Source organism: Amblyomma mixtum, chromosome 2 (assembly GCF_055824585.1).
Source record: "Amblyomma mixtum isolate Tamu chromosome 2, ASM5582458v1, whole genome shotgun sequence".
Classification (NCBI taxonomy): Eukaryota; Metazoa; Arthropoda; class Arachnida; order Ixodida; family Ixodidae; genus Amblyomma; species Amblyomma mixtum.
In genome coordinates, this window is record NC_143013.1 from 150962386 (window position 1) to 151033919 (window position 71534).

The 71534-nt window shown below is 49.1% G+C and overlaps 2 protein-coding genes across 4 annotated transcripts; one reads left to right on the top strand and one right to left on the bottom strand.

The window, feature by feature from the left end:
- Positions 1-27510: 27510 nt before the first annotated feature.
- On the bottom strand, positions 27511-27945 carry LOC149361273 (venom allergen 5-like). Its single transcript, XM_089568040.1, has one exon. The coding sequence runs from the start codon at positions 27943-27945 to the stop codon at positions 27511-27513; it is 435 nt and encodes a 144-aa protein (XP_089424166.1).
- A 9103-nt stretch (positions 27946-37048) lies between these two features.
- LOC149361274 (uncharacterized) lies at positions 37049-50781 on the top strand. Of its 3 annotated transcripts, none has more exons than XM_089572642.1 (5): positions 37049-37364; positions 38277-38358; positions 38931-39005; positions 43254-43384; positions 50626-50773. In XM_089572642.1, the coding sequence occupies exons 1-5, from the start codon at positions 37349-37351 to the stop codon at positions 50736-50738; spliced, it is 417 nt and encodes a 138-aa protein (XP_089428768.1). In that variant the 5' UTR covers positions 37049-37348; the 3' UTR covers positions 50739-50773. The 3 variants fall into 3 exon arrangements, with proteins under 3 accessions (XP_089428768.1, XP_089428769.1, XP_089428770.1); XM_089572643.1 differs by having other exon boundaries at positions 38280-38358; XM_089572644.1 differs by lacking the exon at positions 38277-38358 and having other exon boundaries at positions 50626-50781.
- The last annotated feature ends 20753 nt before the right edge of the window (positions 50782-71534 follow it).

The window sequence follows — 71534 nt, forward strand, 5'->3', positions numbered from 1 at the left end:
TATAAGTTTGCAGTCGTCTCCACGTGACTGCTTGTCTGTTGTCTAATTTCGGGTGTGGAGGGGGTAGTAGTTTACGCTCCAACCTATAATGCTGCGTGATCTCTCTATATTTAACATGTGCTCTCCGCTCCCTCAGTCATCGAGGGACCTTGTAGCGGCACGGCGGTAGATCTCGAGCCAGCTCGAGAGCCGTCTTGTTGCCGGGGACGGCATCGTGCGCCGGAGTACAAATTATTGCAATTTTCCTATCCAACTTTGTCTGGCCTAGCATTCTGGCCGCTAAGGGTGAGATCTTGCCCTGTGGCAGCTGTCAAGGAATTGCCCCGGCCGCTGACGACCATTGCCACCGTAAAACCACCACCACCTCCCGCCGCGTCAATATATGCCACCTCATGTTATATTCCGGGTGCACGTTTTTTGGCAGGGGGGAAGGGGGGGGGGTCTCAGATTTTGTCTGACTTCCCTCTCGACCTCCACTTTTTGCGTGGGACCGCTATCCGGTTTCGATCCAACTTTAGTCAGAATGGCTGTTCTTGTCCTCGTGATGCTAAGACTCTTCATTTGAAAGGTTCTCACCAACTCTGCCAATTCTGGCCATGTGTTCCCAGTCAAAAAACACAACAGGATTACCCCGCCGCGGTGGCTCAGTGGTTACGGCGCTCGGCTGCTAGCCCAAAAGAAGCGGGTTCGATCCCGGCCGCGGCGGCTGAATTCGATGGAGGCGAAATTCTAGAGGCCTGTGTACTGTGCGATGTCAGTGCACGTTAAAGAACCCCAGGTGGTGGAAATTTCCGGAGCCCTTCACTACGGCGTCTCTCATAGCCTCAGTCGCTTTGGGACGTTAAACCCGAATAAACCAAACCTAAACCAAACAACAGGATTACAACAGAAGATTTGTTGTGTCGTCTGTCATGTTTTTGGCATGTCTTATCTGTTGTCTGTCTTGTTGTGCTGTAGTCTGCTGTCCTGTTGTGCTGTAGTCTGTCCTGTTGTGCTGTAGTATGTCCTGCTGTGCTGTAGTCTGTCCTGTAGTACTGTAGTCTGTTGTGATGTCTGTCATGTTTTTGGCATGTCGTATCTGTTGTCTGTCTTGTTGTCCTGTAGTCTGTCCTTTTGTCCATCTTGTGTCTTGTTTGCTGTACCACATTATTTTTCTTGAAGCAATTTTGCTGCATACACATGGGTAGCTGCAGAGCTAGCAGTGAGCTCAATGCATGCATCCCAAAGCAATGCAGTGCCAAAAACACTGTACTTACAGTAAAAGCTTGCTTTATTGAGTCAACGTAACCACTGGTGATTTGAAATATTCGCAGCCTGCCCAAATCGCACGCAACTTGCTGGCTTGTTCGACATGCATGCAACTGTCGGTCTCTTGCAACTGAAAAAAAAAAATTGAGTAATGAGTGAGACGTAACAAATTTGATAAGCATTGCATTGTTTCAATGACTAAAAAACAGCATTTTCAGCAAGCACAATTAGTCTCATTTCACACTAGCTTTGTACAGCGAACATCATTTACCAATACGTCATTAACAATTATTTCCTCACGGCCCCTGAACGACTGTGTATAGTTCTATGGTGTCAAATGCTTGTTAGCTCCGAGCCGCTAGCCTTGCACAGGTCAACACAAGCAGCCTTGGAGGGCAATGGCAGCTCCGATAATTGAGCCATAGATACTCAGAAGCCTGCTTTTCCTGTGGGAGAAGTATTGGCTGAGTGACACATGAACAGTCACTCCAGTTGCCTTCGTTCCATTGAAGAATACTCACAGAAGATCCATCCACCATTCTGACTGGAAAGCACCCATACAAAATGCGTACCCATACCTTCAAACAAGGCTGACTAATTATGGGCATAATTATTGCAATGAAATGCCAGTCAGCACATGTAGTTCCAAATCTAAAATTATACGCAACTCGATGAACAACACAAAGCATTACACACGAATTAAAATAATGAGCATTTGTTTAAAATATACCTCAGAGGAAATACGAGACATCCACTACTCTCCAACGGTTCATGACCGTTTGTGCACCAGCAAACTACACTTCCTTCCAGGCACATTTGCACGCAGAAGTTGAGCTGATTTTTAAGAATATTTTCGGGGTGCAACAATTCGGAAAAACCAGGATTTACCGAAAAACAAAGAGCCGTATACATTGCATCCCAAGCCCTTTGCAGTGCACTTAAAGAAGACTGCGGCCTCTTCCAGAAACAAGGCTGAATGCTGGGCCTGATGGTATAGCATGCTAATGAATTTTTTACCAGCCAAAGACAAATACACAAGACCGAACCAACCACACAGGACAAGGGCAGGTAAAAGCCCTAGTCCTGTGTGATTCTCTGTTGTGTATACGCCTTCCTTGGCTGGAAAAAAAATTCGATAAGTCTCGAGTTTGCTTGTGTAATCCACAAATTCTAGGATCCCTGAACGGTACTTGTGAAATTTCAGTGAAGTGAAAGTAATACAACCGACAGCTGATGATCTGCTAGGGCAACAGGATTCCAAGAATTTGAGAAGGGCTGTGGAGTAGTGAAATTTGACTACTAGCAAAGAGGGGTCCTGCAGTCTGTGGAGGACACCGGCAAATTGTAGACTTACGGAGGAATTTTTTTACCAGCCAAAGAACACGCATACACAAGAGAGAACCACAGAGGACTACGGTTTTTACCAGTCCTTGTCCTGTGTGGTTCTCTCTTGTGTATGCATCTTATTTTGGCTGGTAAAAAAATTCTTCCATAAGTCTCCAATTTGCCTGTGTCCTCCACAAACCGCAGGTTCCCTGTCCACTACTAGTCAAATTTTTCAACTCCACCTGGCTCGGACTTCCACTGCCCTTCTCAAACTCTTGGAATCGTCTTGCCCTAGCAGATCATCAGCTGTTGCTTGTATTACTTTAACTTTAGTACTACACCTCCAAGAAAAACTGATTGATTCTGTACTTTCAAGAGGATTGTATGACATACAAGTGGCTTGAAGCATCATGAATAGGTGTAAATATTAGCTAGGGAATTTGCTATGCCACGACAGCTGCAGCCAGCTATCATTTAGTGCAGCAGCAAAATGGACTTCATTTTTAAAGAGGTGAAGTTCTCAGCATTTTGTCTGAAACATGAGTGCTAAGGAAAGACTTTTTATGTTGCATGAAAAGAAATTACATGCACACTGAAATTTGCAAGAATGCCCCATGGACATTACAAAACCCTGCCATCCTTTCTTTATATTTGCCAGCTAGCAAAATACAGAAACCTAAGAATACTTTGCTTGATAAAGACAACTAGAAGTGCGTGATGAGAGGGTAGTTGGTAAGGCATTCTGAAGACAAACTACGCAAGAGACAGGACACAGAAAAGATGCAGACAAGACCTCGCACGGTTTGAAGAAGGTGGGAGTGAAATTTGGTGTCAACGTGTTCTTTTCCGTCCAATGTAAACTGTCTCGTTTATTCCGATTAACAAACAATAACCTGCCGAAGAAAGTAGGGTGCACAGTCAACCACACACCTACGTTTGTAGCCTGTAAGATGGCAGTTATCTACGAGATCCCATTCAGCTGTGGTTGTGTATATGTAGGGCAGACGGGGCGCTGCATAAATAAACGCCTTCAGGAGCACAACAACTCTTTGAGCCAGCACGGTCAGCAGCATTTAGCAAGGCACTGCCAGTCTTGTAAGATGAATGACAAGAAAAAAGTATTTTGTACGCCGCTTTCAAGCAAACGAAGATTTTAGGCTGCACAAAGGAAAGGAAGGCACGCAAGATTTTTGAAGTGTGGCAAACTGCTAAATACGATGCGGAAAAAAGTGTTAGCGAAGCATCAATTCATCTGTATCAGAAAGAGCTTGACTTTTTTAGTTGATAATATAGGGTACTTTTGCTTTTGGCGTTAAGTTTGGTTGCGCATGCGTTCCTCTTGAAGGAAGGTCATTTTCTTCAATAAATCAGTTGTCTACGCTCATCCTGCCTGCATCTTTTCTGTGTCCTGTCTCCTACGTAGTTTTATGTCTTCAGAATGATAGACAAGCTGCCAGGAACTCATTTGAGCTCAGTAATTTTCGCTCAAGCCAAACTTAACTACATCAGTATCTTAATATATTAGTCAAAAGTAATTGCAGTGAAGATTTGCAGAGTATTCCAGTAAATTAGTGCCTAATACAGAAGGGTATCGAAACAAATGCAAACTTATGAGCGTTGCATGTACTTGAGCTTGCCCAATCTAAGCACATAACTGAGAAGTTTGCCTTCAAAGATCTTTACCACTGCCGGTTACAAGAAGTCTGCATAGATAGGGCAGCAAATAATGTGAGAGTAGTTGAATACAGAACTTACTAACCAGGCCATAGCTCTCAGAGCTTCAAATATTTGTGCATAATACTATACGGCAGACACAACTAGCAAAGCAATAAACAGAAAGTTCTGTAATGAAATCAAGAACATTATCCTGGAATTTAAAAACATTGACCTGCTACTCAGCATGGGCAAGAACAAAAGAGGAAAAGTCGATAGGAAAGGGGCACGAAAAATTGTTGAGGTTTAGAAAATCATTATAAATTTACACATATTTTCAGAAATAATGTAGCCATTAATTTTGCTTGGTTTTATGGGGTTTAACATCAGAAAGCAGCGCAGGCTATGCGGGTCACCTCACTAAAGGACTCTTGATAACTTGACCCCGAGGTTCTTTAAGTGTGCTGCCATCGCACATTACCTGGGCCTCTAGCATTTCATCTCTATCGTAATGCGACCGTCACGGCTGGAATCGTACCTGTGTCTTTGGGGTCAGCAGCCGAGCACTACAACCACTCAGCCACCATGACGGCGCCCATTAGTTTTGACATGCATCAGCGGCGACTAACGGGGTCGACAAAGTTCACTTCAGAGAGAGTGTGCTTTGATGAGAAGGATTTGGAGTTTTGTCAAGTCGATCAATGCCATCTAATGAGATTTCAAAATTCATTAATAGTATATGCTGCTTATGGCAGGCGAAGGGACCTAAAACAAAGCAATATGTTCACAAATTAGGCAAGAGCCTGCTGTCAGTGACCACTCCGCTACCCAAAAGGGACAGTTAGCTTTTAAAAAAGCATGCCCTGCCCATGTATATCATGATTTCAGGAGAGATTTTAATTCGCATTTTTTACCAACCCCTGGAGTACTCTCCCCATCTCATACCATTAACCCTGATTTTTCATTCAGTAGTTTACTGGAGTGTTCTGAATTTTAAGCTTTTTTATAGTTTAAAACACTTTGTCTGACAGCTTTGCAGAGGCAAAGAAATTTAAAATTTTTATTTTTGAGCATACTGCAAGGTGCTGTTCATAACTTCTGCATGCTGTCCTATAGTATAACACCCCATTCTTATTCTCTCAACCATTTCTCTCAGATGCTCTATACTTGTGCATAACCTGGCTTAGACGTACTCCGTTATCACTTCCAGTACCTCACTGCCTATCATAAAATGTTCTTCCCTTTTCAGATTCGTGAACATTCCTTTAGCTTTCTTCATTTCTACACTAAGTATTTATGTCCTCAATCATGAACTACAATTCCTCACTGCTTGTGCTATGGCTATCAATAACATGAAATCAAAGGTACTAAGCATCACAAGTCTGCGTTTCCCAAATCAAACCACTGACAGAGAAAGAGGGTCACCTTATCTAGCATTATCACATCCCATTCACCGTAGGGTGCGTTGTGCAAAGTAAACAGCCCTTGATTTCAGGCCACTGCTGCCAAAAGTGCCCTTGTGGCTAGATTCATATGCTAGGATATCAGAATTCGCTCTCTGCAATCATCATCACGAACATACTCACTAAGCCTTCTCGTCACGGAAGGAGCTGGCAATGGCTGCACTTTAAGGATGTGGTAATTATCCCTCATCAGTGACGGCTCGTGAACACATGCAGTGCGGTACATTACTTGCTATGCTCGACATACAGATAAAGCACAGTGAGGCTACTCAGGTTGTTGTCTCATCGAAGACAAGTTTTTGCTTGCCAGCTATCTGCCAAACCTTGCTGGGCAACTGCCCAGAGTCTCGTCGGTGTCACTCGTTGAAAGCCTTTCACACCACTGAACACTTGGCCATCGTTAGTGATGCTTTAGTAAGTCCAGACTGACCACAGAGGGTTTTCAAGCGTGACGGACTGGTGCAATGCCAACAGGTTCAGCCAACTATCCCACCAGTCCCTATTTACATTGTCAGCAAGCAGTGAGCGTTGACAGCTGATTTCGACGATGTTCCAACCCAGAAGGGTTGAATCGGCTCCTGGGCCAGTATTTAAAATCATATGTTCCGCTCAGCACCGATGACTGAAACTTGCTAGAATGTATCTGCTTATGGGCGGTAAAGAAATTAAAATTCCTAGTGTTTAAATTTTGTGCCTCTAACCCTTTAAACAACAGCAAGACCATATCTGGTTAGGCTCAGAAGATATGAACAGAGAAGAGATAAACAATACCACACTAAAAACTGGGTGGATTCCAAAAGAAGATGAATGCATCAATAGGTGGCAGTCCGAGGGCTAAATGAGATTATGACATCTGTGGAGAAAGGGTGACAGCAGTTGGCAAAGGACAAGGTTACCTACAGGTCAACTGGGGAAGCATTTTCCTGCACTGATTTTGACGGCACGTTCACAACACAAACAAAATCAACTCGAGGAGCGGGGTGTACATCGTGCGACTGAATGTCAGTGGCCAGTGAAAATGGCACCAGCACTGTGGAACGCCCATGAGGAAAATGAGACGCATTTTTCGTCAACTTTTGAGTGGCAGTCTAGGGCACTTTTAAAGAGCAAAGCTCTCAAGTATGGCAACACTGGCACTTTTTGTTTTACTGGCATGAGGGTCATCGTGAGGGTTGAAGTCCATATTTCTTTTGCGAGCTATATGCGAGCTATGTTTACCTAATAGGGGCTGGGCATCTAACATCACCGTCATTTCTTTGCAGCCGTTAAAACAATACAGCGTACATTTTATAACATGCTTAACGACTTTTTGGGAGCCGCATACTTTTACCCTTCTACTATTTGTTGCTACTGAATCAGTCTGACGTTCACAAAAGATCTGTAATAAGGAGTAATTACTCATTTACTTCCACTAGAGAACAGCCAAATGGCTACAAAGGAAAGCTATACAGCTTTCACAGAAACTTCGTAGTTAAAGAAAGATTTCTCCTGGTCTGGAGTTCGAACCCAGAACCACCGCTTCACCGGAGCAGTCGCTCTACCAATTTGTCCAACCTGGACGGCAAGCTTATGGTAGGGCGAGAGCGAAGTCATCAATAACTCGAGTGGGAAGTGTAATGGTCCAATGTTTTTGGGACCCCTAAAACATCGGACAAACTCAGTTCCCGCTTCATGTTACAATACTGAGTGACATTTTGGTCCATACACCAGAAATACCGGTAAAGCATCATGATAGAACACAATGTTTTTTAAAGGGATAAAGGAATATGTTGGCCCTTTTAGAGGGCACGTATGCATAAGAGGCAACATGTGTGAAATAGTCCCTGCACCTGAAGCAGTGTAAACTCAATTATGTTAACAGCAGCAGAGTCAAAAGCTACGTGAGCGACTATTTCATACAGATCATGCAATTACATTGATGTAATTGAGGATCACATTCATGTTATTATACAGGGAGGTACTGCTGCTAAGTGCATGTAGAGCTCTGCATGCATTTCTAAACTTGGGTGTGAGCCTATGTTTAAAATATTTTCCTAAATAGGCAGGTAAGGTATGCATGACTGGAAAACAATACCTACCACAAACAGCTGAGGAGAGATGGCATAGCCAAAAGCCGGAAGCACGAATGGCCCAGCAGATACTGGCAGCTGGCAACTGCAAATAAATACGTCAGAGCAACTGTTGTCAGTGGCCGTAACAATGTCATGAATGACAGGAGAATAAATTGTCTACTGCTTCATAAATTAGAATAAGGTATTAACATAAGAACACAAAAAGCAGTGAGATGGCCCATGACAAAAGAAATGAACAGATTGTATGCGATGTACCCATATACATTTTTTTGAGTAGATTTACATGACTGTCACAACCACATTGAAAGATGAGCAGGCTGGAATACCGCTATTTTTATGCATGATGAAAAGAGCGTAACCAAGAATAAATAAGAGAAAGTGAAAATCAATAACAAACTATCACTGATCGCGAACGACTTGAAAGCGGGCCGCACAAACAAGGCATATAGCAAAAAGCTTTGAAATCCTAAATAAGTGCGCAGTTGCATCCGAAACAGTTCTCAAAGCTCTGAAGGCGAGGAAGCATCGACACCTACACCTCAGGGCAGACGCAAGAACGATCTAACTTTGACATAATACTGTCTCAAATTCTGTTCCATGGGGAAGCACATATAAAAATTTACAAATGATTAGGCAAGGAATATGCCCCAGCCTTTCACACGCGTTTATTGTCCCCGAAAAAAAATTGTACGACAAATATTAAGCCGTAAGCACTAATCCGTTGAGCACCAACACCGAGCACTCTGTTCGTAGCTGGCCTAGCGCGAGTGCTCCGTCACACGGCACTGCCGCTCATCGTCCTCTTCTATGTAGCACAAATCAATCCGATGGGTACCAGCTGCGAGTAAACTCGACCGTTGTCGGTTCCCTTTTCACTCCGCAGCTGGCTGGCCTAGCGAGGGCACCCTAACGTGGCACTGCTCGCTCATCGTCGTCTCCTACGTAGCACAAATATATGCTATTGAAATGTAGCAAACATATTCTGTAGTTTTTCGCAGCGCTATTTAGCGACCGCATGACTCCGTTGTGATATCTGGTGGAATTCTCATTTACCACGGCACCCGGGTACTAAACGCTGAGAGAGACTATGGAGCAACAGTTGCCATGCAGGCTACACGCCCGTTCTTTTCTGGTAACGCATTATAGCTGAGGCAACCGCACGCAGACTGCCTCCACTGCCATACCAGTATAGGCGCACACTAATAACGCGTGTGAATAGAGATCAGTAGTAAAGAAACGTAGACGGGACTCACCAATCATGCGGCTCATCCAGGCTTAGCAAAACCGCGCATTCTTCTTTCTTGCCTCTCCAGATGGCTAGAAGTCGTAGCGCTGCCCTTCTTCGTGGCTTTACCCGTTCAAACTCACCAAAGTCGACAGGGCGTAATTCTCGTCGTTCGTTTCCAAAACACACTTGTGTTCTTCATACATGTCCGCCGCACGAGCACTCAACCAATGCTACGAAAACCCAAATAATACAAACGTGACGCGTCGCTCGCACTGCCGTGGCGCTAAACATGGCGCCGACGGCTGCAGTTTTCCCCGTTTTGCCCTTGGTTTCTCTAGTTTTGCGTCGTTGAAAAAACGCACAAATACACTTTTTTATTATTAATATTTCAGTTGTGTTCGCAACAAAATGATACTAAATTTTTTCATGTTATTTTTGTTAATTGCGAATACCAAATCGCTTTTAGTTACTTTTGCTGGCATGCCTTTTGTAGAAGCTGCGATCCTGTGATTCCATCATCCAGACCCCGGATGTCCTAGCAGACGACGGAGCGGACGACGTTGTTGACGGAATGCAATTTCGATTGACAGCACGTAAAATCCCTTAATTGCCACAGAAAAGGCAAAGAAATGCACCCTATCGAAAACTGGTCCATATCAAGGATATGTTCGATGCGAGCGCCGGTTGGCAACCTGGGGCCGAGGAGTGCGGACGCGCTTCACGTCGGCTCCACAAATTCTGTCTCGTTGCACCGGAAGTTTTCGTTGGATTTGGGATCCAATGGTACCATTGTGCGTCGCAACACGTCAGGATCCTGTGGATACCAAATTTGTCCCTGTGAGTGCAACGATGTGGTTCTTACTATCGATATTGTGTGGACCACCTGGAAACCGCTAGGCGTCCGTTAGGCCTAGCACGACTTCGGCCGGGGAGGCCGGCCCGGAGGCCCCTTCGCCGCCAGTCTACCGCCGCTTTTGTGGGCCAACCATGTCGATGGAGGTGACCGTCGAAGGTACGGATCTAGACCCGAAAGATTATGACAGCAGTTGGGTCCAAACGCTCACAAAAAGAAGGTTGATGCGAAGAGCCGACGCAAGCTTCTCGAAGGTTCCAAGGACGCGGCCAAGATGGCGCCGCGCCGCATTGGACGCGGGGAAGCAGGAGACAAAATGGCAGCGGGGCCGCTCCCGGCCCTACAAAAGCGGCTCGGAGGAAACTGGCCGAAAGGTCGATCGCTATGAATCTTCCGAAGTTCCCGGAGGAAGGCATCAAGGTGATTATTAGGCCTCGTGAAGGTCTAGCCGTGATCAAACGCACGTCGGGCCCGCTGATCAGTCAGGCCCTCGCCAAGGCTGCCGGAAATAAGCTGGTCGGAGCAGGACTCGTGGTGTGTGAACGGAAAGCAAGGTACGGTGCTCTTTCATTCCTTGGACTTTAGTCGAGGCGTGAAGGTAGCCGCAATCCGTAGCTTTAAACTCGATGACGAGGCGCATGAAGTGGTGGCCCACCTGGTCGCACGAGAAGATTGTGGGCGAGGAGTAGTCCATGGGATCTGTGAGAGATTTCACGGAAGAGCAGTTGTTCAAAGCATTGAAGAGAGATCCGCATAATCCAACAATCGCTGGAGTGCGTCCGATGCGGAAGACATCCACCATTATTATCACCTTTTTGGAAGCTGAAGTTCCAAGACCAAGATTTGTCAGGATTAAAGGCATGCTCACCCCGTGCCGGCTGTTCAAGAAGAGATACGAAGTTTGCTGCAGATGTGGGGAACTTGGTCACCGCTCCGATGTGTGCGATAGTGAACACCCGAAGTGTCGTGGCTGTGGGATGGTATCGCCACCCGAAGATCACCGGTGTACTCCCAAGAGTCGCCTTTGTGGAAAGCACCATTTAACGGGAGACAAACACTGTAAGGAACTCTTCCGTACGCCATACGTGGTCAAGAAGAGACAATGGGAAGCAAAATTAGCCGCCGAGGAGGAGGCCAACAAGAAGTTAGCAGCAGAGGAGGAGGCCAAGAAGCAACAGAAGGTCCGCTTCAGTCGTCAAAGACGGCCGTAGTGAGTCTCACGGCCGGTCCAAGAGGCGTCCAAGAGACCGTTCAGCTTCGTTCCCGCGCCTGCAGCCGCCACCGTCCAGGACGATGATGAAGGGCTCTGGACTCAAGCAGCAGCAGAAGCCGCAGGCACCGATAAAAGTGGATTACGTGAGTAGTGTCTCTCGGGACTCAGATAAAGTCAAGGCTCTCAAAGAACAGAACCAATTGTTACAAGCGCAAGTTAAGGCGCTGCAGGAACAGGTTAGGGCGATAAGCACGGCTTCGCAGCCGATGAATAGCGAGACACCGACGGCGGCGGCGCCGCAGAGGGAACACGCAGAGATCTCTAGGGAAAATCCTCCTGCAACATAAAAGAAAAGAGGTCCCGAGCAGCACCTTGAAACCCGCATGCAAGGTTTGGAACGACGATTCAATAAGAAGGAACAGGACGATAAAAGTTTCCAGCAGCAAGTTATGGCCGCTTTAGAACACCTGAACGTTGCTATGGAAGAGATGCGCGCCGAAATGGCGAGGAGAGATGAGAGAATTCAGTGGGTGTATCAAGAGATTCATAACCTTCAAAATGGCTCTGCGTCCCCGTAGAAACACTATTTGGCAGTGGAACTGTAGGGGCTTCGGTCGAAAACGCGCGGTACTCCAAACGTTTCTGACGAACATCGACAAACCCGAAGTAATCGCGTTGCAGGAGTGCGGTAAGAACGCCAAGCTAGCGAGTTACAAATCGTACGCGGGGCGAGGTGGCAACACGCGAGTGGTCACCCTTGTGAAAAGGAATTTAACAGTGCTGCAGCACGATACCGGGACTACAAATCTAGACCATATATTCATCGAGATAATCCCGCAAAAGAGAAAATTCAGAAGTCTATTCGTTCTTAAAGTATATAGCCCGCCACGCCAAAACCGTCAATGCGGCTTCGATGAGCTCTTTGCAAAAGCACGAGTGATCGCGAAGGGAGGACCCCTATTGATAGTCGGGGACTTTAACGCGCATCACTCGGCATGGGGGTACAGATACACGCAGGTAAAAGGACGCGAACTATGGATCAGTTTTCAACACAATAGCCTAGTGCTTCTGACGGATCCCCTGAAACCAACCCGCCAGGGTAACAGCGTTTCGATGGACACTTCTCCGGACTTAACTCTCACCGGAGACCGCATCTCCGCCACATGGTGCAACACGGGCGAAGACTTGGGCAGCGACCATAAGATTATTGAAATTGTAGTAGACAACGGCCCACCGGTCGTTCGCTACAAGAAGCTAGCGTCGGTGAACTGGGAGGCTTTCCGAAATGGCCGCACGGGTCAGGAGGAGGGCATCAGTAACATTGACGAATGGAGTAAAAAGGTAATTCAATCGGTCCCCGAAGCAACGGAGGAGGTGGAGGTTGACGAGTACGTCGAAGGAGTAGATAGTAACATGGTCAGTCTCTGGCGTAAGAAGAAGGATCTCGTAAAACGACTCACGCAGAAAAGGGGGAACAGGAACTTGCGAAGGCAATTGGCCGTGCTTAACAAAGAAATCGAAGAGTACGCACTCGCTTTAACGAGGCAAAACTGGGGCAACATATGTGACAAACTGGACCGAAACATCGGGAAGACAGGTACATGGCACTTGCTTCGGCATCTTCTAGATCCGGACAAGTCCAAACTGGAGGCAAGAGAACAACTTCATAAGCTAGTACATACATTTGACGGGACCACGGCTACTCTCATATCTCAAGTTCGGGACCGGTATTTGAGCTGCGCAAACGGTACAGGACAGCCACCAACGGATTACGGGGGCCAGGAAAACCCGGACTTAGATAGCCCGATAACGGTTGCTGAAGTCCGAGCACAAACAAACAGATTGAGAACCAAGACTGCAGCGGGTCCAGACAAGATCAGCAACCGAATTCTAAGAAACCTGGATGACGCGTCGATCCAACATCTCGAAGCCTACAGCAGGAGTGTTGGGAGGCCGGTCGGCTGCCGGCGGCATGGAAGGACGCAAACCTCGTGTTCATCCCGAAGCCGGGGATGAACACGAGGTTTGCGTCCCATCTCTCTCAGGTCGTGTGTGTGGGCAAGCTGATGGAGCATGCGATTCAGGCCCGGCTGAACCGGTTTTTGGAGGACAATAGTATCTATCCGAACACCATGATCGGATTTAGACCGCCTTTGTCTGCATGCGATGTCATGTTGCAGCTAAAAGAACACATCATATACAATTCAACAGTAGACACCAGGGTGGTCGTTGGTCTAGATGTGGCGAAAGCTTTCGATAACGTGAAGCACACGGCCATTCTGGACAATCTGGGTGCGTTAGACGTAGGAGTTCACACCGACAACTACATACGTGAATTTCCTCACAGACAGAACGGCAACTATCAGTATGGGGGGACACACAGTGGAGGGTATTAGACTGGGCAACAAAGGTACACCGCAGGGATCGGTGTTATCCCCGACCTTGTTTAATATCGCCATGCTTGGCCTCCCCGCACAACTGAACGAAATCCCGGGGCTGAAGCACACATTATACGCAGATGATCTGACTCTGTGGATGTGCAGGGGCAGTGACGGCCAAATTAAACAGACGCTCCAGCGAGCACTCGATGTTACAGAAAGGTACTTAGAACCGATCGGGCTAAGGTGTTCAGCCGAAAAATCGGAAGCGCTCTTCCTCCCCCCAATGCGATCGCCCCAGCGTCCGCGTATAAAGCAGGACGGACCATATAACCCGGGAATCACACTCAGGGTCCACGGTAACATTATACGAACGGTGGCAAGCATTAGAGTTCTTAGACTACGAACTCAGGCCAACGGCATGAACTCGGAAACTGTTCAGAGGATAGAGGCCAGCACAAGTCAAACTTGTAGACTCCTGAAACGGATTGCAAACAAACATGCAGTCATGAAAGAAGCTAACCTCCTCAGGCTAGTCCAATCTTTCGTAATCAGTAGGATATTCTACGTGGCGCCATATCTGCGGCTTCACAAGGCAGAAAAAGACAAACTCGACATTCTCATTCGTGAAGGGATAAAAACGGCACTAGGTTTACCACCCAATACATCGACGAACAGGATTATGAACTGGGTGTTTCCAATACCCTCGAAGAGCTCATTGAGGCTGCAACAACCTCGCAATAACATGGACTGTTGCGCAGGCGTACCGATCGCACTATTCTGGAGAAGCTAGGGCATGAGCCACGAGCATGCTCCAGACGTACTGAAAAGGTTCCTACACAGGTTAGAGACAAATTAAAGATACCTCCACTCCCAAAAAAACATGCATCTCATCTACCATGAGAGCCGGAGGAGGGATAGAGCAGTAGCTTTCCAAGCCCGATTTGATGGCAGACAGGACGTCTTGTATACAGATGCCGCAGAATGCGCGGACGGTACGGGGCGCGTTTCGGTAACAACCAGGGAAAACGAGAGCCCGGTAGCGTGCTGCAGCACCCGAAACTCGACCGCAACGGAGGCGGAAGAGCTGGCCATTGCGCTGGCTCTAACTCAAAAACAGGTGAAAATTATTGTCAGTGACTGAAAGTCAGCGATCAGAAACTTCGACGCGGGCTGCATTTCAGCTGTAGCAGCACGAGTGCTGGCCGGTGCCCCACGACCGGCAGAACAGGTCGCGCTCATTTGGACACCGGCGCAGCAGGGGTTGAGGGGGAACGAGAAAGCGCACACACTGGCCCGAAGATTAGCTACCTTCCGGGATCCCAGGGGCGTCTCATACGCAACCCCATCCCCCTCGCGAGATGAAGAGCCCCTACAGTTCGATGAGATTCTTAATACATACCAAGAAATTCTAAATCATTACAAATTAGGCAGAGCGACATTTCCAAAATCGAATAGACAACTCACTAAAAGCGTAGAGGTCGTGTGGCGCAAGCTTCAAACTGGTGTTTTCCCGAACCCGCAGCTCTATAGTAAGTGACACCTGGAGATTTTCAGCCCCAGGTGCAAGCGTTGCGAGGGCATAGCGGACATGGTCCATATGATATGGACATGTCCTAGCTTTGGAGAGCCTTACAGAACTGCTTAGTCCTGGGAGGCACTGCTTCTGAAAGAGGACGAAAAAGAACAACGCACTGTCATCCGTCTCGCCCTGGCCGCTGCCGAGATCCAGGAGATTCCGGTCGACGGTTAAGGGGGAGGACATGGCTGGGACCGAGCTGCGACTCGGATCCGGGTCAACCTTTTGACGGGTGTCAATAAATGTTATTTCTCTCTCTCTCTCGACGCGAGCGGTAGGACAGAGAACAGCTGCGATGCATCACTTTACGCGACACTGGCATGCTCGACGGAGATCTACATGAAACTGAGAGCTTAAATGTGACCCGTACAAGCGAATTACTTTGATATCAACTGCGTTACGGAATTACGACGATACTTGCATCACGCTTTAGCTCATATGCAACAGCGGCCCGCACTCGCCGCATCCTGTTCGAGTGTACTTTCGCTAGCAAGAGCCCACATGGAAGCCGACAGCCGCAACTGTGTTTTCTAGTTGAGATTGTTCCGAGAAATATGAGCAGCTTACTTTAGCACGTACTGGAATTCAAGTTGTCAGCCTGTGTTTCACGTACGGCGACGATGGCGTCGAGGACGAGCTTAAGAAAAGCCTTAACGTGGCAGCAACGCAGTCGGTATCCCAAGCATTTGTGCGCTAAAAGTTGTTTACCTGCACTGCGAACTTGCGCTCAGTCGCAGGCCAGCCGCCAGCTGCTCGATTTGCCAGCCTTGCGAGTACAATTCGGAAGCTGCTGAGCCAGTCTGTGAGCGAGCCGAGCTTTCAGCAATGACGCTGCTCGCGAGCGTGCCGGGCGACGAGCTTCGGCCTGCTCCCTGGCTGCCGCATTCGTAGCTAAGCCTAGCAGGTTTCTCTTCAATTCCGGAGCTGAGAGCGCTTCGACACTGGCTAGCGCTGAGGTGCTACTCTTTTCACCGTAAGTACGTTTTATTTTGAACTATGTCTCGTAGTGAAACAAAGACATCCCCGGGTCCGCCCGAACGGTGATGATGGTGCCCAGGAAGAGCTTAAGAATCGCCGCAACGCAGCCGATATTCCATGCATACATGTGTGCTTAATTTGTTCACCTGTGCTGCAAACGGGGGCATAAAGTCTCGCTCAATCGCAGACCAGTCGCTCGCTGCTAGATTTCCAGCCTTGCGTTCGCGATTCCCAAGCTACGGAGCCAATCATTAAGCGAGCCAAGCTTTCGGCAACGATGCTGCTCGCGGTCGCGCCGGGCGACGAACTGTGCGCTGCTCGCTGGCTGCCCTTGTCGTCGCTAAACCTAGCCGATTTCACATAGACGCTGTAGCTGAATGCGCTTCGGAACTGGCCAGCACGGAGGTGCTACACTCGGCACCGTTTTACTTTGAACCCCGCGTCATAGGGAAATAAAGATATGCTCGGTTTCCGCGACTCCTTCAGGAGCGGAGCTAGCAGAGGCCAGAAAAACTGCAGAGCACCAGCAAAGCGGTTATGGGAGGAAATTTGTATTCCGGTTATCGCTTCAACAACTTGACATTGGCTAACGATACTCTATCCCAGAGCTTTGGTCGTGAATAATCAATACCATTGCCTTTTTCTGACGCCGGCAGCCGGCATCCAGGCCGGCAGGCCGGCCCCGAGAAGCGCGTCCTTACGATTGTATGGCCGTGGCGCATATCAAAACCGCCACGTCATTCTCCTTTTCGCTCAGGTTGTAGTAGCACACTGTTAATAGCGAGGGACCAGACCACTTTAAAGGACCGAGCGCGAGGGCGCAGGAGAGTGGGTCAAAGCGCGCGACTGACGTCATTCCCGAGACTTCTCGTTTCACGTGAGAATAAAACGAGCAGGCGACCCGCAGATCACCCTTGTAGGTGTGAGGAACGGTGTCGTGGAGCTGCTGCCTGATCGCAAGCGACTGCTGGTCGCATCCCTTTGCTACTTGCGAGTGTGAATGGGCATTCAATGCCCGTTTAAAGTACCGAGTTCCAGAGTTCACGCGAGTTAATTCAGCCCCCTGGTCACGGAGGAGGAGCCCCGAACAAGTGCATCCTGGAAGTCACTCAGTGACCGAATCCTTGCGGCACGGCTTCATGTCGCAGAACTCGTCACCCAGTCCTTGGCGTCGCGGGATATAACGCCACGCAAGCAGACAAATATCCGGGTTCTTGCTCCGCCCGGAAATTACAGCGAAGGCGCGAGGCAACGCCCATGCGCGCGCCCTTTCTAGGTGTCGGTGTTCAAATACACTGACGGCTGTACTGGGACTTAGGATATTTACACTGTTGTCTATATTTAGCGAGATGGTTGTGTCACTGTCCTAAAATTTTCAGCAGAGGCAATGAACGAAGTGGTAAAAATATTTTTTTTTCTGATCTTATGATAAGCAGCATGCGCCGCTATCAAACTGAAACGTGGAAACTTGATATGGGAGTCACCTTGATCATTTATGCAGGCAGCAGGACATGCGTGCGTATACATACATGGTGCCTTTGGGATAGCAGGACGGTTAGAGCGAGTAATTTTCCAGCTTTTTCGCGATCATGCAGGTTACTCTATGCGCGTACGTCGTTAGGCGCCGCGTCTATGTGCCCTTAGCCTTTTTTCGCATGTGGTAGTGGATACAGTACGTTATATGGCGAGACGCTCACTTTCACCAGAACAGGGCGCACTAAGACACGGACAAGAAGGGAGGAAAATGAGTTACCAACTTGCCCAAGCATCTGTTTTAACGAGAGGCGCTCACGTCACAGCAGACAAGAGGACACTGACCTTCGGTGGCGCCATTCGTCGCGCTCACGGCGACTGGCATGCAGACGCTCGCGTGGCTGGCAGCTTGCCGCCACCGCAAGCATGGACACATTCACAGGCACCGCTGGCTTTATCGCTGGTGCATTACAGCTTTCTGGGCTTTACAGCCGCATTACTCTTAAGCATGATCTTCTTTCTCTCACTCTTCATGTGCAAACTGACGGGATGAGGGCGCGCGAGAGGTGTCTCTCCTCCCTGCCAATTTTCGTCTCGTCTCGGGCTAGTTCTCGGGAAACGAGTTGCAAACACGAGTCGCCTTTGCGAATTAACACTTCAAAGCAGCTTGTGGGCCAAAAAGTGTCTTCTACGCTTTTAAGGGCATTCATTTCACCTGAGCTTCTCTTCTCACTGCTCCTAACACACTGTGAGCAACTCGTTGGCAGCCCGTGTTGTAGCCGGAACGGTCCCAGACATACGTCGAGCAAAACGCACTGTTGGCCGTGAAATGGGACTTGTAGCTTCTAGAAGGAATGGGGGAATGCTTGTTAATCACTGGTAGACGTCATCTTGTATGTTCTGCATCAATGCTCCGCATGCTAGGTTCGCAAATGCATGTTGGCCACGCTCGTAACACCGACGCGTTCATGCGTTTCCTCCGATACTTGCTCGAATTTTACATTTTCAGGCTGGCGGTGCCCGCCATTGCACTTGCTATCACCAGCACTGAAGCACAGTACATTTTAAGTGATTCTAAAACTGCGATTCTAAATTTTGCTCCAGGCCGAGTCCATATGTCCCAGCTTTTCGCATACTGGACTCGGCCGATGCACCCCCGCCCCGCCAAGTGGAGCTGGTATGGGTGCCCGCACACTCCGGGAATCCCGGAAACGAGGCCGCCAACCTTTTAGCCCGAGGTTCTTAAAACCGGGCTCAGGTGCCCTCGGATCGCAGATTCACGAAGGAGCGCATGCACTCATTCAGCGAGCTGACGCAGGCCTACAGAGCCTCACGCCAGCTCTACCCCCCGCCCCACCCCTCCCTAGATGTAAGACGCTCTAACCCCTCCCTAGATAACAAACAAGCAACGCTCTGGCGCAGACTACAGACACACTCTCTTCCCTCACCCCTTACCCTAGCCCACTATCATCCCTCCTTCCCCACTCCGGCATGCGCCCTATGCCCAGAACCCTTCGCCTCTTCCTTCCACATCCTTTCCCTCTGCCCGGCGGACCCTCCCCCGCGGGACCTAGAAACCTCAAGACCTGGGAGGACTGGGAGACCCTGCTGCGCTCGGAGGACCCTGCCGTGCAGACCATCGCCACCGGCCGGGCTGCGGGGTGTTATGGAGCTTAGGAACATAAACACATGAGTGCAGTGGGGTCGTGCGGGGACCCTGAGGCGTGCCCCGAATTCCTTCTACAATAAAGTTTTTTTCTCTCTCTCCCTCTCTCTCTGTCCGTTGGGAACGAGAACCGCTGCTATGAGCCGTAACACTATACGCAGAAGAAATGCGGAGCGAACTTAGTGATATGCCAAAAGAAAACAGTGTGGAACGATGTCTTGCACTGCCAACCGAGCAATGAAGCCTAAACAGCCATTATAAAGCAGTACTTGAATAGATTTACGATTTTGGCTATCTCTGATTGATGAGACGTAAGAATAGCCCACGCTTTGCGTATAAACAGTATGGGGTCACTCCGCGTTCAGCCGACCGGGAAGGTGAGTTTCCGTGCCAGCTATGCGCGGGCGTTCTCGTGCCCCCAACCCGTGGCGCAAAGTCACAGCCACGGCGGGTTCGGACAAAGTAGGCAACGAACAGAGTACGCTAGGAAACCGTTTATTAACCTAGCGCAAGGCAAAGCACACTGCGGAAGAATGTTCTATCCGATAATATATGGTTCAGCAGCTTACCAAGTCGTCGTCGACTGGCGTTGGATAATCCAGGGAGGCGCGGGCAGGACGGGGTCGGCGGGGCAATACGGCAGTCGCACCGCGGCTAGAGAGAGAGAGAAGCCCCCGTTCCCGCGCGAACTTCGCCTTTTAACCCTTACGACATTGCCTCCCTCTTGAGCAACTTGTTGCAATCAAGAGGAGTCGTTCACCCGTCCCTAAGACGCCAGAGCGTAGGCGGGACGTCACGTCCGAGCTGGGAGAGAGGAGAGTGGCCGCGTGCCCCCTTCTCCCAACGCCCGGCGGCGGGCGCATCGTCGCGTGACTCAGCGCGGGGCGGCGAGGGATATCTGTATATCCCACATCCTCACCTCCTTAAGAAGCCTCCCGGACAGAGAAGCGGGCGCAACGTTACTTAATCTTCTCCGCCATCCAGGGATCGAGGTTCTTCGGCTCCCGCCGGTACACTTGTTGATGTCCGCGCCACGCCCGCACTGATCAGCTGGTCCAAATGCTTGACCACGCGCGAGATGCCGATGTCGAAAGGTGGCTTGCCACAGGTCGCCGTCCTCCGAGCACGTGCGGCTGCGCCGCTCCGTTCAAGGTGGTTGACCGCCTCCGTGGCAACGGCCGAGAAGGCTTGGAGGCCAGGTTCGTGGCTGCGCCGCCCTGAGATGCGGTGTCAGGTGACTTCAGGGGCGAGGGCCGCGGCGCTTCCATGGTAGAGGCCGGGCGGTTGGTTTGCCTGGCATACCCGGTTAGCTGGCGAGGGCCCCGGGTTGAGGTGGCGATGGGGGCCGTGGCTGCTCTGACTTCGTTTGGCCAGCTTGCTCTTGGGTAGGCGGGTGCGGCGCCGTACAGTCGGCAGGCGTTGGGCAGGCAGTTAACTCCGATGCGGTGTGGCAGGTAGCAGGGGCGGCTTCAGGTCGCTTCAGGGCGGCTTCTGGCTGGGCGTAGCGGCGGGCCATGGGCGCGGCGCGTTGCCGAAGCTGGATCGTGGCTTGATGGTTCTAGTTGGTGGTAGTGGTGAACGATGTCGTTCTGATGCGCCCTGCTTCTTTTCCATCTGCGCTGAAAAAGGTCAACACAGATGTAGTCAACTCCCGCAGCGCGTGCTACGTAGCTGTTCGGCCCTCACTAGAGTCATGAGGGCTAATGCAAGTAAAATCTTACGCAACATTGATCGGCATGAGCGGCCCGTACGATCATGCATTTAACGAGACTGCGCGTCGGCCTGCGTCCTCGCTCTAGTCCGCGCAGGCAGATTTTATTTCTGCCTACGGCCCAAGTTATAGCGGGACGCGGAATTTGCCGGTTGATCGCAGCGCTCGTTTTCCGACTGCGGCGCGGGTCGGGCTGTGTCCTGGACCCACTCACCCCGCTGCACGTAACGTTTCAGGTCGCATACGTGCACCGGTCCGCCTGTCGGTTTCGACCGCAAGTCCTCGAGCCTGTAAACGAGCGAGGAAAGCTTCCCTCGCATGCGAAACGGCCCGATCCATTTCGGCGCCAACGAGGCCGCGAACTGTCTGCTAGCATCGCTCAGAACGTGTTGGCGCCGAAGCACCAGATCGCCCACTTCGTAGTGGACATCCCGGTGCGAGCGGTCGTACTGTGCTTTCTGCTGCGCCCTAGCGGTGCTCAGGTTTCGGCGAGCCTTGCGTAAGGCCTCCGTCATTTTAGCGCGCAGCTGCGTCGCATATTCAGCTCGTGCTCACGAAGCGACTGGCGTCTTCCTGCTGTCCGTTAGAACCCGGTCCATCGGATTTAGCAGCTCTCTACCCAGATTGAGAGAAGACGGCGCATACCCAGTCGAGCGGTTAACGGTCGAACACGAAGCGAACGCGATCTCTGGCAGATAGGAGTCCCAATCTTTGTGCATCTCAGAGTACGCGACAAGCATGTGCTTGATGTTGCGGTGGACTCGTTCCGTGGGGTTCGACTGAGCATGATAGGTGGTCGTTTTCTTGTGCTTAATGCCGAGTGCAGCGCACGAATCTACGAACACCTTCGCAGTGAAGTAGGACGCGTTGTCCGTTATCAGCTGCTCTGGGAAACCGAACCTGGTGAATACGTCCATCAGCTTCTCCATGATCACTCGTGCCGTCAGATTTCTCAGGGGGAAAAGTTCAACCCACTTGCTGAAGTGATCCGTGACCACCAGCAAGAACTTGTTCCTACTCGGTGTCGTGGGATACGGTCCCATGATGTCGCACGCCGCGATTTGCCAGGAAGTCTGGCTGTTAATCGGCTGCATGAGGCCGGGCGGTCGTCCACCCCGGGGCTTCACGCTTTGGCACACATGACATGAGCGGGCGTAGCGTGTTACGTCCCTTTTCATGCCAAGCCAGGTAGCAAAGCGACACAACTTAATGTAAGTCTTGGGGCCGCTTGCATGCCCAGCGATGCACGAGTCGTGAAAGTAGCGTAACAGTGCCGCTCTCAACGCCCGCGGTATCACCACCTTGAACGCCTCGCTTGTGTCGTTCTCGGAGGGGATATACCTCAGCAGGACGCCGTCGGAATCCAGCAGATACGAATCCAGCGCGCTCACAGCACTACCAGCTGTTTCCAAGCGCTCCGCACCGACAGCAAAACCAGCTGTCCCCGTGTGCGCGGCGGCCCGGCCGCCCGGTCCGCCCTTCTGCTGAGCTTCGAGCAACTCCTTTCTGCTGAACACGATCCCCACGGAACTGGCGTAGTCCACGTGGTTCAAGCTCTCGCCCGGGATCAACGGTCGGTCCGCGTCCCTTACATCGGCTACGGCTGGGGACAATCCCTCACTCTCTCTCTCTGTCGGGCGGTCGGTCGCGTGACCTTCCTCGCTCTGGACAGGCGCTCGCGAGAGTGCGTCAGCCACGGCGTTGTTCTTCCCTCTGCGGTTGCGCACGGTAAAGTCGTAACGCTGCAGCAACAGGGCCCAACGCGCCAGGCGGCCGTTCGGTTAGCTGAGTCGTCTCAGCCATGTGAGCGCCATGTGATCCGCCTCGATCACAAATGCCACCCCGTCGACGTAGTAGTCGAACTTCCGCAGAGCAAAAACTATCGCGAGACATTCCTTCTCTGTCACCGAGTAGTTCCTCCCTTCCGGCGTCAGTGAACGGCTCGCGAACGCTACCGGTCGGAGGACGCCTTCATGCTCTGAAGCAACACTGCTCCTAAGCCCAGGTCGCTTGCGTCGGTTTGAATCACAAACTCCCTGTTTAGGTCGGGTAGCTGCAACTCAGCTGTGTCCGCGAGCACCTGGTGAGGTTTCGCAGTGCAGCCTCTTGCTCGGGACCCCAACTCCAGCGCTCGCCCTTCTTCAAAAGCTTTGTCAAAGGTGCCTGCAGCGCTGCGCAATCTGGGATGAACTGGCGATAAAAGTTCGCCATTCCCAGGAAGCGTCTGAGACCAGCTAGATCTGACGGCGACGGAAACTTCAGCAAAGCCTCGAGTTTATCCTCGCAAGGCAGAATGCGGCCTTTGTCGATCGTGAACCCCACCAGTGTTATTCTGGTCGCGGCGATCTGCGCCTTCTTCGGGTTCAAAGTGATTCCCGCGGACCTCAGCCTCTCTAGGATGTCCCTCAAGTGGCGCAGGTGTTCCTCGAACGTTTTTGAGTACACCACGATGTCGTCTAGGTATGCGAGCGCGTGTTGCCACTTCGCATCTCCCAGAACACGGTCCATTAGGCGCTGATAAGTAGCGGGTGCTCCTACCAAGCCAAAAGACATTCTCTTTAATTGGAAAAGACCTCTGTGACAAGTGAAAGCAGTCTTCTCCTTATCACGCTCATCCATTTCAACCTGAAAGTATCCGCGGCCAGCATCGAGCGTAGTAAAGTACTTCGCCCCACCTAGGTTGGACACTAGGGAAGAAATGGTTGGTAGAGGGTACGCATCCTTTCCCGTAACCTCATTCAGTCTGCGGTAGTCCACGAAAAGCCGATATGTATCGTCTTTCTTTGGAACTAAGACTAACGGGAAGCCCCAAGGGCTGTTAGACCTCTCAACAACGCCAGTATCGATAAGTTCGTCTAAGGCGCCGTCTAGTGCTTTTCTCTTAGCCAAGCTAATTGGTCTAGGATTGCACTTCCACGGCAGTGCATCACCCGTGTCTATTCTGTGCCTTACTAGTGTAGTGAGGCCACGCCGGTCCGTGAATGTCGCGTTGAATTCGTAGAGGAGAGATGACAAGCGTGCCTTCTCCCTCTCCGATACGCTGTTCACCTCCGACAACAAAGGGTGCATTGCCCTCCCTGGCACGGTAGAACAGCTTTCTACCGCGACAACATTCTCTGTGGGCCCTCTCTCAGCGGCGACTGTCCGCCAGCATGCTTGTTTCCGGGCCGGCGGGGGTGATTTTCCACGGTCTCTCCCCGCTTGCGCCGCGTTCGGAGCCGTAATTGACTGCGTGGCCGCGGGCGCTTTCACGAAAAGCTTCAAGGCGCCGGTGGTGCACTCCCGATAGCCTCCGCTGGTTATGTCTATCACAATGCCTGTCTTGGCTAGGAAGTCTCGCCCAAGAATTACAGGAACGGATAAACAGGGAAGATGAACGAGGCGTTGTCGCCGCACGCGTCTTTCCCAGCGAACCCTATCCTAGCTGCACCGCTCGATTGCGCTTTGCCACTAGCGAGGCGAAAAGTGGTATCGCACTCTCTCAACCGGATTTTGTTCTGGCGGAGAAGTTTAGCACCTCGTCACCGAACAAAGAAGCGCTTGCCCCTGTATCGAGTAACGCGGTGAATTTCTTTCGAGCTATCGTTAGCTCAATGAACGGCACTGGCAAGTCAACAGAACTTCCTACGCGACATGCCAAAGGCGCTAATAAACCGGGTTTTTCTGTGTACGCCGCGCGGGATCGAAGGTCGATCACCGGCGGTTGTGGCAGTTTCCCGACTGTGTTTGCTCACGGGCGGGGAGGCGGCCACAGTCGCGGGCGAAGTGCCCCGGTTGATCGCACCTGTAGCAGCGGTTGCTCGGGCTCCGACGGGCTAGGCGCTGGTCGCGACGTTACGGTCGGTCGTTGCGATCGCGATCTCGCGGTGCGGGCGGTGGCGGCCGCTTGTGCGGCCACGTGTCGGCCTCGCGATCTCGGCTACGGGTGTTCTGCTCTGTGGCAGCGTGTGCTGTTCGCAGCGCGTAGCTGAATGGGTCCAAAGCGCGGTCGGACAATTCCCAACCCCTCGGGACACGCTCGTCAGCAAATTGTGCGGTCGCTTCAGCTCTAGACGCACTACGCGCTGAGCTGCCATTCCACGCGCAGCGTGGCTCGAGTGACTGCGATGCAGGTGGCGGCGGCCGATACGCTCGCGCAGAGAGGATGTCTCCCTGAATGCGCTTCGCCTCAGCTGCTAGCTCGTCCAGGTCTCTAAACCTGCGTCCTCTCAGGTAGGCCGCGAAAGTCGGGTGCGCTTGTCGTGTGACACGCTCAACTTTCTCCGTGTTTGAGGCGCGAGAGTCAGCGAGGCGATACAGTTCGTCCATCGCTCGGACGTACTCTAACAAAGACTCGTCGGGGTGCTGGGTGCGGAGTTCCAGCTCTCTCCTCAAACGCCACTCGTAGTTAGCGGGAAGGAATTCGACGCCGAAGCTTGCGCTAAACTCCTCCATTGTCCTCGCTCGGTTGCCGGTTAGTCGGTACCAGCGGGCCGCTTGCTCCGTCAAAGAAACAGGCACAACACGCGCGAGCAGTTCGGCGGCTGCGATTTCTGTCGCTTGCTGATAATGCAGCAGACGGTCGAGGTACTCATTAGCCCCTGTTCTGTCATGGTACTCCGTGTAGGTAGGTACGTCTATCCAAAGACGGGGTGCCTGGGCCGGGGCTTGCAAATTATTTTGCAACATACCCGCTAAACTCTGCACAACTTGCATCACGTTCTGCAAAAGCACCTCGGATGACTGCGGACTAACGCCCCCGGAGTTGGGCGCAGCCGCTGATGGTGTCGAATGATGAGGCGTAGGTGCCCCATTGTTCGCACCACGGAGCGGCGAGGTGCCCGATGTGGTGCCCTCCGTACCAGGCCTAAGTCCTGCCGACGCGCCCGGGAATGCAACTCGGCTATTCCGCGTGGAACACACAAGATTTACACCTTCCAAAGGCAAGTCAAGTAGGGAGCCCTGGCTCTGTGCCGCTAGCTCTGACAGCATGAACAGAGACTGGAAGTCAGGCCTATCAGCTGCCATCCTTTGTTAGCGCGTCGAGAGTCGTTCCCTCTAACAAAGTACACTGCTCAATGCCTAGTTCGCCCCACGTTCGGGTGCCAAGATATGGGGTCACTCCGCGTTCAGCCGACCGGGAAGGTGAGTTTCCGTGCCAGCTATGCGCGGGCGTTCTCGTGTCCCCAACCCGTTGCGCAAACTCACAGCCACGGCGGGTTCGGACGAAGTAGGCAACGAACAGAGTACGCTAGGAAACCGTTTATTAACCTAGCGCAAGGCAAAGCACACTGCGGAAGAATATTCTATCCGATAATATATGGTTCAGCAGCTTACCAAGTCGTCGTCGACTGGCGTTGGATAATCCAGGGAGAGCGGGCAGGACGGGGTCGGCGGGGCAATACGGCAGTCGCACCGCGGCGAGAGAGAGAGGAGTCCCCCGTTCCCGCGCGAACTTTGCCTTTTAACCCCTACGACATTGCCTCCCTCTTGAGCAGCTTGTTGCAATCAAGAGGAGTCGTTCACCCGTCCCTAAGACGCCAGAGCGTAGGCGTGACGTCACGTCCGAGCTGGCAGAGAGGAGAGTGGCCGCGTGCCCCCTTCTCCCCATGCCCGGCGGCGGGCGCATCGTCGCGTGACTCAGCGCGGGGCGGCGAGGGATATCTGTTTATCCCACAACAGTGAGCACCAAAGGTTTCAGTAAGGACGCACAGCCGCTTGAAGCCCAATGGACGAGGCGGTCGACCGTCCATACTTCTCGAGACACATAGACTACTCTGAATGCAAACTTTCGCTGCATGGAGGGCTTGACTTCCTGTCGTCATGCTGCTGCGATTTGTTGCCTACAGAAAGCAAGCTGGCGTTTCCACAGCGAGCATTTAGCGCGCCTTCCAGAGAACCCAGAAGGGAACATTTCTTCGCTGGAAAGGTTTACCTAAGATGGCAGCGATACAGAATAAGAACGTTGCGTAAACAACGCAAAGAATGTTACGATGCACGCAGATAATTGTGCCAGCGCGTAAACTAAGGGCTTCCTTTGTCTTTATTTGCGCCGTTGGTTAAGACGGTCCAAAAACTGTCCCCACCACTTTGAGCCATCGGGGGCATTTTGGCACATCCGACATGAAGTTGTGGAGAGCCGGAAGCGTAAAAAAAAGAAAAGACGACAGACATGAAGTGAACCTGTAGAAATAGTCAGGCCACGTCGTGCAGCGATGCACGCACAGCAGTGAGGACAGCTGCGAGGGCAGGCATCAGAGCGACACCCCCTGGCGCCGAACCGCTCCGTGGCACCACTGGAGCGTCACGAACAGGTTCCGTGGGCGGCGCCATCGTCGTTGTTGTCGTTGTCTTCGTGGCGTCTTTACCAGGCTTGTCACCGGTGACCCTGCAGAGGCCCGTTGTCTTGACGCACTCCGTTTCTGCCGGGCAGAGAGAGCAGGGCGGCCCGGGCCGGTACAACTCCTGGTCAGCCACATTGCCGGCCGGCGCGTAGTTGCAAACATACATTTGTAATCGTTTTCTTCCTAGGCTGAGAAGTCCATAGCTGCAGCCGACGGCGTAGGAGCGTGCCCAGGCGATCTGGGTAAAATTTGTGGCTGCCTCCACCGCATCGTACTTCTCCACTTTGGCCGAAGAGTACAGCATGTTCTCGTCAAACGAGTCCCGAACAACGAAGTTCCACGTGGACTACCCTAGCGGGTTCGACCAGTCGAAGAGCAAGTTCTGGCCCACCTCAGAAAAATTCACAGTGGCTCGCTGCTCGGGCTTGTCGTGAAACACGGCAAATTCTGAAGTGACGCAGCGTTCTACCAGCGCCTCGGCCACCTCGGCCAGCTCGTCCTCCCACCGCATTTCAAGGATGTTGCCCGCCGCTGGAAAGTCGGCCAGATGTCCCACTGCCAGGTGGCTGCGGTAGCGGTTGTGCAGCCAGAGGATTTCCTCGGTCCAATTCTCTCTTTCGATACGATAAATTTGGCAGTTCTCGTCGTATTTCTCGGAGCAGAGCGTGTGGTTCTTCATACTACTGTACGGCAGTCGGCACTTCGGATTCGGCTTGGCGGTGCCCAGAAGCGGCAGCAGTAGGACGAGCAGGGACAGTCGTGCGTATTCCATCGTCGCCATCTTCTACTCGCGCTGCTGGGGCACGAGCTGGGAGCTAGGAGCGCGAGAGGCGCACAGCAAAAAAAAAATCTTGAGAACATGTTTACCACATTCGAATCGGAGCGAAAGCATGGATTTGTGCTGCGTAGAAGACAACGATGAGCAGGCAGTGCAGCGGGACGGAGCATATGAAAGTGATGGACACGCTTCGGAAGTGTCCATCGAGGTGGGGCTTAAGGGTCTATTCTGGGGCACGTCTCCCAGGAAAGTAATCACAGAGATAAACGGGACGAGAAAAATGAGAAATTAAAGGAATTGTCGAAAAATTAATGGGAATTGCCGAATCGCAACGGTTCGAAATCCAAACCTTAAACTAGAGAAGCAGAGAGTCCTTTCTCCACAACAACCCATCAGACAAACGATATCCCCAACGGCACGTCAACAGCCTCAGGGAGACGATAAGATGGTCACAGAGGCGACCCTCCCACCACTGGAAAAACGCAAAATTCAACCCTCTGCAGGCTATGAAGAAAAGCATGTAAAATCTGGAAAGGTTAGGTGCCAAAATGAATGAAATCCAAAATAAAGCTGTCCTCGGGGCAGTTCATGCGTACTTCATAGGAAGCTTTTTGGTGGCTTTAAAACATCGCGCCGTCACACTCTTTCCGATGACAAGCGGGTCTCGTTTGTCGGCACCGTCCATGTAGACGCACAGCAAAAGAGTCAGCCTTTGTTTGCTGTGTTTGCCCCCGTGGCACGCCTGCCCCTTCAGGGCGTTTTTTAGGCAACATTTGGTAGAAGACACCGCTCTCATCGGCGTTGTAGGCGTCGCTGGGGGCATATTTTCCCAGAATGTCGGGCAAGTGTTCAGACTGCCAGTCGCCGACTACAGCCATGCTTACGCTCCTGGCTTCACCGCTGAGCACTTTTCCGACGATGCCGTGTCGTTCTTTGAAGCGCGACAGCCAGCCGGGACTTGCCTTGAATTGGTTGTCGCCCAGCAAGCACACGAAAGAGCGAGCTTTTTGTTACTCACGGGTATATTCTTCGCACGCAAATCTATAAACCATGCGAAGAGGGCCTCTTCCATTTTGCCTTGAGGAGTAGTCTTCAGCGTTTTTTTGCGCGAGAGATTCCCCGACGAAGTGGCTCGGAGGATGTCATCTTTCCCTTTCAGGGCGCCTACCAAAGGTGCCCTGGCTGGATAAACACACACATAAAAACACCACTATCAAACGCGAAGCGTCAAACACACACGCAAACACCGACGAAACAGTACTGGTCTAATGTCGCACCAGCGTCTACCACTCTGTCAATCGGCGCTTCGTCGCTGCAACTGCCGCACGGTTTGCCGCATCCGTTGTGCAGCCCTCGTTCGAAGAACGGAAACCCAGCGCCTGCGGAACCGTAGCGCCCTCGTGCGGTGGCGTTGGCAGCTTCTCGCAAAGTAGGACGATGTGTACCGTTGTTTCGTCGTGCTCTCCGCAGGCTCTGCACTGGATGTATTCGAAGCACTTGCGGTACACAAGCGTTAGCATGGCACCCGCGCGTGCCTCAAACAACAGGCGGCTGCCTACACTGTTGTCGTAGAAGCTCTCCACGCAGATGTCCTGCTTGGCTGCCCGGTACACTTCCAGCGTCGACTTCCCCTCGATGGCAGCCCTCCACGCCTCTCGCTCCTGCGCACGCACTTGGGCATCAACTGTCTTGGCCCATTTCCTCGCGTTGTCGGCTTGTACTTCATTTGTGAAGAAGCCGAACTTGCGACGGTGTTGGAGCCGCTTCACTCATGTAGTCCGCAGGCAGTTTTGACTTATATAGTCAAAGACTCTGCCCGCCCACCTATTTTTGTTCATGAACTGCACAAACATGAACACGCTGAACTGCAACAGCGCCGTCTACGAAATGTGGCACGAAACTTTTTTGCCGATGGTGCCATCTGGTGAGCTCGACTCATCAATGCAACTCTTGTTTTGCGCCGCGCAGTTTGCAAAAAGCGCGACGGAGGTTCTCCACGCTGTTTCCACGCTGTGCTCAATAAATTTTGGGGTGCTCTCTACAAAATAGATTAAAAACTTACACTTTTTCCCCTTTATTTCTCGAGACAAGTTTCGTTAAATCGGGACTCATTACGGAATCGGTTTCGTTATTTCGGGTTAGTCAAAGCATTCAACCATATGGGCGTCTGAGGAGGAATTAGGATATCTTCGTTAAATCGGGACTTTCGGTAAATCGGGTTTCGTTAAATCGAGTTTTGACTGTACTTTAATACAGCAACCAGAGAACCCTCCTCAACTGGCAAATTTGCGACCAAATCCCTTAACATCATGTGTTGGGAAATTGATAGAGGACGTCGTCTGGACCAGACTAATGAGCTTCACGGTGCAGGCCGATTTGTGGCCACATGAGATGGTCGGGTTTCGACCTCACTTATGCACACAGGACGTGATGCTCCAAATCAAACGAGGCACTCCTGCCTTCCTCCATTCCCTTACGGAGCGGCTCAGGTGTCAGCCGAGATATGTGAGACAGATACTGCGCCATTTGCTTTCCTCAAAAACCAATTTACCAATTTATTTAATAGACTCAAGGTCTAAAGATGCGAAAGTCATTTTGGTGCTGGACCTCTCGAAGGCTTTCGACAACGCGAAGGATGAGGCGGTCCTGGAAGCGCTGAACAAAGTTAATGTAGGTATCAGGACATATCAGTACATCCGGGACTTCCTGACGGGCAGAACTGCCTGCATGAAGTTCCAAACGCTGGAATCCCCCGCAGTTGAGCTAGGGAGTACGTGTACGCCCCAGGGATTGGTGCTGTCTCCCCTACTCTTCAACTTGGCTACGAAAGAGCTCTCCGAGCAATGGGCAAAGCTCGAGGGATTAATATTTAGTATATATGCGGCTGATATCACCCCCTTTGGGTCAACGGGGAAGTGATGAGGCCTTCGAAACCCTGCTCCAGGCCGGCACCGACATCACAGTCGAGTACGCGGCCGAGGCACGCCTTGCGTGCACCCTGCGGAAATCAGAATTATTTATACGTAATCCGAAGCACTTAAGGTGCAAGCCACCGTCGGAGATGAAAAGTAAAGCAGCGGTTAAGGAGGTACCAGTAGTTGAGCAAATAAGAATCTTAGGCCTAATTCTCCAGTCAAACGGACATAATGGCGAGACTGTCAGAAGGCTGGAGAATCACGCGATGCAGACCCTGAGCCTAATTAGGCGGGCATCCAGCAGGGGCTGAGGGTTAAAGGAAAAAAATTGTTTGAAGTGGTACAGGCGTGCATCTTCAGCCGGCTGAGCTGCGCAATGCCGTTTCTAGATTTGATAGCGGTGCGCGGAAAAAAAAAGATTGCGTTTCTAATCAGAAAATGCGTACAAAAGCGCTGGGTGTGCTTATGTGCACATCGATAGAGAGGCTGATGGCTCTACGGGCACACAACACATGGCCAGAATTGGCGGAGTTGGTGGGAACATTTCAAATGAGAGTCTTAGCGCCACGAGGACAAGAACAGCCATTCTGACTGAAGTTGGATCGGAACCGGATAGCGGTCCCAAGCAAAAAAGTGGAGGTCGACCGGGAAGTCAGACAAAATCAGATGAGCGCTCGTCCCTGTCTACTTCTATGTCCGTGTCTTTTATTGCGCACCTGTGTCGTCCTGAAAAGTTATGAACCAACATACCCAAATACATGTACTTCTGATGAGCCCCCCCTTACCCCCTGCCAAAAAACATGCACCCGGAATATAACATGAGGTGGCATATATCGATGCGGCGCGAGGTGGTGGTAGTTTTACGGTGGCAATGGTCGTCAGCGGCCGGTGCAATTCCTTGGCTGCTGCCACAAGGCAAGATCAACCCTTAGCGGCCAGAATGCTAGGCCAGAAAAAGCTGGATAGCAAAATTCTAATAATTTCTACTCCGGCGCACGAAGCCGTCCCCGGCAACACGGTTCTCGAGCTGGCTCGAGATCGACCGCCGTGCCGCTACAAGGTCCCTCGATGACCGAGGGAGCGAAGAGCACATGCTAAAATATAGAGAGATCACGCAGTATTATAGGTTGGAGCGTAAACTGCTACCCCCTCCACACCCGAAATTAGACAACAGACAAGAAGTCACGTGGAGACGACTGCAAACTTATACGTATCCGCACGCGGTTATGGCTAGCCACTTGTTGCTAGATGCCAAGAGTGATAAATGTAATCTCTGTGGCGCGAGCGGGACCCTCGACCCCATCATATGGAAATGGCCATACTCTCCCGGGGGACGCACAATATAGACAGTAGAGACACCTGGTAGACCCTGCTGTGGAGCTCCAACCCTGAGCTCCAGCTCCTGCTCGTCCACCTGGCTGAAGCGGCTGCTGGGACCCGAGGCCTACCAACCTGCATCTGAGGCGGCGTCATCTGCCCCCTTACCTGCGTGTCGGGCGTGGGTAGATCAGCTTATCCATTGTAGATTGAAGTTTATTCTCTCTTTCTCAAGTAAATTTAGTTCCGCATTTAGTCCTTGTACTAGTGATTCAAAACTAGCGGAAAATTGACTATCGATAGTATCGATAGTTTTTTTGAAACTATCGATAGTGTAAAAAAACTATTGATAGTGCTACTATCGATAGACTATCGATAGTATTATCGATAGTCTGCTATCGATAGTAATACTATCGATAGTCTGCTATCAATAGTAACACTATCAATTCTACTATCGATACTACTACTAGCGATAGTACCGGTATCGATAGCAAGACTATCGATAATGAAACTGTCGATGGTTAGAGTATTGATAGTAACAATATTGATATTATGCATTTGTTGGCAAGCGACATAACCAAAACATTTGCGATACCTGATTGGTTTGACGGTCTCATGAAGCTTAATGTCCGAAAGAGACTAAAGCTATGAGGGATGCCGTAGTAGAGGACTCCGGGTAAATTTCGACCAGCTGTGGTTCTTTAATGTGCTCTGGGACAGTTTGGGAAAATACCTGGAACAGCATCCGATGAAAGAACAAGCAGCACAAGTTGTGCTGGCTTGCAGGACACTATCGTGCTCTGCAGACGTCATCTTGCTGACGTAACCGCTGCAGAAATGGTTTTCGCACACATGCTTCGCAACTAGGACATTCTCACGCTAACATTTTATCCAGAAACTTTACGTAGGGAACGTCAGCAGAGCTCGGTGACGCGTAGGCTGCGAAAACGGGCGAGTCCTGTCAGCAACTCATACCATCAGCTCCATACCACACACTTTGGAAACCAAGTTTAGGATGCAGTGGGTACGCGTGGTTGATTTTATAGCATCGGTAGTACTATATATAACAAGTAGTACGGATACGCCTATCGATAGTACTATCAATAGAACTATCGATAGTTTTATCGACAGTTCTATCGATAGTACTATCAAAAGAACTACCGCCCGATCAAAACGCACGACAGAATTTTTTGTCGCGTATCTGTCGCGCGACAAAATTTTGTGTCGCGCGACAAGCTGTCTTGTAGTGCATTGTGTCGTGCGACAGGGGCTCGTGTCGTGGGTTCTTTCTCGCGACAAAAGTGTTTGTAGTGGGTTCTGTCGCACGACAGTCATCATTCCTGTGTTTTGTAGTGTGCAGAAGGAGCCTGTCGCAGGATTTGTCGCGCGACAGGTTTTTGTCGTAGGTGCTGTCGTGCGACAGGGAGAGTCGTGCCGCACGACAGGGTTTGCGTGCCTCGACAGAGTTGCCTGTCGCGGGTTCAGTCGCGCGACACTACAGCCTGTCGAGGTATCTGTCTTGCGACAGATACCTGTCGTGGGTCTGTCTTGCGACAGATACCTGTCGTGGGTTCTGTCTTGGGACAAATATCTGTCGAGGCAAGTGTCGTGTTAGAGGTTGCAGTCGATGGTAATTGTGGTTTTCTACAGAAATCTCGAATTTCTGTAGCGCCATCGTGGGATAGTGATAGGCGGACGTTCACCAATTTCGTGTTAAATCGCTTGCACTTTGGCGAGCCACGAAGACGATGCGACTTGCTTTGATCGATTGGCGACGATCATCGAGGGAATTAAATGAAGTGTTAATTCACAAACGCGACTCGAGTTTGCAACTCGCTTCCCTACCTAGCTACCGGCCGCACGAAAATTGGCGGGGATGAGAGGCGCCGCTCGCAATCAATCTTCCCTTCAGTTCGCACATGACAGTGTGAGCGAAAGAAGACCATGCTCAAGAGAAAGCATATGCACCAGCGAGAATGCTAGCGGTGCCTGTGAATGAGGCAGTGCTTGCGGTAGTGGCATGCTGCGAGCCACGGGAGCGTCTTCATTCCATCCGGCGCGAGCATGACGAATAGCGCTACTGAAGGTCAGTGTACTCGTGGCTGCTGTGACCTGTGCGTCTCGCAACATACTGTACCCACTACCGCATGCGGAGAAAAGGCTAAGGTCACATATACGCGTCGCTTAACGTCACGTAATGGGAATAACCTGATGGCGAAAAAGCTGGAAGATATTACTCGCAGTAATCGTCCTGCTATCACAAAGGCAGCATGTATGTTACGCACGCATGACCTGTTGCCTGTATAAATGATCAAGGCGACTCCCATATCAAGTTTCCACGTTTCAGTTTTTAGCCGCGCATGCTGCAAGATCATCATAAAATATGAAAAATATATATATATATATTCTTTCGACTTCGTTCATTGCTTCCATTGAAAATTTCATGACAGTGACACAACCATCTCGCTAAATGTAGAGAACAGCGTACGAATCCTAAGGCCCAGTACAGCCTTGAGCGTGTTTGAACACGGACGCCTAGAAAGGGCGCGCGCATGGACCGTTGCGTCGCGCCTTCGCTGTAATTTCCCGGAGGAGCAAGAACCCGAATATTTGTCAGTCGACGTGGCGTTACCCCGCGACGCCAAGGATTGGGTGGCGAGATCTGCGACATGAAGTCGCGCCGCAAGAATTCGGTCAGTGAGTGACTTCCCCATGAGGATGTATTAGTTCGGGGCTCCCCCTCCGTGACCAAGGGGCTTAATTAACTCGCGCGAACTCTGTGACTCCCTACTGTAAACGTGTGTTTAATGTCCATTCACACTCGCAATAGCAAAGGCCATGCGGCCAGCAGTCGCTTGCGATCGGGCAGCAGCTCCACGACACTTCCTCACACCTACAAGAGTGACCTGCAGCTCGCCTGCTGGTTTGATTCTCACGTGAAATGAGAAGTCTTGGGACGGACGTTAGTCGATCGCGCGCTTTGGTTCAGTCTCCTGCGCCCTCGCGCCTCGTCCTCTAGAGTGTTCTGGTCCCTCACACTCGGTCCACTAAAGTGTTCTGGTCCCTCGCTATTAACAGTGTGCTACGACAACCTGAGCGAAGAGTAGAATGTCGGGGCGGTTTTGACGTGCGCCACTGCCATGCAAGCGTAAGGGCGCTCTTCTCGGGACCGGCCTGCCAGCCTGGAAGCCGGCGTCAGAAAAATTCACTGGTATTGTTTGTTCACGTCCATTTACTAAGCTCTGGGATAGAGTATCGTTAGCCAATATCGAGTTGTTGGTAGAAGCGATAACAGCAAAACAAATTTTCTCCCACAGCCGCTTCTGCTGCCCATTGCAGCTCGCCTGGCTTCTGCTAGCTCTGCTCCTGAAGGGGTCGCGGAAACCGAGCTTATTTCACTATGACGCGGGGCTCACAGTAAAACGGTGGCGAGGGTAGCACCTCAGTGCTAGCCAGTTCCGAATCGCACTCAGCTTAGGCGTCGATGTGCAATCGGCTAAGCTTAGCGACGACAAGGGTAGCTAGAGAGCAGCGCGCAGTTCGTCGGCCGGCGCGCCCGCGGGCGGCGTCGTTGCCGAAAGCTCGGCTCGCTCAATGATTGGCTCAGTAGCTCGCGAACTGAGCAGGCAAGGCTGGAAAATCGAGCAGCGAGCGTCTGTCCTGCGACTGAGCGAGACTTTATTCTCACGTTTGCATGCAGCATAGGTGAACAAATTTAGCACACATATATGCATCGAATATCTGCTGCCTTACAGCGTTTATTAAGCTCGTCCTCGACGTCACCGTTAGCGCGGAAACCGCGCATATCTTTATTTCACTACGAGACATATGGTTCACAGTACAACGTACAGTGAAGAGAGTAGCACCTCAGCGCTAGCCAGTTCGAAAGCACTCTCAGCTCTGGCATCGATATGAAACCTGCCAGGCTTATCGACGAATACGACATCCAGGGAGCAGTGCAAACTTGTCGCCCGGCGCGCTCGCGGGCAGTGTCATTTCTGAAAGCTCGGCTCCCTCAATGCTCAGCAGCTAGCGACTTGGGCTCGCAAGGCTGGAAAACTGAGCAGCTAGCGGCTGGACTGCGACTGAGCCCACGTTTGCAGCACAGGTAAACAACTTTTAGCGCACATATACGCTTGGGATACCGGCTTCGTTGCGGCCACCTTAAGGTGATTCTTACGCTCGTCATCGAGGCCATCGTCACCGCTCGTGACGCACTGGCTGAGAACTACAATTCGAGTGCGTGCTAAAACAAGCTGCTCGTATTTCGCGGAACAATCTGAACTCGATAACACAGTTGCTTCTATCGGCTTCCATGTGGGCTCTTGCTCAATTGTGAAAGTACACGCGAACAAGATGCGGCGAGTGCGAGCCGCTGTTGCATATCAGCTAAAGTGTGACGCAACTATCGGCGTAGATTCGCAAAGCAGTTGATATCAAAGTTATCCGCTTGTACGGGTCACAGTTATGCTCTCAGTTTCGTGTAAATCTTCGTCGAGCATGCCCGCGTCAGTCAAAGTAATGCATCGCAGCTGCTCTCAATCCTACCGCTCACGTCCAACATATCCTTGATATGCACCAGCTTGAGGTACGGTGCATTTCTTTGCCCGTTTTGTCGCAATTAAGAGATTTTAGCTGGCAGCAAACGAAATTTCATTCCGTCAACAGCGTCGTCTGCGCCGTCGTCTGCTCCGTCGTCTGCTCCGTCGTCTGCTAGAACATCCGGGGCACCCTGGGTGATGGGATCACAGGATCGCAGCTTCTACAAAAGTATTTAAAAGCGCTTTAGTGTTCGCACTTAATAAAAAAATAAATTTAAAAAAATTGAGATATTTTCTTCTGAACATAATTTAAATATTAGTAGTAAAAAAGCGCATTTGAGTTGCAGTTTTTCAACGACGCAAAAACAAGGGCAAAGCCGCTGGCGCCGGCGCCATGTCAGTGCGTGCGTTGCCTCACGTTTTGTGTTATTTGGCTTTTCATGGCATTGTTTGAGTGCTTGTGCGGCGGACATGTGTGAAGAACAGAAGTGTGTTTTGGAAGCCAACGATGAGTATTACGCCCAGTCAACATCGGTGAGTTTGGACGGGCAAAGCCATGAAGAAAGGCAGCGCTACGACGTCTTGTCATCTGGAAAGGCAATGAAGACGACGGCGCGGTTTTACTAAGCCTGGATGAGCTGCATGATTGGTGAGTACCGTCACCGCTTCTCTATTACTGATCTGTATTCATACGCGTTATTAGTGTGCGGCTATATTAGTGTGCGGAGGGATGGCAGTGGAGGCAGTCTGCGTGCGGTTGCCTCAGCTATAATGCGTTGCCAGAAAAGAACGGACGTATAGCCTGCGTGACAAGTCTTGCTTCATAGTCTATGTCTGCGTTTAGTACTCAGGTGCCGTGGTAAATAAAAATGCCACCAGAGATCACAACAGAGTTATGCGGTCGCTTGCTAGCGCTGCGAAAAACTACAGACAATGTTTACTACATTCAACTGACATGGATTTGTACTGCGTAGAAGACGACGATCAGTGCCGCGGGTGAGAGCGCTTTTGCGTGGACAGCTGAGAACAGGCAAGGGAACTGACAACGGGCGATTTTGCTCGCGGCTGGTACCCATCGGATGGATTTGTGCTATTTAGAAGATTATTATGAGCGGCAGTGCTGCGCGATGAAGCACTCGCGCTAGGCGAACTGCGAACAGACGACGGATGGTTTTGCTCGGTGTTGGTGCTCATCGGATCAGTGCTTACTTCTTAATATTCGTCATGCAAATTTTTTTGAAGACAGTGATCGCATGTGGAAGGCTGGCGCATATGTACTAGTCATTTGTTAACTTTTTATCTGTGCTTCCCCATTGGAACAGAATTTGGCAATATTATGTCAGTTAGGTCGTTCTTGTGTCTTCCCTGAACTGTAGGCGTCCATGCTTCCTCTCCTTCAGGGCACTGAACTGTTGGGGATGCAACTGCACACTTATTTGGGATTTCAAGCTTTTTGCTGTATGCCTCGCTTATGCGGCCCGCTCTCAGGTCGTTCGCAATTGGTGATGGTTTGTTATTCATTTTCACTTTCTCTTATTTATTCTTGGTTGACTGCCGGCAGCAGTTCTCCGCGCTCGGAACTGTTCCCAGGCACGGAACCCTACCCACAGACCTCCCTGCACCTCACTCACCAGTGTTCTTCGGTATTTTTTTTTTTGCTCTTGCCCCTACTTGCATTACCACTCGACAAATGTTTTGCTGTTTTTATTTGTGTGCAATTTGTTAAATGCACTACTAATTTTCGTATCATGCTCAGCTGTGACGTGAGATATCGGGCTCCTTGGTATTGAATGCATGTCTTTTGCATTCTCTCTTCTCATTTATGCAAGGTAAACTGGTCGACTGGGTGCTATGTTCAATTTAAGAATACATTAGACGCTGGTGCAAGGAGCCCTAATAGTAATTAACTAAAGCCTGCGCATGCTATATTCGAATAGTTGGGCTCTTTTCATCATGCATAAAAATAAAGCGGTATTCCAGCCAGCTCATCTTTCAATGTGGTTATGACAGTCATGTAAATGTACTCAAAGAATGTGTATGGGTGTTTCACGTACAATCTCCTTATTTATTTTGTCATGGGCCACCTCATTGCTTTTTGTGTTCCTATATTAATACCTCATTTTAGTTTCTGAAGCAGTCGACAGTTTGTTTTGTTGTCATTCATGACATTGTCACTGGCACTGACAGCTGTTGGTCGGGACGTATTTATCTGCAGTTGCCAGCTGCCAGCATCTGCTGGGCCATGCGTGCTTCCTGCCTTCAGCTGTGCCATCCCTCCAAGCCATTCATGGTAATTATCTTTTTCAGTTACGCATACCTTACCTGCCTGTTTTGAAAAATATTTTCAACATAGGCTCACTGCTGTGTTTAAAAATGCATGCAGAACTCTACATGCACTTTACAGCAGTACCTTAGCTTATTACATGAACTGCAAATTTGTACGAAATATAGCCGCTCATGTAGCTTTTGACACTGCGCTGTTATTATAAAGTTGAGCCTGCTTCAGGTGCAGTGACTATTCCACACCTGTTGCCTTTTATGCATGTGTGTCCTCTAAAAGGGCCAAAATGTTCGTTTATCTTTTAAAAACGTTGTGCTGTGCAATAATACTTTAATGGTATTTCTTGCTTGTACACTGAAATGTCAGTCAGTAAAGTAACATTGTATGATGACACCAAATCTTGCGTGGCATAGCATCCTTGCAGCGTACTTGGCAAGCTCCTGTCAGCGCAGATGTATTGCTGGTTTATTGCTGTGGCATGTGGTTATACTGTACAGTTTGTACCTCTACGTTCTTGAAAGTATCGTTGAAAAATTTAAAATTGGTTTTTGAGCCAAGGAAGTGACAGAGTAACTGTCTCACATCTTGATAGGCACCTGAACCATGATGCAAGGGAAGGGATAAAGGAGGGAGTTAAAGAAGAAAAGAGGTGCCGTAGCAGAGGGCTGCAGAATAATTTTGGCCACCTGGGGATCTTTATCCTGCACTGACATCAAACAGCATGCAGTTTAGCCTGTGTTCACTTGGGCCCGCATAAAAAAAAACGAGCAGACCTTCTTAGAACTAACATTTCATTGCACCAGCTACTTTGTAGTTTTGACTGCAGTGACCTGAAATCAACGGTTGTTTACTTTGCACAACCCACATACCCTGAACAAGATGTGATGATGCTAGACGAGGTGACCCTCTCTGCATAGCAGCAGGTTGGTTCAGGAAATGCGAAGACTCATGGAGAACCGCTCAGTTATATTTGATTTCATGTTATTATAGTATTAATGGTGAGTTGTAGTATAAGTGATGAATTCTTGCAAATGATTGAGGACATCAATACTCAGTGTGAAAATGAGAGCTAAATCAATACTTAATAATCAGGAAAGAGGCCTTTTTATGAAATGCAGTAAGGTACTGGAAGTCGAAACAGAATACACCTCGGCCAGGTCATGCACAGATATAGAGCATTTGAAAGAAATGGTTGGGAAAATAAGAAAGGGGTTTATTGCCTTAGGCATGCACTCAGAAGTTACGAGCAGCACCTTGTAGTATGCTCAAAAAGAAATTTTAAACTGCTTTGCCTTTGCTAAGCTGTCGGGAAAAGTGGGGTACTTTATAAAGGGCTTAAAATTGAGAACAGTGCGGTGAACCACTCAGGAAAATCATAGGGTTAATGATAAGAGATTGGGAGAGAACTGAGTTGGTTGGAAATAAATGCGAATTAAAATCTGAGCGGGAATCATAAATGGACATAGGCAGGACATACATTTTTTAAAGAAGCTGGCTATCCTTTTGGATAGTGGAGCGGTTACTCACAGCAGGAAATTGTGCTCTTCTTGCTTTCATTTTATGGACATATGCTTTGTGTCTTACATCTCTTGGCCTGCCATAGGCAGCATATGCTCATAATAAATTTTTACCTGTCTAATTATGTGGCATAGGGAGAATTGAACTACATAACCTCATCAATGCACACCCTCTCTGAAGTGAACTTTGTCAGCCCCGTCAGTCACCACATTGATGCATGTCACCCCAAATGGGAGCCGTCATGGTGGCTGAGTGGTTATTGTGCTTGGCTGCTGACCCGGAAGAGGCAGGTTCGATTCCAGCCAGTTTTGATTCCAGCTGTACTAGTCTCATTTCAATGGAGACGAAATGCTAGAGGCCCAGGTACCGTGTGATGTCAGCACACCTAAAGAATTTTCCAGTCCTCTACAATAGCGCCCTGTATAGCCTGCGCCGCTTTGTGGCATTAAACCGTTTAAAACCAAGTAAAGTAATGGATACATCATTTCCAAAAATTGTTTAAATTTATTATTTTCTAAACGTTAACAATTTTCTGCACCAGTTTTCCTTCGTCTTTCCCTCTTATTTCCTCCCTCATGCTGAGTAACAGGTCAGTGATTTTAAGTAAATATTTTGTTCATTTCATTAGCAAAGTTTCTCTGTCTCTCTCTATTGCTTTGCTTTTTGTATCTGCAGTATAGTATTATGCAGAAATATGTCAAGATTAGATCCAAGAGATATGGCCTAGATTTTAAGTTCTATAGTCAACCACACATTACTTATTACGCTATCAAGGCTTTTTTTTGGCATGTGCTACCTGGTACAGAACTGATGTGGCCTACAGCGGTAAATATCGTTTGAATGTGCATAAATTGAATAGGAAGGCAAATTTCCCATTTGACTATGTAAATAGATTGGGCAATCATGTGCTCACAAAGCTCATAAACTTTTCTGTTTCCAAAACTTTCTGTAAAAGGCACTGACTCACTGAAATACACTACAGTTACTTTTGCCTAATCCTGATATTATTTACTGAAGATTGGTTTGAGGGAAAGTCCACTGAGCTCGAATGAGTGCACGGCAGCTTGTCTTTGTCCAAAGTATTTGGAGAATAATGAATTTTGTTACCTGGCAGAGATAAAGCAAGGATAGCAGTGTTTTGTAATGTCCACAGGGCATTCTTCCAAAGCCCAGTATGCATGTAATTCCTTCATTTTGTGCAACATAAAATGTCTTCCCTTTGCACTCATGGTTGAAACAAAATGCTGAATACTTCGCCACTCAAAAAATGAAGGCCATTGTGCTGCTCTACAAAATATCAGGCTGCAGCGGTTGTTGCGAGGCAAATTCACCAGGTTGTCATCATCATCAGTCTAACACCCAATGCAGGGCAGAGGCCTCTCCCATGTCTCTCCAATTAACCCTGTCCTTCGCCAGTTGTGGCCACCGTATCCCCACAAACTTCTTAATCTCATCCGCCCGCCTAACTTTCTGCTGCCCCCTGCTAGGTTTGCCTTCTCTTGGAATCCACTCTATCACTCTTAAGGACCACTGGTTATCTTGCCTTTGCATTACATCTCCTGCCCAAGCCCATTTCTTCCAAATAACCCACGTTTTTTTCAAACCTATTTGTCAGGCTCCGCGTTTTTTTCTCACCTATTCGTCAGGCTGCAAGCCACTTGCACGCTCTACAAACCTATTTAAAGTACATTATCCAGCATTGTTGGCATGGAGTGTGTAGTGCTAAAACAAAAAATAATACAATAGCTGATGATCTGCTAGAGCAACAGAATTCCAAGAGTTTGAGAAGTGCAGTGGGAGAACTAGCAAGGCGGGATAGCGAAATTCGACAAGCAGTGGACAGGGATCCTGCAACTTGTAGAGGACAGGCAAATTGGAGACTTGTGGAAGGGGCTGTAGTCTTGAGTGTGCCTAGCTGGCCTTGTGATGCATTGTATAGGGCCCTTTGTTTTTGAGTAAAACTGGTTTCTCCTGATTGTTGCATTCCAGAAAGATTCATCAAGATTGGGTTAAACCCAAGTTTCGCGTGCAAATGTGCCTGTAAGAAAGTGTAGAAGATTGATAATGCATGAAGCTAAAGAACCACTGGATAGTAGTTGATACGTCTCGTATTTCTTCGTAGCTATATTGTTTAAACAGTGCTGGCTATTTTAATTCCTTTTTAATGCTTATTGCTCGTCGAGTTGCATAAAATTTTAGGATAAATTGAAAACTGCAGGTAGGTTTAATTACAATAATTATACCCGTATTTCTGAAGCTCTGTTCGAAGAGAGGCCCACATTTTGTGTGCATGCTTTGAATTTGATTATTTTCACACTGCAAAATGGAGGACAGGTCTGCTGTGAGAGGTTTTTTGCAATGAAGCGAGAGCAAGTGGTGCGGAATGCTTGTTACTGTGTCGCCCTGCCAATATTTCTAGAACCCCTGGGACCACTGAGCTTGTGAGTATCTATGACTCAAAAGCTCGGAGCTGATTGCCCGTTCCGTGGTTGTCTGTATTAACCGGTGCAAGGCCAAGGGCTCATAGCTAACAAGCATATGACACCATAGAACTAGATGCAGTCAGGCTGGGACTGTGCAGTATGTCAGTGTTAATGAGGTCGTGACAAACGAGGTTTACTCTGCGAAGCTAGTGTGAAATAATAATTGTTCTTATGGAAAATATCGTTTTTTCTTAGTCATTGCAGCAATACAAGCATATCAAATCTGATATCTCTCACTCATCCCTCTATGTTTCAGTTTCAAGGGACCAAGAGTTGCGTGGAAGTCGTGCAAGCCACAAAGTTGTGTGCGGCTTGAGCCAGCAACCAGGAGCAGGCTGGGAATTTGCGAATTGCCAGTGGTATTCGTTCAGTCAAGCAGGCTTTACTGTAAGTACAGTGTTTTCGCCATAGCATTTCTTTGAAAAGTACGCATTGAGCTTGAATAGGACAAGCTGTCGGTCTAGTTGGTCTGATCCTTTGTGGTTGACAGAGCTTAGAAACACAGACTGGGGTCAGAAAGAAAAAAATATGAGGGCACAGGTGCTGACTACAGATTTATTCCAGAATCACCGAAACACTGCATATATAACCAAAACACAGGCGCCAACAGGTGGCAATTTTATGCACTCGTGGCAACAATAAGTGATATGGCCAATAGTGGGAAAACAACACAAACTAGAAACAGAAACCAAGACTATAGAGGAGGGAAGGATGAAACCATAATAAGGTTAAAGGAATAGTTTTAAGCAAGTCATTTTTAAGACCACCAGCACGCGAAACAGTGGAACGGTTTGACCAAAATTTTCAAGTACTGGTCTGATAACACGGAACTAAAACACTACACGCAAACACAGATCAAGGGCAGTGAAATAAAAGTAAAATGGCAAGAAAAAACATGCCGTGAAAAGAAAATGGTGATTGGGCAAGCAAACAAGAATTGGTCTGCAAAGGTGAAGTGAGCTAAAAAACTGAAAGAATAAAAGGGGAATAAATGCACATGAGCAACAAAGGTGAAGCCAAGAATTAACATGGCTACAGGAGGAAGATGAGCTACTGAAAAAACGAGAGAGATAAAATATCAATATGAAATTCAATTAGGATTAAAGATAAAAGCAAACAAAAACTCGAAAATAGAGGAGTTGGCAGAAAAGTCAAGGCATGCAAGATGTTTTTAAAACCAGGGCTAGGTCAAACATTTTGAAGAAAGGCAATCTTTTTTTCTGAGGGTGTTCTTGCCCATTAATCCTCGAGGATCAAAATCCCGGCGGCTCCCACCAGTTCGTCATGTCGGCTTATTCTGGTGCTTTTTTAACACAATGGCACTTTTTCGAACATGAGTGGCATGGCTTTTTTCGGTCACAGTTTTGGCAATGGACTTGCAGATTTAGGACGTGCTTGTAGGCCAGTTGGTTGGAAATCGTTAGAAAAACCGCAAAACAGGATGGGACAAAGGCAGGCAAAACACAAGGCGGTACGACAACTGAACATTTATTGAAGAAATGAGTGCTCATATGGATCAGTTGCGCATGTAATCTGCAAACAATCATTGCAAAAACAACCTAGGGAGGGAAACAAATTCTAATTCTTTCTGAAAAATGGACACAGAAGGCATGCTATCCCACCTATCTGGCTTCGACCTCAGGATGGCAACAGCCTTGAGAATTTTTTTCCAACTGGCCCTTTATTCATCCAATAATAATGTGCAGTTCAGTTTAGGTTAACAGTCTTTACAACTGGGACAGTGGACAGGCAGGCAAGGTTGTCCGGGCCTACCCAAGGAATGCTAATACTCTTGCAAGGGAGTGTTTCACCATCTACCAATTTGGCCGGTATAAAATCGACCACAGCTGACAGGAATCGTGTACACCACCCCCGTTGCACATGGCATGAGGCATTCAAAAAGTACCGCCAACGGGCATGTTGTACGAGATACCCCTCAGCTGTGGCCAGTTTTATATCGTCCAAAGTGGTAGATGTTTACACATTTGTTTGCAAGAGTATGCGTGTTCCTTGAGTAGACCCGGAGGCATTTGCCGTCCCACTCACTGTCTCATTGTAGACTGCTATCCCAAACTGAACTGCACACAGATTATTGGATGAAGAAAGGAGCAGTTGGAAAGAGAAATTGTCGAGGCTGTTGCCATCTTGATGTCGGAGCCAGATAAGTGTGTCAGCACGCCTACGGTGTTCATTTTTCAGGAAAATTAGCGTTTCTGTCTGTGTTTCCCCCGGTTGTTTTTGTTTCGTTTTTGAGCAGGTGATTGTCATATTTGCTCAGCTCTATGGTTGCCATTGAATTTTTTTGCCTCTTTACGATTGTTTGCAGATTACACATGTGACTTGTCTATATAAGCACTGCTGTTCAATAAATTTTCAGTTGTCAGTACGGCCTTGTGTTGTCACCTGCCTCTGTGTGATAGTTTTGTGGTTTTGCTCATTCCGACTGGCAGATTCCCGAGAAATGTACCCGATAAATCAATCTTATGCTCCCTTATCCTTTCATTGATGCCAATGTATACCTTGCCGCAAGACAAAAGGATTGATTAAATGCCCTCCGCGCATGGCGCTAAGGGTTTTCTGTGCTACGTGGTGCAGCGTCTTTTTTTTTATTTAGGATTCCGCAACTGCAATAGGTGCTAGGGGGTCAGAAAAGGCATTGTCTACTCCTGCTTTCTCTCCGATTTTCTTAAGGTTCTGTGAAATTTACCTTTAGAAAATTCGAGAGTAGAGTAGATGCTTTTTTGCTGCCGCCCCCCCCCCCCCCCATCACCTATCACACCTCTCTAGGATCGTCAATGAAAAAGAAAAAAGAAACAGGCTGCACTGCATTGCACAGAAACCCTTAGTGGCATGCACAAGAAGTGCTTTCTCAATCCCTTTTTCTTGCTGCAAGGTATACATTGGCATCAATGGAAGGCTAAGAGAGCATTACACTGATTTATCGGGTACATCTCTTAGGTACCTGCAAGTCCACTGCTGATAATGGGACGCAAAAAAGCCATGCTGCCCAAAGTTCGAGAAAGCCACAGTGTTAATAGAGCCCCGTAATGAGCTGACGCAATGCAATGGTGGAAGCCGCAGAGATTTTCAGGCTCCGGGGTGAATGTAAAGAACACGCTTGGTTTCACTCGGAGGATTGCCTTTCTTTGTGGATGTACTTGATCTAGCCCTGGTTCTACATGTGTGTTACATGCCTTGCCTCTTCCGCCAACTTCCCTCTTTTGGTGTTTAGCCTTGATTTTTGCCTTCATACTGGTTATTGAATTTCACTTTTTTATATTTTATCTCTCGGCTTCACTGTACGTCATCTTCCACTTTTATCCATCTTAACTGTTGGCTTCACCTTTGTGGCTCATGCTCGTTTTTATTCCCTTTTTATCCTTTTAATTTTTAGCACACTTCACCTTCGCTTGTTGCTCAATTCTCGTTTGCTGCTCAATTCTCGTTTGCTTACCCAATCACCATTTTGCTTCTATTGCGTGTTTTTCTTGGCATTTCTCCTTCATTTTTTTTTTCACTGCGCTTGGTCTGTGTTTGTGTATAAGGTTTTTTAGTTCCATTTTATCAGAGCAGTTCTTAAATATTCTTTTGGTCAAACCTATCCACTTGTATCAGCAGCGCGAACACCACACAGGAAGAAGAAGGAGAAGAAGGTAAAGAGCGCTGACTTCTTCCTGTGTGGTGTTCGCGCTGCTGATACATATGGATCGCAACCAACTAGCCCGACAGATGGTGCTATTCAACCTATCCACTGTTGGCAGTCTTTTAAAAATGACTTGCTTATAAATTTTTCTCTCACCTTGTTCTGGTTTTATCCTGTGCTGTGTCCTCTGGTTTTTGCTTCTAGCTTTTGTTGTTTTTCCACTACTTCTCATACCACTTCTTGTTACCACGAGTGCATAAATCGCTGCGTGTTGGTGCCTGTGGTGTGGGTATTTATGCAGTATGTCGGCAGTTCTGGGAAAAGTTTTAAGTTCAGTGCCTGTGCCATCATCTTTTTTGTTTCTGTCCCTTATCTGTATGTCTGAGTGCTGTCAACCACAATCGGTGCATTGAGCTGACTGCTCTGCAGCTACCCATGTGTATGCAATGAAGTGGCTTCAAGAATAATGTGCACAAAAAAATTGATTGCTTAAAATTTCTGGCTTGTTTTTTACAAAAACATTTGGCATTTAAAGGGCTAAGAGTGCTCTGAAAATCTAAAAATTATGTGCTTTTTGGGGCCTTTCCTCAAATTTCACATCACCTTGTAGCGTGATGCAAGACGTTCAAGTTGTTACCCACAGCCGCGGTGGCTCAGTGGCTATGGTGCTCGGCTGCTGGCCCGAAAGACGTGGGTTCGATCCCGGCCGCGGCGGCTGAATTTCTTTGGAGGAGAAATTCGAGGCCCGTGTACTGTGCGATGTCAGTGCACGTTAAAGAACCCCAGGTGGTCGAAATTTCCGGAGCCCTCCACTACGGCGTCTCTCATAGCCTTAGTCGCTTTGGGACGTTAAACCCCATAAACCAAACCAAACAGTTTACTTTTTTGTTGCCCACTTATTGGCTGCCACCTTCTTTGGGAGGCAGTGTCATGGGGTTTGGGAGACAGTCTGATTCCTGTGTGTTGGCTGAAGCTGTCTAAGCTTTTGGATGTGGGGAGCAGGTTCACGGTGCCAACTATTGGCTGTAACTACAGTTTGGCCATGACTGTTAGTCCTTTTCTGTGATGCAGTGTCATTTATGTAATGCATAATTTGATGATGGAGCAGTCTCAGGGGTTGCGGTGCTCAGCTGTTGACTTCAAAGACACAGGATCGATCCTGGCCGCGGCAGTCGCATTCTGATGGAGACAAAATGCTGGAAGCTTGTGTACTGTGCGATGTCAGTGCACGTGAAAGAACCCCATGTGGATGAAATTATCAGAGCCCTTCACTATGGCATCCCTCATAGCCTGAGTCACTTGGGACATTAAACCCCATAAATCCAAACCCATTTTGGTACTTCTCAGCTTCGCCGCTGGCCTCTGCAGGCCAGCGAAACCTCCCACAAGTTGACGAACGGCAGTTTTTACACCATTCGTAAATGCCTACTGTTGTGAACGTGAATTTCTAACACCGGAACGCTCCCAGTGTTGCGCGTTCGGCCGGTGAGCTACAGAGACGCTCTCCAAGGACGGCGTCCAAGCCGGCGTCTCGAGCCTGCGCGTCGTCATCGTGGAGCGCGTTGTGCGTTCGGGCCGGACAGCTACGGGAACGCTACCCGGGTTGGCGTTCAAGCCTTGCCGGCCAATAGCCAACAGGACGCTCCTGATTGGACGAAAAGGGGCGGGAGTCTGTGCCGACTCTATTTAAGGGCTCCCGTCTCCTGTGTCTGTGTCTTTTTCCTGTTGAGATACATCGTGCCATGTATCGTGCTTCTCGCTACTTGTAAATATGTAAATACATATACCTTTTTTTTCACGCTGCTCCTTAACCCCCCCCGTCTCTTCATTGCTCCGGCTGGTCGGCGACAGCGGACCCGCGTCCCGACGGCAACGGAGAGCCCGCGTCTCAACAACTGGATGGCAGCGCTGGGATCGAAGTCAGCTCTTCGCATCGCCTAGCAGCGTTCGCAGTTGCAAGAGCTCCCACGTTGGTGGACCCCATGATCGCGGCTCTATGAGTGTCCGACCTTTCTTCCCTGAGGTATTTTGCCAGGCTTTTGAATTTAGCGTCAATGCTGGCAGGCTTTCTTTGGCAGTGCTCTGAGTACTGATTGTTGTACGCATTGCTAAGAAGAGATAGGGGACCGGTCGAGTGTCTGAGCGCATCATGGACCTGAAATCTTTGCAAAAGCCGGATCTAATTTTGATCAGCAAAGAATTAGGGGTTGAGCTTGGGAAGGCCATGCGGAAACCGCAAATCATAGAGGCAATAATATCTTGTGGAGCGGACGATGAAGAGCTTATCGAGACATGGGAATTGATTAAGGAAAGGAAAGCAGCTGAAGATGAAAGGGAAGCGGCTGCGAAGGAACAACGCGAGCTGGAACAGAAGCAACGCGATCGCGAGCTTCAGCTTCAAGCCTTGCCGGCCAATAGCCAACAGGACGCTCCTGATTGGACGAAAAGGGGCGGGAGTCTGTGCCGACTCTATTTAAGGGCTCCCGTCTCCTGTGTCTGTGTCTTTTTCCTGTTGAGATACATCGTGCCATGTATCGTGCTTCTCGCTACTTGTAAATATGTAAATACATATACCTTTTTTTTCACGCTGCTCCTTAACCCCCCCGTCTCTTCATTGCTCCGGCTGGTCGACGACAGCGGACCCGCGTCCCGACGGCAACGGAGAGCCCGCGTCTCAACACTACATAGACGCTACATCATTGGTGGCAAAGGTTGCCAGATGTGCAAGCGTTTCCAGTAGTTTTTCTCTGTTGCTTTCGTCAGGCAGCTTGCAAAAGATGTTTTACTAGGCTAATAAACGGTGAGGTTCTTTGTGTTCTTAAGGTGGTGCAGCGTGATAAAACAGACACTTAATAGCCATGCCATGCTTTTTTGTAGCCAAAGGCAATTTTTCGCCTTATTCTCATCATCATTTGCCTTTCATGCTTCCTCGAGGGATGGCAGTTGGAAGGTCTCTAGAGCAGCTCCTTGTCTGAAGTAATGCCGAGTGGCATTCTTCAATCCTAACTGCCCATCAAATGGAAGAGCAGTTGTTTTCTCCACTCCACAGAGTGGAGACGGAGTATCGAGTTGAGGCGCACTTCTGAATTCGGCGGTTAGCCTTTCATAGGCAGCAGATATGCGCAATAAACTTTATTTGCTGTTAATCTTCCAGTTAAACACTAAATCCTCCTCATTCCTCATCAGTGCACACACTGTGTAAGGAACTTTGTCACTCCATTTGTCACCACTTTGATGTATGCCATCCCTAATTCAGGGGCTGTATAATTTTTGAAATTTTGTTGAAATTGCTTGAAAACCTTTGCAATTTCCTGCACCTCTCTTTTTCCCCCAAGTCCCAAACCTACGCAGAGTGCAAGTGGTTTTTTAAACTCCAGCTAAATTTTGTTATTCATCAAAGGGCTTTTCTCTCTACTGCTTTGCTGGGTGTATCTGAAGTATAATATTATGCACCAGTGTGTGAAGCTTTGCTCCCAGAGCTATTAGCCCGAGGTAGTAATTTTAGAGCATCGCGTTGCGTTCTCAGCCTGGTTGCGTTTTGAGCCTGAGTTGTGCTGATTCCACGGATAGAACCCAAGTTGGCAGCCTCCAATGCAGCAGTGTATCCCAGTAGTTGCCATGGGAGCCGAGGTGGTTAGATAATGGAATAAAATAGCAGGTGGCAGTGTGATGCTCGAGCACCACAGCTCGAAACTAAACTATATCGATCAGTATATGTATATCTGTCTGGCAGGCATTAAAGTCTGGCTGCTTAGTCACAACATTCCTGTAAAATTTGTGGGTGAACCGTTTTGCATGAATGTACCAGATGGTGTCATACGATTCAGCCTGTCGTGCAGCATAAACTTACTAGTTAATTAGAGCCTTTCTTGCAGCACGGATTCGAACTGACAACCTATGTTAGGTGTATTAATGCTCATTATTCGATCTGCTCATTTTTTTATATTCAACCACACTAACATTACTTATTACCCCATCTGTGCAGATTTCTTCTGGCACTATTTGAAGCTGAAGGGTTGCTCGGCTGAGGATCTCCAAAAGCGCCACAAGAAGATGACGCGCTACCTGGCACAGAAGTGCTGTGGCCTGCGGCGGTAAATATCTGTTCAAGCCAATAGTCTCTTGTTATATGCATGAATAGATTGGGTAAACTCATGTGCTTACAAAACTCGTAACTTGACTGTATTTTCTGTCTGTATGGTACACTTAGGCACTGGAATAACCTGCAAATCTCACTGGAATTTGCCTACTATAGTGAGATACTGCTTTACCCAAGTTCTGCTTAAGGATAGTCTGCTACTCAGATGACGCACAGAAGATTATATTTATGAACCAGACTGTTAACAGCACTTATGGACCACACTAGCAGACTGTTCTGAGACCGCACGCAGCCAGGCTTTTCAGCGTGGAAGAGGCGGCTTTAGACAAGGCAGGCGAGCGCTCTGTTCCTGCACGTTAAGTAGATGTCGGATGAATCTCGAAAAATATGAACGACGCGCCAGGAATATGACTACTACAACCCTTCGGAGATGTGCAGTGCACAGTATACGGCCATGCCAGCGACATGTCTTTCTGTTCAAACTTTCTCTAAAACCGCTGTCACTACGCAGAAGCAGGTAGCAGTATCTGTACTAAGAATTCGTATCTTAAAGGAAAAAAGAAAGCGCAATGTCCACCTTTGGCACGATTTCTGCAGTGATGTGCGTTCTGCCGACTGACAGTACACCGCTTGCTTGGTGTTGTAGGCCTAACATGTGCTTTACTCAAGGTGTAGCGAGAAGCGCTTTTGAACTAGCCACCAGCGATCACAGAAATGTCTACTCTGTTTACCGCCTCTACAATAACTTTATGGTGGTATGAACGTGCAGTTTTTATTCCCGCAACGTCTTCGTAAGTGAAGCGCGCGGAAAAACGGGCCAGGCGGACCGCCTCGCACTGACAGATGCGGGTTGCATGCACGGACTCATTCTGAGCCGTTGGCAGAACCGTCATTACAGGCCATGATGCACTTGGTCACACGTTGCATGCACGTCTGCATCTTGATTTCTATCTGGAAACAGCTTGGTTGACGTCACTTCTGTCAGTAAAGTGCTCTGCATGCCAATGTCTCTCCCATTCCGGACGGTTCCCGCCAGCCATCGTATGAAGCGGCGTGTGCATAGTATTGAAGAAGCGTAGCTTGTTGGGCCAGTTGGTGCATGGTATGTAGAAAACCAGCGAAAAGGACGGATTCACAAGGAGGAGAAGTACACAGGACAACGCTGGAAACACAACTGAAAATTCTTTACTTCCCCAACATCAGAACAGGCCGCACATGCGCGAGAGCACCACAAATGCTATCAAAGCACAAAACTGATTAAGCGAGCGAAGAAACATGTGGCAATCTATGTCCCATTCATGAAAGTGTACTCTTTTGCCGTGAACTTGACAGAGCTGTCGCTGACGCAATCAGTCCCTAACTGCTTGATTTTAAAAGCTTCTAAGATTTCTCGTTTTATCTGTGTTTTGCCGCGGCCGATGATTTTGACATTATGGAACAGAGGGGTGCAGTCTTTGCAGTGGTTGCAGTGTCTTGGAAGATTTGCTGTGTTGCCTGGCTGCAGCGAAGTGCGGTGCTGCCTCATACGGTCGTTGACGCATTGACCCGTTTGACCTATGTAGGCCTTACCACAGGACAGTGGGAGCGAGTAAACAACATTGGTTGTGCATTTGGTGAACATGCTCTGGTGTTTAACATTACATTTCTTTTTTGTGCTGATTTTTGAGATATGTGAACAAAGCGACGACAGTTTGGTGGGCGCAGAAAAGACTACCTTAACACCGTATTTCTTGGCTACCTTCTTAACGTTATGTGAGACTTTATGCAGGTATGGCATTACAGCAGGTCTGGATTCCTCACTAGGCGTTTCATCTCTTTTGTATTGTGACTTAAATTTACTGGTCAAGGTCTCAGCAATAGAAACGAGGACGTCCTCAGGGTAGCCCTCTGACCTCAAGCGGTCAAGTTGCACTAAGAAACTCTTTTGCATACTGTGTGCACAAGACCTGCGCAGAGCATTACCGAGGCAAAGGTTGGCAATGCCTCTCTTCACAAGTTTGGAATGTGAGGAGGAGTAGGGCAGCAGGCTTTTCTTGGTCCGAGGAGAGTAGCTCCAGCAAGCATGGCTTTCATCAGAGAAGGTGAGAGTCAAATCTAAAAACCTAATTGAGTCATCAAGGGGTACTTCATGAGTAAAACTCAAGTCAGGACAGGTATCGGTAAAGAAGGTCAAAATGTCATTTGCGGCCGCTTCGACACTGTCACGGGAAGTTAGTTTCAAGAAAATTAAGAAATCGTCTACATACCTAAAAACTTTCACTATTCCGCCTTTTCCGTGGACATCGAAGACCTCTTCTATTCATTTCCCCAAAAGGACTTGTTAGTTACTGTGCGGGATCTCATCGAAAACCGAGGTGCAGTGGCCTTCCAGAACAGCTCGGGCATATCGGTGAATTCCTTTTTGGAACTTTTGACTTGCTACCTTTCCTCCACTGTCGTAGAACATGAAAACTGCAGGTACATACAGAAGCAGGGCGTTCCCATTGGCTCGTGTGTAGCTCCTATTTTGTGCCACATATTTTTATCTCATTCTGACAGTTTGTTGCATGATACGCTTATTGACGATCGAGTAGTGAAAGTTTTTAGGTATGTAGACGATTTCTTAATTTTCTTGAAACTAACTTCCCGTGACAGTGTCGAAGCGGCCGCAAATGACATTTTGACCTTCTTTACCGATACCTGTCCTGACTTGAGTTTTACTCATGAAGTACCCCTTGATGACTCAATTAGGTTTTTAGATTTGACTCTCACCTTCTCTGATGAAAGCCATGCTTGCTGGAGCTACTCTCCTCGGACCAAGAAAAGCCTGCTGCCCTACTCCTCCTCACATTCCAAACTTGTGAAGAGAGGCATTGCCAACCTTTGCCTCGGTAATGCTCTGCGCAGGTCTTGTGCACACAGTATGCAAAAGAGTTTCTTAGTGCAACTTGACCGCTTGAGGTCAGAGGGCTACCCTGAGGACGTCCTCGTTTCTATTGCTGAGACCTTGACCAGTAAATTTAAGTCACAATACAAAAGAGATGAAACGCCTAGTGAGGAATCCAGACCTGCTGTAATGCCATACCTGCATAAAGTCTCACATAACGTTAAGAAGGTAGCCAAGAAATACGGTGTTAAGGTAGTCTTTTCTGCGTCCACCAAACTGTCGTCGCTTTGTTCACGTATCTCAAAAATCAGCACAAAAAAGAAATGTAATGTTAAACAACAGAGCATGTTCACCAAATGCACAACCAATGTTGTTTACTCGCTCCCACTGTCCTGTGGTAAGGCCTACATAGGTCAAACGGGTCAATGCGTCAACGACCGTATGAGGCAGCACCGCACTTCCCTGCAGCCAGGCAACACAGCAAATCTTCCAAGACACTGCAACCACTGCAAAGACTGCACCCCTCTGTTCCATAATGTCAAAATCATCGGCCGCGGCAAAACACAGATAGAACGAGAAATCTTAGAAGCTTTTAAAATCAAGCAGTTAGGGACTGATTGCGTCAGCGACAGCTCAGTCAAGTTCACGGCGAAAGAGTACACTTTCATGAATGGGACATAGATTGCCACGTGTTTCTTCGCTCGCTTAATAAGTTTTGTGTTTTGCTGTTTTGATAGCATTTGTGGTGCTCTCGCGCATGTGCGGCCTGTTCTGATGTTGGCGAAGTAAAGAATTTTCAGTTGTGTTTCCAGCGTTGTCCTGTGTACTTCTCCTCCTTGTGAATGTGTCCTTTTCGCTGGTTTTCTACATACCAGGCGTGTGCATATTCTTCAGTTGTATAATTGAGGCTTTAATGCATTATTCCTATGGGTTTACGTCGGGCCCGTGCCAATTTGATGTTAAATGTGGATCGTTGCATGAAAGGGGAATGCATAATCAAGATTCCACTGTATGACTTTTTTAACATTTGCATGCATTTGTTGTGTATGCATACTATATATATCACTGTTCTTTTTCTTCACCTAGGACATTCTGAACAAGAGAGACCTGCTGAAGAAAAATTCTGTATATATGTAAATAAATAGTCGATTTGCTCCAAGTGAGGTGTTTTTATACCTGGCTGTACTGCAGGAATGCATCGAATGTTCAGAGTCAGACTGCTGCTCTGTAGCTGCATATTAATTGACAAATAAAGCGTACATGGTAATGACTACAGGAATACAACACACTACACAAATGCACTACAGAAGGCAGACTACAGAGATACGACACTACAGAATTACGTCACTACAGAAGACAGACTACAGAAATAGTACACTACAGAAAGACTACAGAAATACTACACTACAGAAGACAGACTACAGAAATACTACACTACAGAAGACAGACTACAGAAGTACGACACTACAGACTACAGAGGACAGACTACAGAAATACTACATGCCCAAAATACGACAGACTACAGAAGTTTTCTGTCGTAAATTCCTGTAGTGCGTTTTGACTGGGCGATAGTCTTTTTTACCATAGAGTGTTTGATAGTGACTCCACTATCGATAGTAATAATCATGTGATGGGCACGGGAAGCTGGAATCGGCGGTGGTTGGTCGCGACCGAAGTCAAACACATCCGCATGCTTCATAAAAACGGCCACTAGTACCTGGCGGTCGCTAGTGGGTAGGCATTTGTTGACCATGGCTAGGAATTGAGAGTCGCTCAGATCGCGGCGTCTAGTTGGACGAGACACGTCAGTGATCACGGCAACTGGTACAGAAACACGTTTTTGAAAGCCGGCAAGTTTTAAAACATATGACAATACGGCAGGTTCGTTGGAATGATTGACAGTCCAAAGAGTGCCGTGGCCCTTGGTCACACGGACGAGGCTGCGGGGTACCAGCACACTTTCTTTTGCGCAGTTAAGGGAACCAGGTTCCACCACAGTATCGAAGGCATCAGAAACAGCGCTAGAGGACACAACGGGAACGAATAGGGCAGACATCGCTGGAACGACGGTATCTGCGGAGACAGAAAACACTTTGGCAAATACGGTGAATCTTCTATGAGAGCCGACCGAAGGCCAGGACTTAATGATATGCCGCCACTGCGGAAGTCGAGGGCAGCGCCTCACTGCTGCAAAAAGTCAATACATTGGATGATGTGCGTAGAACGAGGAAGCTCTGTGAATTCATTTCGGAACACGTGGCCAGAACAAATACCAATCGGAAGCAATGATTCTCCCCCTACACCACGGAATGGCAGTACTATCCCAAGCGAACGTCATTTACGACCCAGGCGGTTTTTGAAAGCTGAACTCATCACCGACTATGTGGCAGCAGTGTCCACAAAGGCCATGACACATATACCGTCCACTAAAACTTAAATGCGCTTCCTTAACATACCAATTGCCAGAGGAATTGGCAATATCGATGACCGGGCGAAGGCATATGCCTCGGCCGCGCGCGTTAGTTTCCCAGTGACGATGGGGAACGACGTTGGGGAGAAGGCAAGCGGCGAGAGCGGTGCGGAGGTGAGGCTTTGGTCAGAGGCCTCGTTCTGTAGTGGCGCGTAGCTGCATGGGCGCTGAGATGACGTAAAGACACGGTCATGAACAGGCGCATTGGAACTGGGATGCGGGCGCGACCGTGTCGAAGTGGCCATCGTACTCCGGCTGCCGCAGGTGGCGTTGCGGACGAACTGGCGCTCTGGAGTTGGGGAGAGTGATCCGGGGAGCGTCGCTGTAATCGATGCAAGTGACACTGGTCTCCCTGAGATAAGGACTAATGCCTGCACTCCATAAACATTAAGTGTGTGTGGAATTGTGCTTGCTGACACTCCATCCTTGAGTGTGAGGGAGATTTCACGGTTCGCCGTTTCCATATGCTCCATCCCTGGGCACCGCCACTTTTCACGCTCCACAGACTGAATCGTGCCATAAGGCTCTAATGCTTCCACAATCCTCCGGTGCTCCATATAGCGAGGAAGCCAAAGGAGCTTAACCTTGACGTTCTTAGTATCCGGGTCAAATACCGTGCACCTCAGTCCTTTGACAGGAAACTCTGCCATGCCAGCTCGATGGTCTGGAATGAATGAATGAATGAATGAATGAATGAATGAATGAATGAATGAATGAATGAATGAATGAATGAATGAATGAATGAATGAAAAACTTTGTTGTATAAGGGTTCTTTTTCTCAGCGTAGGTGGAGCCCTCAGTCCAGGGCCCCAGCGGCCTTTGCGGTCTTGCAAGCCCTGTCGATCAGCTTGAGCTGCTCTTCAGGCTTCGAGCTGGACAGCGCAGCCTCCCACTGCTCCGGTGTTGGTGTGTTGTTTATCGGCGCTGCCTGCATTTTCTGACAGGCCCATGTAACGTGGTAAAGCGTTGGGTGTTCACCGCATAGCGGGCATTTGTTGGCATATGTGGAAGGATAGATTTTGCTGAGTAAACTCAGATTGGGGTATGTATTAGTCTGCAGTTGTCTCCAGGCAACGGACTGCTCTCTACTAAGGTCTTTGTGGGGAGGAGGGTAGGTCCTACGGAGGGCTCGTTGGTGTTCTAAGATGGCTCCATACCGTCTAGTGAGTGCGTCCAGTTCCCCTTCGGTGCGCGCCTCCCGTTTGGCGTATGCTCGGGCATTGGCGTCCGCACATTGGTTCCCTTTGACAGCCTCATGGCCTGGTGTCCAAGTGATGAAGCATCTCGTAAAAGTTATTGTCCTCGTCTTGAGTATGTGAATGGCTGCAGTGGATATGCGTCTACTGCTGTGTCTTCTGCACGCCTCTTGCGAGTCTGTAATGATGTGTGCATGGGGCTCGTCACTCTGCTGGGTGATGGCGAGTGCAATTGCTGCTTCCTCAGCCTCGAGGATGTTGTTAGTGTTTATCGAAGCGCAGTTGATTTCCCTGAGCTGGCGATCCACCACGCTGGCTACCGAGCCATATCGGTGTCTGTATGTTGTTGCGTCAACGTATAATACGTCGTTTGCCCCGGCACAGCTTCTTTCGTGGAATTCAGATCTTGCCTTTCTTCTCGCCTTATGTATATCTGGATGCTTGTTTTTTGAAATCGGACTGATCTCAATGATCCTCCTGATTTCATTTGGAACGCTCGCTGTGCTATTGATTTCTTTCAAAGCGTCCCTCATGCCGGGCAAGTTGCGGACAGCATCAGGCTTGTTCTCTGCGTGAGAAGGTGGGCCTCGATATGTTCTTGTAGTGTGTTGTTTATGCCCAGTTTAAGGAATTTCTCCGTCGAAGTGTTGACCGACAGTCCGAGAGCGCATTTGTATGCTTTTCTAAGAATTGCCTCTAACAGCTCCTTTTCTTGCTTGAGCGGTGTTTGGTAGGGGACGCCGTATAAGATCCTACTCACCACGAGGGTCTGTACTCGCTACATGTGTCTTCCTCCTTCATACCTCTTCTTGTGTTGGAAATTCTTGCAGTCATCCTGGTGATCTGTGCTACGGTATTTGCTAGCTGTCTGATCATGTGATGAATACGACGGTTGCTTTGGATCCACATGCCGAGGATCGTAACTTTTGATACTTCCGGAACCTTCGTTTCCCCTATGCAGATATCTATGGAGTTTTGCAGATCATACCCTTGTCTGTAAACTCTGAGCACCTCGGATTTTTCAGGGGAGCATGCGAGTCCACAGTGTCGGGCGTATGCGTTGACCGTGTCTGCTGCTCGCTGAAGAAGCTCTTGTTTTTCTCCTAAAGATCCCCTTGTCACCCAGTTTATGATATCATCTGCGTAGATGGCATGCCTAATTCCTTCAATTTCTTCGAGCGCCCTTGCTAAACCAATCATTGCAATATTAAAAAGTATAGGTGATAGCACATAACCTTGCGGTGTTCATTTTTCGGGGGTGTTGAAGATGTCAGTCCTGATGCCTCCTATTCGAATGGTAGCGGTTCGGTTCGTCAGAAAGGATTTCGCATAGTTGAATATTCTCTGCCCACAACCCAGTTTGCTTAGCCCGTCCAGCACAGCCCTGTGACTGACGTTGTCGAAGGCCGCTTTAAGATCGAGAGCGAGCAAGATGTTTTCTCCATATTTTGGAACGGTAGTAATCACCTCCTCCTTGATCTGCAGGAGAACGTCTTGTGTCGATAGGTATTTTCGAAATCCAAACATAGTGTGCGGCATGAGTTCGTTGTCCTCAAGGTGGGTCTGCAACCTGTGATGCACAACTTTCTCGTACACTTTTCCCAAGCATGATGTTAAGGAAATGGGTCCAAGAGTTTCCAGGTTTGGAGTCCTTCCGGACTTCGGAATCATTACTATTTCCGCATGTCGCCAGTCGTCCGGGAGGGTCCCCTGTTCCCAGTGTTTATTGACGAATTCCGTGAATCTTTTGATTGAATTTTTATCAAGATTCCTTATCATGGCATTGGTGATGCCATCCCTCCCTGGTGTTGTGTTCTTTGTGGCGGACATCACAGCGTGTCTGACTTCTTCTATGGTAAGGGGTTCGTCCAGAGCGGGATTCGCTTCGCCCGTGTATGCCAAGCTGCTGTCGGCGTGTGTTGAATTGCCGATATAACGCTGCTTGATCTTCTGTAGCAGTTTTTCGTCAGTGCCCTGGAACTGATGCGCGATCCTTTGGGTCGTCTTACGAGTTTCGGATTTTGTCGTGGTTGAGTCTATGAGAGCCCTTAGCAAGGCCCATGTCTTGGCCCAACCTAGAGTCCCGTGAAGTTCGTTGCACTTTTGGTTCCAGTCGCGCCTCGAGAGCTCCGTCGCATATTCTTCAGCTTGTCTGGTGACCTCAGCGATCTTATGCTTGAGCCGCCTATTATGCTTTTGCCTTTTCCACCATTTTAGTAGGCCCCGTCTGGCGTCCCAAAGGTGTAAGAGATGTTTCTCCACTTCGGGTGTGTTGGTAGAGAGGGCGACCTTTCGGGTTAGTTTTTGCCAGTCTGTCTTGATTCTTGCGACCCAGCCTTTCATGTCGGTGATCTCGGCGTCTTCAGACTGTGCCCTGGATTTCCTACAGGCTTCCCAGTTTATCAGTCTAGCGTGGCCATGTTGTCTCCTGATCGGGAGGGTTTCTATATGGATGCGCAGGATGCAGTGGTCACTGCCTAGAGTTTCGCCGTCGTTTTCCCATCTTGCGTGCCTTACACCTCTGACAAATGATAAGTCTGGGCACGAATCTCGGTTGATGCTGTTCCCCACTGGTGTGGGTTGGGTGTGGTCAGTGATGAGGGTGAGCCTTCTACGATCAGCTTCCCTGGCTAGATCCCTGCCTTTCTGGGTTTCCCGAAAGTAGCCTTAGCTCTTATGCCAGGCATTAAAGTCCCCCAGAATAACGATATTGTTCTTGCCTGCTGCTTCTTCTGCTTTGCCTAGCAGGTAGCTGAAATTGGCTTTCCTCTGGCTTGGCGGGCTGTACACGTTAAGTAGGAAGGTGCTTTCTTGGCGTCTCTTTTGGGTAATGATTTCTATAAAGACGTGGTCAATGTCCGTTCCGTCGATGTCGTGTCTGATTGCGGTGACTGCTTTCGCAACCAGCGTGGCGACATTGCTTTGTCCCTGCCCCTCGTAGATGGAGTACCCCGCGAGAGTGAGTGAGCAGCCGGTTTCCTGTAGGGCGATTATGTCTGGCGGAGAGGTGCAATTTGTGATGTGTTGTTTAAGAAGACCCTGCTTTCAGCGGATCCCACGGCAGTTCCACTGCCATATTTTGAGGGTTTCCAACTTGACCGTTTACGGTTGCTCGCCATACTGAGATGGCCTGTTGTAGGGTTTTCCTCTGGATTTCATGGCTGTGAATTCTACTAGACGCTCTCTATCCTTACGCGTCTCGTCTTGGATGTTGGAAATGAGGTTGTTAAGATTTGCCAGTGCATTGTTAATAGCAACCATGGCAGTTGTAAATTCCTGGCGCCCTATAGTTGTCGCGTGATCTTCGTCTGTTTGCGGGTTAGTGTTGTTCTGCCCTGTTCTTTGGGCCTTTAGTTCGTCGGTCAGATCGTTTAGTTTCTGCCTCAGCTCGGCGTTTTCTGCCCTGAGCGTCTGAATTATTTGTCTCAGTTCTTGAACTTCCTTGTTAACTTCCCCATTAGCGTTGTTACCTATCACTGTTTTCTGTGTGTTTGTGTGTTTCGGAGCAGTGGGAGAGTTAGGGAAAAGATGCTCTTTCCAGCTCACCCTGGTTGCATCCTCCTTTTTTGGTGTGGTCTTCTTCTGCTGCTGCTGCTTTTTGTTTTCTGGATCCTCCCGGGTCCTGGACGCCGATCTCGACTTTGATCCTGATCTCGATGCCGATCTGGACTTGGATCTCGAACTGGAGTCCTCGCTGAACCAGCGTTTCCGGGCCCGGCCGCGTCCGCCGTTGTCTCCGCCGCCTGGTTCCTCTTTTTTTCTCGTCCGTGGTCTCGGTTTCCTGAGGCGTTCCTTGCACTCCTTTGCCCCTGTAGGATGCGCTTCCGTGCATAACACACACCTGGGCTCGCAGGAGTGTCCGTCCTCGATCACTGGCTCGGTGCATTTAGAGCAGACGACGACGTCAGGTGTCGGGCATACGTCCGCTCTATGTCCGGCCTTTAAGCATGTATAACAAACTTGCCGCGATGATCGATAGAGGTAGCAACGTATCTCGCCGCCGTAATAATAGACGTAGTGCGGACCGATCTTTCCCTCGAAGGTAATGACCGCGCTTTGGGATTTGCCAACCAATCTTGCATAAAGTATTTTGACTCCTTGGGTACGTACCCGAAAATGTGATAGTAGTTCAGTTGGTGTGGTCCCGGCGTCCACTCCAAGAATGACGCCTGTGCATAATTGTCCGGCGCGGCCACGTAAGTCGTCACTGCATAGTTCTTTGCACCAAAGCGTAGACTCGAGATACACTGCACAGCACTGGCAGTTTCCATGCTTGGCGTACTGAGTATAGCGGTGTTGGATCCGTGGCGCAGCCGTATAAGGAAGCTGCCTTCGTTGCACATGTCTGGTTTTCCGCATGCTTTGGTTATAGCCCGGGCCATCTGATGCGTGCTCAGCTCGCTGATGTTGAGTCCATTCTTCGGTCTAAGTATGACTTTGAAGTCGCTTTTTGGCAACGGAGGTAGCTTCTCTCGCCGAACGGGATTCCACTTGAGTTTGCGTTGGCTCAGCGCTGAATTGTCCGCCGCGTCTGTTACGGCCTCCGGAACGGCAATCAGTCTCGAGTTCTGGTATTTGGCAGTGAACCATCCCCCGTTGTCGACTGTTCTCTTCTGCGAGAGGTCCGTAGCGTTGTCGTTAGCGTGGTCGGTAGCGTTTTCGGTAGCGTTGTCGGTAGCGTTCTCGTCGCTTTGAAGATTCTCTTCGAGCGGTGTCGTGGCTCCTGCCGACGCCGCCGCGTCAGCGTCAGCCATCCTCACGGGTACGGCGTCAGATGTAGCAGCGTTCCTTCGGGGCTACGGCCCGACGCCGCCTAGGGTTAGCGCGGCGTTCTGTGCCTTGGATTTTCCGACGGGCAGAAAATGGCGAAATCGGGACTCACGGGTGTAAAGCGGGTATCCACGGATTTCGCTTGATCAGTATAAAGCGATGGAGTACTCCATTTTCTATTGCGTTGGTGTTTTCTGGCTGTAAGGAGGCGTCGAGGCAGGAGCACTTGCGAAGGGCGTTCTCTTCGTCTGGCCCCCTAGCGGCGTCTAGTGAATGAACAAAAGTGCGTCTAGTGAATACGGCGTCTTCGTTCACTCCCATCTTCCTCTCTTCCCATTATGGCGAGGTTTAGGTGTCCACCGAGATATGAGAGACAAATACATTTCCTTTCCTCAAAAATCAATTTACCGACGAGCAAGGCGTATTTGTCCGCGTTTCGTATTGGTCCAAATTGTCGTGACGTCACCGCGCGCGAATTATGACGGGTGTCCACCAAAATATGTGACGCAGTTACTGCGCAGCTTCCTTTCCTCAAATACAATTTTCGACTAGTGTACTGAGATATGTGAGACAGTTACTGCGTAATTTCCTTTCCTCAAGTACAATTTTCATTTCCTTCATTAGGGCCCCTCTTTCTTCTTTCACTCACACTTCCTTCCTGTACGGTGCGGCTCAGGTGTCCACCGAGATGACAAAGAATACAGCCCCATTTCCTTTCCTCAAAAAGGGTTGCGTTCAAAGCGCAACACATCTCGCCGAACGGGTGGTGGCGTTCCTTGGACTCCGTGCAGCGCTACAACACGCTGTCGCGTTCCACTCCTAAAGGTGAAGCCTAAGCGTCATTAACAGGCAATTAATTAATTCACCAACAAAATGTACACTGAAAAATCGCGTAGCAGAATGCAGCACTCAGGCTTTCGCCTTTCATCACTTTAGCCGCTAAAGTTCCTCCTAATTCTTACCGAATAAATCCAAGTATAACCAACTATTGCCGAGAAAATCGAGTGCCGCCAAGCAATACCTCGCCCTCAAAAAAAAAAAAGACCGCGCATAATGCAACGCATTCTTGGCTTAACCAAGCTAAGCCTGGGCCTTTTTTTGACGAGGATGACTGGAGCAGCCCACGGGCTTGAAGATTCCTGAATAATGCCGCGGCGTAACTTGTCACGGTCTTGTCCATCGATTAACTGACGCTCGGAAGGCGACACGCGATGTGGCTTCTATCAAATCGGTTGTGCATCACTATGTAGTTCCTTCATGCTATGCCCGGCAGCTGCTTTCTCTTTCCTATCCTCTCCGGTACCTGCTCTCGGTGGCATCCCGGACACCTTGCTCAAGCAGCCGCCGTGTCTCTTACGGCCGCACTGTTCCTATCGGCCGCCACGCCCAAAATGACGCGGTCGCAGGGAAGAGAAGTGGAGGGCCCCGCACGCCTCGCGACAATCCGCGCCGCTGCCGCCAGCCGTCGGTTGTGCGTGAAGGGGAGTACCAAGTGTTGCGGTATGAACCCCGAATGAGGTGGTCCTGCATCTCCTCTCCCACTAAAAAAGGGAGTCGCTATGTGAAACTCACGCTTTCAGGCTCCCACGACGCATTGAGGGAGAAACAGGGGGTTGTAAATCACCGTCGACGCAACTGAGAAACAATGAAAACAATGCGGCGGAAACAAAGAGCACGGGTGGTCCCGTTGTTATTTGAGACGCAAGTGCGCTGTTTTGCAACCTGGGTAAGACTCTGGCGAGTTAAAAAAAGATATTCAGGGGTTATATGGTCTCGAATGAAACAAAAGTGAAGAAAAGAAAAATTGTCTATCAATGATCCCCAAGGGGTCGTAATTAATGCGGAGCCCTCGAATACGTAACTCTCTTTTCCTTTCTTCTTTCACTTCCTCCTTTACCTCTTCCCTTGCAGCGCAGTACGGGTCTCCATCGAGATACGTGAGGCTGTTACTGCTCCATTTCCTTTCCTCCCAACCAATGTTCAGTTTTCGAAGGTTGTCCATTGGCATACCTTAAGTAACGGTCATGAGTCAGACCAGTTCTAAACCTGTAAACCTCCCAAAGCAGACGAAAACCCACACTGATGGGACTGGACGGGCGATAGTGCTTTCACTCTGTTGTTTAATCGGAGGTAGTGCTACTGCAATGGCACCCTTTTATTTCCGCGCACTCAGAGCCAAAGCAGACTTCTTCCGGCGTACGTCCCCAGCGCGAGTGTGAACGCCTTCGTAGCAGAAACATTCGGACACTGAAGTAAGTTACATAGCACAACCTGAGGCCTCAGTAATTATGAGTGAAAAGGCACGAGATAAGCGCGGGAAGACGAGAGTGGAACGCGTGTTAAACACTTGTAGGTCACGTACGCGACACGCGGTGAGGCCAAAAATGGCGTTGCTATCCACGACGTCACTCCAGCCCCGGTCTCTTAGTCACTTCGTTTATATGGTGGGGGGGGACGTACGTCTTTGCGGATCGTACTAGGCACGCGCCGCGTAACACTCCGCGTAAGACTACCCCGCGCAGTGCGAATAGGTGCCCGAAAGAGAAGGGTCGAAGTGTTTCAGAGCTGCCGGGCACAGCAAAGTATTGGTATACAGGCGTAGCAGCAGCCGCTCCTCCACCTTTGAGAGACCTCTACACGGGCGGGGATAAAGTCCGTGGCCAGATCTATACAACAAAACCATGTCTTTGAAGGAGTAAGCTAGAGTGAAGTTGAGTTCATGATTGTCCGGGTCGGGGGGAAATGTCCAGCTAGAGAGCGCGCGGCAGGCGTAGTCAGCTGCCTAATTTCCCTCAAGGTCCATGTGAGCAGTAGCCGAAACGATACGCCGGTTAGCGGGGTACCCCGGTGAAGACGCTGTTTCGAAATAGGTGGTAGGCTAGGTATGGTACCCAGCCCTGCTCGACGTTCCGACAAGCCCGTCGCGATTCGGAATAATTCTTTTTCAAGTGGGATCAGATGCAGCCAATGCGCTGGCGACCTCATCCGCGTATATTATGTCACGTGCTCGGAAAGTAAGGCCGGTCACTGTTTTGATTGGTGGAGGACCGTGGCCGTGTACCATTCCCAATGGTGGGGACGTGTGGCGTCCACGTAGAATACGCCTCGTTTCGAGCCATAGTGGCGGGCCAGGGCATCCACCCGCGCCTGGCGCCAGCCACTACGGTCCTCACGGTTCATGTTCGTGGGAAGAGGGTGCACGTGGAGGGCGCATCTCTACTGGGATGGAATGCGTACGCGCTCTTCCATGAGAGCGGTGTGCTGGATGTGTAGCCGGCCAAGGAGGCGGCGACCCGACAATGTCTTCGAAAAATGTGTGTATCGGTTGGTCACGCGGCTACCGGAACTTCCGAAAGGTGTTCACCGTGCCCAGCCCCAGGAGGCGCTTGTTGGAGGTGTTCGCGGGGAGGTCCAGAGCCTGCTTCATAATTTTGCGGAGCATGACTTCGAGTGAATCCTCGTCTTGCTTCCGCAGGTGGAGGTATGCAGTCGAATATAGAATTCGACTATTTACAAATGCATGCACCAGCCGCAAACGTCCTTACATCGTAACCCCCCGCGCTTGTTAGAAACCCGGCTGACCAAGCGGCCCACCTGGTCCCCCACCCGACGGAGTTTGGCCAATGTTGTTTCTGACCGTCTGTCTTGATGTATAAAGAGCCCCAGTACCTGGACCTCGATATTTTCAGGGATGGGACCTGTCTGAAGAGACAATAAAATTTTGGCTGCGCACTTTGGTGAGGGGCGTATGTGCACAAATTCAAACTTTTGGGCGGAGCATTGGAGGCCGCAGCGGCGAGCATAACGGTCCACTATGGTCGCCGCCTCCTGCACGTTGGCCTAGACGTCCCGGAGGGAACCCTCCCTTAGCGAAAAAGAGGATGTGCTAAAAATGCATTTCAAACGTATTGTATTAATTTCATATTTATTTCGCATTTTTTTGTCCCTATGCTTAAACTGCAATACGAATGCTTTCTAAGTATACTAGGAATAATATTTTAAACGTTCTTAAAAATACGTGAAAAGTACATTTTTGCCCGCTTAGCATATTTATAATGCATTAAAAATATAATAAAAATATACATTAGGAATATACTAAAAATATACATTTAATACATTAAAGATGTGTTTACTCGGGCTTAAAAAAAGTCTACTGGGCGGCTCCATGGAATGACACGGGTTAATTCATCAACTGGAGAACAAATCGTACACGGGTATTTATCATTAACCAACAGGAGTCTGATATTATAAGGTCACGTGATTGAATGGGAACGGCAGATACCTACATACAGCATACCAAGACGACAACGACACAGCAAACAACAAATCCTACGACAAGCGCTATACTTGGCTTGCCGTATATATACCCAGCGAAAGCGACGCACTATTTTGCACGGTGATGCCTTTTTTTGCGCAAATACTGTGGGCTTCCAAATTATTGCAGAAGTACCCTACTGGTCGCGTTCGTATCTGGGATTAATTGAGAACGGAATTGCTAGTTGAAACTTGCGTCAGGCACAGGTCAGGAGTCGAACTGTCAACCAACAGATACATGGGCGTGTAAGGGAGCCGGTCTGCCCTGCCACACGGGGTCCTTTCCGCTGGCTTATTCGGACCCAGGAGTACCCAAGGCGCTTTTGCTGGTATAATGCTATCACGTTCTCACACGGAAATGTTCGAATGACATTGAGTGGAATGGCATTCGAGAATAGGAATGACATTCGGACTCGATGGACTGCCGCGGTGCTGCAGACACTTTCGAAACGCATTCGAAAGCCTCAGCTCGTTTTCAGTGTACAGCGACGACGACGACGGCGGTCACACTAGTCCGACAACGACAGTATATATCACGCTGAACAACAGCATGTAGTTATAGTGAAATATCTAGTTTACTATAATATGATTCTAGAGGGACACGTTTTTCAGGCCAACGACACCGACGAATCCGGTCGGCGGACGGTCAGCCTTGTCGGCGGCTGAGCGAGAGCACGGTGATGAGGCGGCGGTGTGTGTATGCTCGCGCTTCTAAATGAGCGAAACGAACGGCTATATTTCACGTGTGCATACCTGAACACTCACCAGCGATAAGCGCTTGCCAAATCAGTTTCAATCGACGACGGCTCTGTTCCCTTCCGCGACGACTAGGCCCAGCGAGTTCGCAGGGTTGGATCTGTGATTTCGGCGGTTGTGAAGAGCGAATCACAAGCTTTAGCGAATGCAAATGGTCACCAGGTGTAGTTTTGGCAACAGTGACCTGAAATCAACTATTGTTTACATCGCAGGGCACGCGTACGATGATCGGGAATCGCCGGTGTGACCCAGACTGCCGAGCCGTGCTTTACGGCCAGCAGCAGTCGTCGCCGTCGCTAGCTTGTGGATAACAAGTTAGGCCGTTTCAGTTAAAGCGAACAGTCGCCATACATACTTCTGGATAAAGTAGTTTAAAAAAAAGTACTGGTCACGTCGGAGAAAGCCGGGACAAGAAGCGAGAAGCGCCAGTCCTGCGCGATGCCAACAACCCGGCTTTCTCAAGCGTGCGATCGCATCATCGCTTCCCACACATTGTAGCACTGCGTAAACAATCACGAGTACAACCAGTAAAAAAGAAAACAGATCGTTTATTAGAACCAAAGCGCAGATTGCGTTTTATGTTATATAAACAAGCGATGTACACAACAGTATGAGTGCAGTCGTCCTCATCGCGGCGCACTCCCGCGGAAATTTGATGCTGACGCGGTTAATATTCATTGGCGTAATATTATCTTCAAGCACTCCCTTAGACAGAACACGTGTAGCATCGTTAGATGACATTCGGCTGGAAGGCATTCGAAGCGCCCGTGTAGCAGGGGTATAAGAGGTGATCACCTTCCTGCTAGAAGTTACCATAAACGAAAGGATGACAAGAAAGGGAAAGTTTTCACTCTTCGCTGAAACGTCATTTCGAGCCCTAGATTGTTCCACGGTAGCTTGAAGTGTTAATGCAAATATGTTTACGCGGACAACCCATTTGTTAGAATTTAAATATACTTCAGACAGATTAATTGCGTATTTACGAAAGTACACTTTAAATAGATGGCCAGCACCAAAATGCGATGTCCCGAAACTCGATTTTGAGCATTAGATTGTTCAACGACAGCTTGTAGTGCGCTGCAAATATGCTAATGCGGACTGCCAATTTGCTAGAATTTCAGTGTTCTTTGGACGAATTAATTACGTATTTACGGAAGTACACTTCAAATACATTGACGACACGCAAATGCCATTTCCCGAAACACGATTTCGAGCACTCGACTGTTCATGGCAGCTAGAAGTGTGCAAAGACGTTTAAAAGGACTGCCCGTTTGTTAGGATTGAAATATATTTCGGATGAATTAATTTCATATTTACAAAAGTTCACTTTTAATACATTGACAAGATGCTAAAACTGCATACATATACGTTTACAAGGGCTGCCCGTTTTCTAGAATTGAAGTATACTTTCGATGAATTAATTTCATATTTCCGAAAATACACTTTTAATACACTGACAAGATGCTAAAACTGCATGCATATTTTTTCATGTATTTGAAAAGTGCTCGAAGTATGCTTTAAGTCAGGTATTTTTGGCACATTTTAAAAATATATTTCGAATACCAAGCATGAAATTTCAGAAACGTATTTCCTACATATTTTTAGTGCATTCATGAATACAAAATACGTTTAAAATACATTTTAAATAGACCTCCGTATATTCCAAACGTATTAGTTTTTGCTAAGGGCTGTGTGGCCCACAGGGTGATGTCAGCGGCGTACGCGCATGCTGCACACCGGCGACAGCGCCCAGCTGGGTCGGTAGGTGAATCATAGCCAGATTGAATAAGAGGGGAGAGCTCCGCGTCATGTGGTGTACCCCTGGCTCCTAAATGTGAAGGGACATGTTTGCTTAACCTGGAGTCGAGTCTAAGGTTGTCGATCGATAGGAGCGCCGCGCCTTCGCGTGTACTTCACATGTGATGTTCACGTGCTAGGCCGTGACGTCACGCGTTCGGCTGAGCATGAAATATAAATGGCACTTTAGCTTTGACTAAATCGAGTGAGAAGTGGTTTAGCCTGGAAGATGCCAAAGAAACGACCAATGGACAGCATAACAAGTAGCTTGGTTTGGGCTAGTTGGTAACAGTTCTTCGAAAACAGCGCAAAAAGGACACGGACGACACAGAAGTGGACAGGACAGGCGATATCCACTTCTGTGTCGTCCGTGTCCTTTTTGCGCTGTTTTCGAAGAGCATAACAAGAATTCGGCCGGCTAAACTAGCGTGAAGCTGCCGCTCCTCACTCGGTTCAACCGAAGCTAAAACTCCGTTAATTTTTTTGAAGCTGCGCCCTTGTTAGTAAGTAGTGCGGAAACTCCAGCATTGCATCTCTCACGCCAGAATTCACGTGCGCTCCTCGCGGTTTTTGCGAGGCAAGTTCCTGTTGTTTTGCAGATAAGGAAGTGGTGAGAGCCTTACACACGTTCAGTTCTTTTTACGAATCCTCTCATGACCCCCACTGCTGCGGGAATGGCAAATGGCGCCTAAACCTTGACAGTGCATGTTAGTTTGAAATGTTAGTTCGATAGTGCATGTTAGTTTCTAAAAACCACCGGTTTTTGTATATAAGAATTTATTTCGAGTGGTCCTTTTCATCCCCTTGTTATTTCTAGATACAAGACCAGCAACATTGCTTTTAATTTGTTTTCAACTTTTTGGGGCATTAGAAAGGACATTGTAGACCGCCCTTATAATGCACGTGCATCACAATAGGAAGCTTATGTGTGCAACAAATACTACCTATGGATCCATCGCTGTCTCATTGTACGGTGGGCCGGCACCTCTATCGCGCAGATAAGAATAAAAATCCCTCCTCCCCCCCCTCCCCCGCAACCACAGAAAAAAAACAATTATATTGTTACAGCTTCTATTTACAACAGTTATTTACATAGGCAGGTCGAGCCGAGCCTGGCGCGTCAGCGGCAAGATGCCCAACTGCCTCTTCTTCCCCCGCAAACCCAGAAAAAAAGAAATTATATTTTTACAGGTTCTATTTTTTTTATTCGAGAAGGCTGCCATGAAGCATAAGTTGAGAAAAGGGGGAGTGGAATGTAGGTTACAGAAAGTTAAAAGAAGGAGTGTAGACCAGTTTCGGCGAGGTAGTCGCATAGGCTTCTGGTGAAGTGGTTGTCCATAGTCCACTTCACATAGGCCCCGTAGCGGTTCCACCACAGGCCGACCTCCCTGAGGAGCCGTTTTCTAATAGAGGCCGTCGCGGCGCAAGTCCACAACAGCTGCCACACATCACAAATGTCCGGTGCAGCGCCGCAGTGAGGGCACCTGTTAGTTACTGGCAGATATTTATCACCCCACCGATAACGGACAGATGGGGTCAGGGCCGCACCTCTGGAATGTGCGTCTGGAATCTGGAATGTGCGTCGAACAGCCTTAAGCTCTCTAAGGGCGGCGAGGGAGTCTGTATAAATATGAACTGCATTCAATGAGGGAACGAGCGAAAGGGAAGCAATGGCATTGTAAATGGCTTGAAGTTCCAATGCCTGGAGGGTACAGGTATCTGCGGTGTACGTCGCACGAGAGTTGAGATGGGGATGGGAGGGACTATATACAGCAGTAACTCCCCGTTCTGCAGTATGTGATGCATCGGTGTACTATATGCACCGTTTAACGTCCCATAGCCTTAGTCGCTTTGGGACGTTAAACCCCATAAACCAACCAAACAACAATATGCACCCTTCAGGCAGATACGCGGCTGATACCGACGGGGAAACGGTGGGGAGATTGTCTGTGAGCTGACAATATGACCACGGAGGGAGCGTCTTTAAACGATGAAGTTGTAGAGACTGTTTGCGAGCTATGTTTGCCACCCGCTGGTCGATGAGTTCACTGAGAGTATTAAGTTGGGCGAACGCCTGAAGCACGGGTATGGGTGTCAAACGAGGCAAAAATGTTATGGCGCGCATAGCCTCACGATTGATAGCTTCAAGGCAGTCCCACTGTCTGCGGGTGAGACGTTGAAATTGTACCTGATATATTATCCGTGGCTGAAGGATAGAGCGCACAAGCTAGCGGGCCGTATGACCACGTGCGCCACGATATCGCATAGCTAATCGACGCATCAAAGGTTATTTACATAGGCAGGTCGACCCGAGCTTAGCGCGTCAGCGGCAAGATACCGAACTTCCTCTTTTTCTTCCTGCCTGCGCACTTCTTCGTTGTTCCGCAGGGCCCATGCGTAGCTCGTGACATTTCCCCGTTCGCAGACGAAGCCCTCTGGGCCAGTAAATCAATCTGGGCCCCGAGAGTGGAAGGGCTTTAGCCGTGCGACATGCACGACTTGGGTTTCCCTTCAGGGGCGTCCAGGCGTAGATTCTGGAGAGACCACATAGTTCAGGTCATTGAGGCGAGCAAGAACGATGAACGGGCCTGTGTAGTGGGACAGCAGCTTTTGTGATAAAACCACG

Coding starts and splice junctions, on each gene's coding strand:
- LOC149361274 (XM_089572642.1), top strand. Junction 38,359..38,930: donor TCACTCACCAGTGTTCTTCG/GTATTTTTTTTT, acceptor ATTTATCTGCAG/TTGCCAGCTGCCAGCATCTG. Junction 39,006..43,253: donor ATCCCTCCAAGCCATTCATG/GTAATTATCTTT, acceptor TCTATGTTTCAG/TTTCAAGGGACCAAGAGTTG.
- LOC149361273 (XM_089568040.1), bottom strand. CDS start 27,945: ATGGCGACGATGGAATACGCACGACTGTCCCTGCTCGTCCTACTGCTG.